General features: G+C 41.9%; 1 protein-coding gene and 1 non-coding gene across 2 annotated transcripts; both read left to right on the top strand.

The window, feature by feature from the left end:
• Window positions 37521-67122, top strand: EGLN3 (egl-9 family hypoxia inducible factor 3). Its single transcript, XM_005695224.3, has 5 exons — window positions 37521-38199; window positions 59858-59977; window positions 61880-62016; window positions 64449-64522; window positions 65438-67122. Exons 1-5 carry the CDS (start codon window positions 37843-37845, stop codon window positions 65467-65469), a joined length of 720 nt encoding a protein of 239 aa, XP_005695281.1. The 5' UTR covers window positions 37521-37842; the 3' UTR covers window positions 65470-67122.
• Window positions 59096-59167, top strand: TRNAG-GCC. Its single transcript has one exon. It is a non-coding gene; the product is annotated as a tRNA-Gly (tRNA).

The following is a 72089-nucleotide window of genomic DNA, read 5'->3' as shown; positions in this document are numbered from 1 at the left end:
TGCAGACAAATCTGTCCTCCTAAGTTGTCACACTCTAAGCCACGTGACTTTGCTATCCCTATAGATACTAGTGGGCCAGGGATCTGTACCTGGGCCAGAAGGCAGGCATATCATGTCAGAAAGGCCCACAAAGTAGCTCCACAAGAGACTCTGCCTAGTATCTGGGCACCATATTGGAAAAGATCAAACTGATCTCATTGTCTCCTCTCTTTTGGTAAGCCTAAATGTGAGATTACACAGAGAAGTCAGGATGGCCTGTATACCTATTTGGAGAGGGAAAAGAGATTTCCAGGGCACAAAGGTCATTGGTTCATCAAGCCTATTATGACCTGAATAATGATGGACTGTTTCTCATTTGGCATGAGGCATGGGGAGCTTGTCAGTGTCAGAGGGCTGGGACTGAGGGTCACAGTCCGGCTTCTGAGACTGTCATTCAGGCCCACCTCACTTCCTCATGGAAGTAAACTCCCACTACCCAGTGTAATTATCTTTTTCTTCTTTTGGATGACTTTCTTGGGAAGAATTACCCCAAGTGTGATTGGTGGCAGTGGTGGTGGTGGTTTTAGTCACTAAGTTGTGAGCAACTCTTGCGACCCATGGACAGAGGAGCCTGGCAGGCTACAGTCCATGGAATCTCCATGCAAGAATACTGGAGTGGGTTGCCATTTCCTTCTCCAGGGGCTCTTCCTGACCCAGGAATCAAACCTGGGTCTCCTGCATTATAGGGGGATTCTTTACCAACTGAGCTACAAGGGAAGCCCAGGAATATAAATATGTTTATGACTCTATATAATGTCACATTACTCAGCACTAATATTTCTGAGAGATTTTCCCTGGATCTTCTCTTCTTGTTCTATATTTTCTCTTTGAATCTTCTATCATCACACTCATCTCCATGGTAATGAAGATTGTCAAGTTTAAGGCACCACTCAATTGTAAGGTTCACTGTTATTTTATGAGTGGTGGAAGTAAAACATGTTAATTACGTTGACATGATACTTTCTTACCACTTTAAATGTTTATTTCATAACTTTTGAAAAATCTCCCCTAGACCTTTGTGCATGTATTAAAAGGAAATATTAAAAGCATATGTATTGCTTAATGTGTTAAATACTTGAGATTTTTCAGAGACCAATTCTTCGGAGCTACTTTTTGACTCAAATTCATGTTTATCTTTGTTTACTATCCATCAAAAGTATTACTTAAGAGAATCAGCATTACTTAAGAGAATTCTCTACTAATATCGGAGAAAGATTCTAGTGTAGGATTCTGAAAGTTTTAATGTTGGCCCTTTCTTGATCTTATGAAAATGTGTTAACAGAAAGCATCCAGACAACAACTAGGATTCAGACCTTTCTCAAATAGTTCTTGTGTTTTGTTGACTGAAATATTCAGGGGTCACATTTGTCCAGTCTGGCTATCTGCACGTGCCTGACAGTAACAATTATATGATCAGTTGTAAGACATACCCTGATTTCAGAGATGTTAAAATATTATATGTATAGTATATATGCCATAAATAGATATATATATGCTCAGTTCAGTTCAGTCACTCAGTCGTGTCCGACTCTTTGCGATCTCATGAATCAACAGCACGCCATGCCTCCGTGTCCATCATCAAGACCCGGAGTTCACCCAAACTCATGTGCGTTGAGTCGGTGATGCCATCCAGCCATCTTATCTTCTGTCGTCCCCTTCTCCTCCTGCCCCCAATTCCTCCTAGCATCAGGGTCTTTTCAAATGAGTCAGCTCTTCGCATGAGGTGGCCAAAGTATTGGAGTTTCAACTTCAGCATCAGTCCTTCCAATGAACACCCAGGACTGGTCTCCTTTAGGATAGACTGGTTGGATCTCCTTGCAGTCCAAGGGACTCTCAAGAGTCTTCTCCAACACCACAGTTCAAAAGCATCAATTCTTCGGCACTCAGCTTTCTTCACAGTCCAACTCTCACATCCATACATGACCACAGGAAAAACCATAGCCTTGACTAGATGGACCTTTGTTGGCAAAGTAATGTCTCTGCTTTTCAGTATGCTATCTACGTTGGTCATAACTTTCCTTCTAAGGAGTAGGCGTCTTTTAATTTCATGGCTGCAATCACCATCTGCAGTGATTTTGGAGCCCCCCAAAATTAAGTCTGACACTGTTTCCACTGTTTCCCCATCTATTTGCCACGAAGTGATGGGACCGGATGCCATGATCTTCGTTTTCTGAATGTTGAGCTTTAAGCCAACTTTTTCAGTCTCCTCTTTAACTTTCATCAAGAGGCTTTTTAGTTCCTCTTCACTTTCTGCCATAAGGGTGATGTCACCTGCATATCTGAGGTTATTGATATTTCTCCTGGCAATCTTGATTCCAGCTTGTGCTTCCTCCAGCCCAGCGTTTCTCATGATGTACTCTGCATATAAGTTAAATAAGCAGGGTGACAATATACAGCTTTGGCGTACTCCTTTTCCTATTTGGAACCAATCTGTTGGTCCATGTCCAGTTCTAACTGTTGCTTCCTGACCTGCATATAGGTTTCTCAAGAGGCAGGTCAGGTGGTCTGGTAGTCCCATCTCTTTCAGAATTTTCCACAGTTTATTGTGATCCACAGAGTCAAAGGCTTTGACAGAGTCAATAAAGCAGAATTAGATGTTTTTGTGGAACTCTCTTGCTTTCTTGATGATTCAGCAGATGTTGGCAATTTGATCTCTGGTTCCTCTGCCTTTTCTAAAACCAGCTTGAACATCTGGAAGTTCATGGTTCACATATTGCTGAAGCCTGGCTTGGAGAATTTTGAGCATTACTTTCCTAGCGTGTGAGATGAGTGCAATTGTGTGGTAGTTTGAGCATTCTTTGGCATGGCCTTTCTTTGGGATTGGAATGAAAACTGACCTTTTCCAGTCCTGTGACCACTGCTGAGTTTTCCAAACTTGCTGGCATATTGAGTGCAGCACTTTCACAGCATCATCTTTCAGGATTTGAAATAGCTCCACTGGAATGCCATCACCTCCACTAGCTTTGTTCATAGTGATGCTTTCTCAGGCCCACTTGACTTCACATTCCAGGATGTCTGGCTCTAGGTGAGTGATCACACCATCGTGATTATCTGGGTCGTGAAGATCTTTTTTGTACAGTTCTTCTGTGTATTCTTGCCACCTCTTCTTAATATCTTCTGCTTCTCTTAGGTCCATACCATTTCTGTCCTTTATTGAGCCCATCTTTTCATGAAATGTTCCCTTGGTATCTCTAATTTTCTTGAAGAGATCTCTAGTTTTTCCCATTCTGTTGTTTTTCTCTATTTCTTTGCATTGATTGCTGAGGAAGGTTTTCTTATCTCTCCTTGCTATTCTTTGGAACTCTGCATTCAGACGCTTATATCTTACCTTTTCTCCTTTGCTTTTCACTTCTCTTCTTTTCACAGCTATTTGTAAGCCCTCCCCAGACAGCCATTTTGCTTTTTTGCGTTTCTTTTCCATGGGGATGGTCTTGATCTCTGTCTCCTGTACAATGTCATGAACCTCCGTCCATATCTCCAGCTCTCGTCCCTTAAAACTATTTGTCACTTCCACTCTATAATCATAAGGAATTTGATTTAGGTCATACCTGAATGGTCTAGTGGTTTTCCCTACTTTCTTCAATTTAAGTCTGAATTTGGCAATAAGATGTTCATGATCTGAGCCACAGTCAGCTCCTGGTCTTGTTTTTGCTGACTGTATAGAGCTTTCTCCATCTTTGGCTGCAAAGAATATAATCAATCTCATTTCGGTGTTGACCATTTGGTGATGTCCATGTGTAGAGTCTTCTCTTGTGTCATTGGAAGAGGGTGTTTGCTATGACCAGTGTGTTCTCTTGGCAAAACTCTATTAGCCTTTGCCCCACTTCATTCCGTAGTCCAAGGCCAAATTTGCCTGTTACTCCAGGTGTTTCTTGACTTCCCACTTTTGCATGCCAGTCCCCTATAATGAAAAGGACATCTTTTTTGGGTATTAGTTCTAAAAGGTCTTGTAGGTCTTCATAGAATTGTTCAACTTCTTCAGCATTACTGGATCACCATAGGCTTGGATCACCATAATATTGAACGTTTTGCCTTGGAAATGAACAGAAAATTCTGTTTTTTGAGATAGCATCCAAGTACTACATTTTGGACTCTTGTTGACCATGATGACTACTCCATTTCTTCTAAGGGATTCTTGCTCACAGTAGTAGATATAATGGACATCTGAGTTAAATTCACCCATTCCAGTCCATTTTAGTTCACTGATTCCTAGAATGTCGACATTTACTCTTGCCATCTCCTGTTTGACCACTTCCAATTTTCCTTGATTCATGGACCTAACATTTCAGGTTCCTATGCAATATTGCTCTATAGCTGACCTTGCTTCTATCATCAGTCACATCCACAACTGGGTATTGTTTTTGCTTTGGCTCCATCTCTTCATTCTTTCATTCGATCTCCTGTAGCATGTTGGGCACCTACCGACCTGGGGAGTTCCTCTTTCAGTGTCCTATCATTTTGCCTTTTCATACTGTTCATGGGGTTCTCAAGGCAAGAATAAGGAAGTGGTTTGCCATTCCCTTCTCCAGTGGACCACATTCTGTCAGACCTCTCCACTGATACCCGTCCATCTTGGGTGGCCCCACAGGGCAAGGCTTAGTTTCATTGAGTTAGACAAGGCTGTGGTCCGTGTGATCAGATTGGCTAGTCTTCTGTGATTATGGTTTCAGTGTGTCTGCCCTCTGATGCCCTGTCGCAACACCTACAGTCTTACTTGGTTTTCTCTTACCTTGGATATGGGGTGTCTCTTCACGGCTGCTCCAGCAAAGTGCAGTCGCTGCGCCTTGGACATGAGGTTGCTCGTCTCAGCCGCTGCCCCTGACCTCCGGCATGGGGTAGCTCCTTGCGGCCGCCGCCCCTGACCTCTGGCATAGGGTAGCTCCTCTCGGCTACCACCCCTGACCTCGGAAGTGGGGTAGCTTCTCTTGGCCACTCCTGTGCCATTGCAGCCTGGTGCTCTCGGTTGCCACCCCTGACCTTGGGTGTGGGTAGCTCCTCTCGGGCACGCTTCTGCACAGTTCTTTGCAGCTGGTGTGCTCCTGTCATTAGCATATAATTGCATCCCAGACCCCTCTATAAAACTGTCTCAGATCTCTGCTTGGGTGATTCTTATGTATCTCAGATTCAAATGTGTCTGTATTGGTTTCCCATCGCTGCTGTAAAAAAAATTTCTGCAAACTTAGTGGCTTCAAACAACAGAAATGTATTATTTTACAGTTCTGGAGGTCTGGAGTCCAACACTGGTCTCACTGGACTAAAATCAGTGTTTCAGCAGGGCTGCATTCACTCTGGAAGCTCTAGGGGAGAATCCATTTCTTGCCTTTTCCAGTTAGTGTAGGCTAACTGCATCCCTTGGCTTATAGCCTATTCCATCTCAAAAGTGAGCTCCCATCTTTCTAACATCACATTACTGCAACTCTTCCTGCCTCTGTCTTTCACTAAAAAGGAGATCTGTGATTACCTTGGACCCACCCGGACATTCCAGGATAATTTCATCTCAAAAACCAAAATCACATTTGCAAAGTCCCTTTTGCATGGGAGGTAACGTATTCATAAGGAATTAGGGTGTGGACATCTTTGGGGGCTATTATTTTGCCTACTACAATCTCCAAAACTAAATTTGTGGTATTCCTCCCTGGTTACCTCTTTCCTTCTCCCATCTTTCCCATCTCAATGATTTGAACCTTAGTCTATACTGGTGCCTCTACTGAAAGCCTAGCCATCATCCTATAATACCCACTCTTACTCATTTCCCACATCCAGTTGATAAGTTCTGTCATCTCTTCCCCCTAAAATGTGTCTAAGTCTGCTTGGTTCATCCTATGCCATCAAGTACCCTGCACTAGATCCTCATTACAGTTTCTTACCTATTTCACTGCTCAGGCCTCCCAACCAGTCTCCCTTCCACCAGAAGTGATATAAAAACATACTGGAGTGAAATTCATGAGCAGAAGCTTTACATCCTCCCCAGTATCACCTGCAGCTGGGAAGGAGACTCACATAGAATAAAATGCCAAAGGCATACATTGGATACGTTGGATAGTGCTTCACAGAACACTTTCACAGTCTTACCATGGTTAATCAGCTTCATAGCCGTGTAAGTCAGGGACTGTTCTTGTTAGTGAAGTTAAATGACTCAGACTCAGGTTTTGAAACAAGTCTCCTCCTTCTGTTGCCTCCTGCAGTGTTACCTCCTTACCCTGCTAACTGTCTTTTCAAATTGTTAAAAGACAGTTCCTCCTCTGACTCCCCTGGTTCTGTCATGGAGCCCCCTCCCTTCTCATCTACCCACCTGCAAATTTACCTTTGACTTCCTCCATCCTCCATCTAGCCAGACACCAAGATAGGTTGTATTTTCTTTCAAAATATATCTGGCCTCTGTTCCCACAGCCCCCACTGTAGCCAGAATGTCCCGTTTTACCTTCCTGCTAAGCCATTTCAGCTGCCCTGTTGCTAGTCCTCATCCTGTGTATCTCTGCAGAAGTAGAGTCTGAAAACATCATTTTGTAATGTCACTTTTTGTTGTTGTTGTTTAGTCGCTAAGTCATTTCTGACTCTTTGGTGACCCCATGGACTGTAGCCCCGCAGGCTCCTCTGCACATGGGATTTCCCAGGCAAGACTCCTGAAATGGGTTGCCATTTCCCTTCTCCAAGGGATCTTCCCAGCCCAGGGGTCAAACTCGCATCTCCTGCATTGGCAGGTGGATTCTTGACCACTGAGCCACCAGGGAAGCACCTGTAATGTCACTCCTCAGGTCAAATTCCTCAGTAGCTCCTTATTTTCTATCACATTAACCACAAGCCCCTCAATGTAGCTTTAAAGGTCTGCCATCACTGGAGCCCTCCCTGTCGAGTTTGTGTAATTCCTATGGTTGTCCGCTTCGTGGACCACACTGGTTATTCTTTCAGTGCGTGTGTCCCTGTTGACATCTCCCTGGAAAAGCCTGCCTTCTCCCTCCTGCCTTTCCAAAACTTGTTTTCCTAACACCTGACTTAATTCGCTTCACACCTAATGCCTTCACTCATAACCAATCCTCAGGAATCATTCTCCTCTAACTTATATAGTCTCTGAGGACTGAGCAACCGAAAGCCTCATGTGTTCTCTCTCGCATTCCTCTCATCTCCTCCAAACAAACTGCAGCCAACCTGAGAGCAAGGTCTAAGTTTCCTGTTTTCTTTTTCTATAAGTTAATAATACATTCTTTTCTAACTGATTCCTTTAATTACCCCCAAACTGGTGATACATCTCTGGTCTGAGAATAACTTAGTTCAATGACTTTCAGTTATTTCAAGCCAGGAAGATACTGAACCCACCTTGAGAATTCAAGGGTTTATATTCATTGATGAGAAAATGATAATAGTGGAAAATCCCAATTGAACCATCCCCAGTTTCTTAAAAGAGACAGAGTGTAGATAACCAGCGTAAACTACACACAGCTATCATGATCGTTCACAGACTGTTCATTGAGGGTTTCTTTGTATGTCAAGTGCAGCATGAGACTATATAAAGTTAGAGAAGATAGAAGAAATGGGAAGAGGACCTGGAACCTGCCCCCCACTTCAACCTCAGGGAATTTAGCAGTTGAGTGTGTAGAACACGGTCTGATGATCAAATGAAGATAAGCATAAAAGGGAGGGATAGGAGAACAGTGTAAAAGGACAATCTTTTGATCAAGAAAATAAGTGAATAATTTATAAGCCAAATTATTACTCTGAAAGAGACTTATCATGACACTGTTTTGCAAACAGTTAACAGCACCAATAAAACCAACATTAAAGGAGGCAAATCCATACCCAGAGTGCCTGAGTGTGAGAGCATTCACTCTGAGAAGATGCGTCCTGTAGAGACAGCTCTTGACAAACACATATTCGGACACGTTAGCAATTTACTAATTTTGAAACTCAGTTCTACAGTCTGGTCAAGTAAGGGTTTTTCAGGTCTTTATAGTAAAAAGAGACAGCTTTCTTATCCATACAGTGATTCTCCATCCCTTCACAAACACGTTATAGAATGTCACTAGCTATTTGTACCCTAAATGTGAAACAAGGAATTCCCCAGATAATTTTTAAATTCTGGGGCAATTACTACATAGAGCTTTAAGAGCCAGAAGGAAGAATCAATCTGCCAGGCAACTATTAAGGATAGAATTGCTTCTGCTTCAAAGTATATGCTGGAGTAACTTCTAAAGCAGTTAATTACTTGTCAGTTCATGCCGTGGTGTCACATGACCTAAAGAGAAAAGCACAGTCATCCAAACCTAAGGAGGTGGAAGAGCAGGAAGGTCACGATTTCCTTTATCTTTTAGAATGTGTCTAATGGAACTGGCTTAAAAGTCAAAGCATCAAAAAGCAATTTTTGTTTTGCCAAAACAATGTTGAACGCAAAAAATTTTCCCCTTTAAATAGATTAGTTGTTTAAGTGAGTCAACTGATGATTGTTAGATCATTATAAAGGTTTGGAATTAACAGATATACACTATTATCTGTAAAATAGATAAACAACAAGGACCTACTATATAGCACAGGCAACTGTATTGAATATCTCATAATAACCTATAATGGAAAAGAATCTGAAAAGAATATATATCTGTAATGGTGAATCACTTTGCATATACCTGAGACATTGTAAATCAACTGAATTTCAATTAAAAAAAAAGATATAACTGAAATTGAAGCTGCTTATCAAAGACTCAAAAGCTAAATATTTTGGTTGAATATTGCGACTTTAACAATGAACTAAATTTTCTTGGTGAAAAGTGGGGAAATATAGAATCCCAGCATTCATTTCGCTTCAGAAGTACCTAATGGGAGATGAAGGACACACTGGTGTTAATGGAAAGGCCAGGAACAGGGATGGGACATGGGGCACAGCTATTGCCATTTCACCCTTTTCAGACCCAAGGCAATCACCACTTATCAGTCATGGCACTCTTAGCTCCACCAGCCTTGGACGTGGCTTCAGAAACCTCATCTTGGTGCTTCGGGTGGCCACTATTGGTCAAATGGAACTAGATCTCGAGATAAAATATATTTGCAACATATGATTTAAAAGGAAAATAAACTCGGAAAAAAAAAAAGACTCTGGCAATATACATTTCATTCTCAGAGTTTGTCAATGTCTGTGAAACTTGGGGAAAAAGAACCCTCTTGGTTCTTCAAACCTATTTGGTTCACTGACACCATTGATGGTTTCAGTCTCAGGATGCCTTATCAAAATATTAAAGGTGAAGGGCTAAGTTCACCCTGTCTTCATGTTGATGGATTAGGAAATTGCATCAAGCTTGAGCCACATCCAGCTTAGAGCTCAAGCTTCCTTCCTCTGTGTTCATTCTCCATCTCGTGCTGCCCCTCCAGTGACCATTTGCTGGACTCAGCACATCTTCATTGTCTCAGTTGTATCATCTATGTGTTTATATACAGACTTAAATGGATTATTGACTAAAATAGTACTGTGCGAAAATGACTCACTACTAAACTAGCTATTTTATCAATCTGTAAAATTCTAATCACAACTTCAGATGTTAATGGTCAAAACATACATGACCTAATTGCTGATTTTGGAATAAATGTCTCATATGCTTCGAAGAATAAATGCAAATCTAAAACAGATGGAAAGAAATTGAATGAGATTTCACAACTAATACCAGTTTGTATAGATTCAAACCACGGAAGAGTTGATTAAATGATTTATGACAATTTCCTAGGATTTCAGCATTTCCTGTGCTTACTTAAATTCCTAACTAAAAAGGAAGGCTCACTAGTTTTTTTTTAAGCGTTCAGAAAAGTAGTATTTAAGGTTCTTTTCAGGACGTACTAGGAGGCAGAACACAGACCTCTTCTCCTCAGCCTTCCCTTCACCTCACCTTTGACTTCTTCCCTTTTTGTGAGTCGTGTAAGTTGACTTTTCCTCTTTATGTGAAAAGTAAAAATAATACTAACCCTATGTCATATACATAAGAGGTCAGTTACTTTAAACCAGTGGTTCTCAACCATGGCTGCTGGTTAAAATCATCTGCTTTTAATGTTCCCAATCCAGATCAGTTGAATCAGAATCTCTGAGGCTGGAGCCCAGGCATTGCTGGTTTCTAGAACTCCCCTAAGTTTCCAGTGTGAACTCATGTTTGCCAACCACTGCCTTGAACCAAAAGGATGAAGTGTTACTGCAGGAGCATCATAGATCCGATGAAGGAGAGGCCCCAGCTACAGTTCAGAGATCCTCAGAGCCACCCCAACATTGTTTTTACTGTTTCCACTGACATCACTGTAAATGTAGCATCCTTCTTCAGAGTGTAACCAGGAAAGGAAATCAGAAGCAGTCTCAGGCTGGGGTCATAGATGGATAGATCCCAAAGTTCTGAAACTGGCTAGTTTTAGCTTGCAAGGTTCAATTGTACAATTGTCAACTTTTCTTCTGGACTTTACGTTTAGTGACGTCATATTGCTAGCCTGAAGTCGGCCATGGTGGGAGTACCATGGAAATCGGTAAACCTTACTAATCATGGCTTGTTATCCCCTAGACAGTCTGTGGTTAAATTTATCAGCACAAAGCTGAATGGATCTTAGTCCTTGAACCTGGTCAAACTTGAGAGAAGGAAACTTAAAATCATCCTTGGTTCATTAGCAAAGCTTGTCTAACTCCTGGCACATAAGGAGGGCAAGTTAAGTCACATAGCAAAAAAATTCAAGGTTTGCTGTCATTTGGATTCTGGCAGCTTTACAGGTAATAGGAGATGATGAAAATAAGTTAATATGGACTGATAACATCCCTTTTCTTTATCACTATTGCCTAGGCACCTGTTTGTTATTTCTCTGGGTAGAGAACCAAGTTAAAGGAAAAATGAGAGTGTTCTTGCATTGGCTAAGTTGTAGTATAAACTGTTCTAATACAGGGACTTCAAAGCTTAGTGGCTTACGCAAGAAAGAACTTGATCATGGAAATTTCCAAAGGTAGATGATCCAAGGCTGTTATGGGAGCGTTCATCTCTGACTACTCCCAGCTCCTGTCATCACATCTGCATACCAAATACTCGGAGGGGAGGAATACAGTGGAGGGAGGGGAGCACATACCTTTCCCATTAAGGACACAACTAGGAATGACTTACGTCATTACCACTCATATCCCATTGGGCCGAACTTAGTCTTAATGGTGCATCTAACTGTTCCAGAGGCTGAAATTAGTCTTAACTAGGCTGTGTGCCCAGCCCAAAATTGACTACTGAAAGAAGAAGGCAAGAGGGAATATTGATGGATATTGATGGACTTTGCCACCCCATACTATTCATTTAAATGCAAATGTGCATGTTGTCATGGCTGGAGGTGGAGGCTTAACAGGACAATACTTTTTATTGACTACAATTTCTTCTCAGTTTTCAAGTCCTGACTTTCTCAGGAGTTTCCTCTCTTAGAAAATATTATCTCAGAAAATTCACTGGAAATAACAATGTACACATGTGAAAACATTTGTTATAAAATTTGGTGATAGATCTAATGTAGTATTTTACTTGATATATTTTTGGCCTAAATAATTCTTTCAAAGCGTATCTTATTAGGACTTATGAAAACACATGGAGTGTTTTCACAATAACAAAGTATAAAACTGTAGACCATTAACATCACTAATTGTAAATGAATAGTAATTATTGTAATTTACAGTCTTTCCTTCTGCAATCTATTTTATACTCATCACACTAATCTTTCCTTTTTTTTATTGAAAAATACCTTATGTACATTATTATATTAGTTTCAGGTGTACATTTAAATGTGTACACATTAAATGTGATTCCACATTTAAATACACTGTGAAATGATCACCACGTTGTCTGGTACCCATCTGTCCTCATAAAAAATTATTATGGCATTAATGGCCATATCCCTTAAGCTGTATAATATATCCCTGTGACTTATAACTGAAAATTTGTCTCTTAATCTCCCCCACCTGTTTCTCTCCTCTCCCCGCCCTAGGGCAACCACCTGTTTGTTCTCTATGACTCTTCTGTTTACTTCTGTTTGTTCATTTACTTTACTTTCCTACATTCCCACATAAGTGAACTCATACAGTGTCTATCTTTCCCTGTTTGACTTATTTCACTTACCATAGTACCCTCAAAATCCATCTATATTGTCACAAATGGCAAGATGTCCCTTTTTTTTTAATGACTGAGTAATATTCTTTTCTTTTCTATTTATCTTCTTTATCCATTCATCTATCAGTGGGTATTTAGGTTGTTTTAATACCTTGGCTATCGTAAATAATGTGGCAGTGAACATCAGGGTGCGAATGTCTTTTCAAATGAGTGTTTTCCTTTTCTTCAGATAAATACACAGGAGGAAAGCTGCTGGATCATATGGTAGTTCTATTTTTAATTTTTTGAGGAACATCCATACAGTTTTCCATGGTGGCTATACCAATTCACCTTCCCAGCAACAGTGCACATCCATGCCAACACTTGTTATTTGCTGTCTTTTTTTATAATAGCCATTCTGACAGGTGTGAAGTGGTATCTCGTTGTGGCTTGGTTCAAATAACCAATGGAAATGACCATTTTCCTGTTGACCAGTGATATTGAGGCTCTTTCCATGTGTCTGTTGGACATCTGTATGTCTTCTTTGGAAAAATGTCTATTCAGAGTCTCTGCCTGTTTTTTAATTGAGTTGTTTGGTTTTTGTTATTGAGTTGTATGAGCTCTTTATATATATTGGATATTAACCCCTCAATGAATACACGATTTGTAAATGTCTTCTTCCATTCAGTAGGTTATCTTTTCCTTTTGGTGATGATTTTCTTCACTGGGCAGAGGCTTTTTGCTGCTGCTGCTAAGTCACTTCAGTCGTGTCTGACTCTGTGTGACCCCATAGATGGCAGCCCACCAGGCTCCTCCGTCCCTGGGATTCTCCAGGCAAGAACACTGGAGTGGGTTGCCATTTCCTTCTCCAGTGCATGAAAGTGAAAAGTGAAAGTGAAGTCACTCAGTCGTGTCCGACTCTTAGCGACCTCATGGACTGCAGCCCACCAGGCTCCTCCATCTGTGGGATTTTCCAGGCAAGAGTACTGGAGTGGGGTGCCATTGCCTTCTCCTTTTAGTTTGATGTAATTCCCACAACCCCCCTGGGTTTTTTTTTTTTTAAACTGGAAGTTAATTACTTTACAATATTGTATTGGTTTTGCCATACATCAACATGAATGATGTAATTTAATGTTTATTTTTGCCTTTGTTTCCCTTGCCTTGGGAATCAGATCCACAGAAACATCACTAAGGTTGACATTTTCTTACTGCCCATGTTTTCTTCTAGGAATTTTATGTCTTCGGGTCCTACATTCAAATCTTTAATCCATTACGAGTTAAATGTTTGTTCTTTTACATGTAGCTGTCCAGTTTTCCCAACACCGTTTATTGAAGAAATTGTCCTTTCTCCATTGTATATCCTTTGCTCCTTTGTCATAGATTAATTGTCCATATGTTAGGGAGTTAATATCTGGGCTCCCAAATTTGTTCCATTGACCTGGTTCTCCTGCTTTGCAGGCAGATTCTTTACTGTCTGAGTCACCTCCACTGATGTATGTGTCTGTTATTATGCTAGTACCTATTGTGCTAGTACCTAGGATCTTTGTGCCTGTTATTGTGTTTTGCTTACTACAACTTTGTATTAATAATATAACTTGAAATCAGGCAATGTGCGACCTCCAGCTTTATTCTTCCTTTTCAAGATTCTTTTGATTCTTCTCACTAATCTTTCTTTAAAATCACCTCTGTCATAGCACTCTCTTGCTATTACCTGTTTCTTAAAGTCAAAATGATTTTGCTTGGCATCTATGTGTGTTTGCTGGAGTCCTAACTAAGTATCATCTACAACAGAAAACAGAAGACCAATCAGAAACTTAGGAGACTTGGATTCTAGTTCTTCTACTTTCTAGTTGGGTGACATTGGACTCACCCACATTCTTACTCTGGGTAGAGCTGACCTTGAAGCTAAGATACAAGATAGATTAGCTAGGAAAAGAGCTCTCTTTAAAGCAGTTGTGGAGAGCAGCTTCTCAAATGATTCTCAATGATTTCTACCTTCTGGTATATACCCCTTGTCTAATCCTCTCCCCTGCATCTAAGTACTTGCTTCTAACAACAACAACAACAAAAATACAGCAACAGTGAAAGGATGTCATTTCTTAGATTAGATTACTAAAGACTGATTGCTTGCTCATATTCTCTCTCTGGCTTTCCTTGCTTTCTCTCTGATGAAGCAAGGTGTCATGTTGGGAGAGGCTCTGTGAAGAGACCCCATATGGTAAGGAACCAAGGGCAGCCACCAGGCAGATGCCAGCTTCTGAGTAGCTCCATAAAAAGGCCTACATGACAAAGAACTGATACTTCTAGTCAACCATCAGCGGGATCTGAGGCCTGTCAGGCTCCACAGGAGAGAGCCTGGAAGCAGATCCTCTCCCAGTTGAGCCTTGAGGTGTCTAGAGTCCCAGTTCACACCTCGATTGGATCTTCATGAGACGCTCTGAGCCAGGGGGCACCACTAAGCTGTGTCCTGGTTCTCAACCTCTAGAAACTGTGTAGTAATGAAAACGTTGATGTTTAAAGCTGCTAAGTGCTAGAATAATTTGTTACACAGAGATATATAATATAGCTGGTGGCTCAAAAGGTAAAAGAATCTGCCTGCAACGCAGGAGACCCAGGTTTGATCCCTGGGTTGGGAAGATCATCTGGAGAAGGGAATGGCAACCCATTCCAATATTCTTGCCTGGAGAATCCCACGGACAGAGGCAGGCTAGAGTCCACGGGTTTGCAGAGGATTGGATACGACTGAGCAACTAACACTTTCAAAGACCTCGTGTCATTTGAAAAGGAAGGGAAATTAGGGGCAAATTACTGAGAAGTTAAACCTAGTAAAGTTGACAATGTGACTATGAAACTGTAACTTTGAAAGTTTGAAATTATTCATTTACTCACAGATGCACCAAGTAAAGAAAAACTAAAGAAATAAAGATACCAGTAAGTGTTGGTCCAGAGACTAAGATGAATTCTTACCCTTAAGGATTCAGAGAACTGTGCTTGGTCTTCCAGAGAATGACTACTGTTTTGGCACAATGTAAAAGACTATCTTTTCATGAATTGGGGATAATAGATCTGAAAAAAACATTGTTATATAGACCAAAAATGACTAGTTTCAACCAATTTCCTGATAATTGTGATGAAAAAGAAAAGGTACTTTATTTTTATGACTGTTATAAAGCTGTGCAGTCTAGTACTGTATCCATTAGCCACTTGTGATTTCTTAAATATAAATTAAGAGTAATTAAGATTAAACACAATTTAAAATGTAGTTCCCCACTCTCACTAGCCACATTTCTAGCGCTCAGTAGCCTCAGAGCCAGCGGCCATAGTACTGGGTGGTGCTGGTAAGAACATTTCCAGTGTTGCCAAAGCTTCCATTGGGCAGTGCTGTTGTAAAGTGTTTTCATAAGTCCGGACACCAATCCTTCTGAAGTTTGTTTCACTGTTGTTCTCTTCATGTGTGGTTAACTAGTATAAAATGTCAAGTGTTCCTGGATATCCCCAAGGGGTCAACCTAAAGGTCTTCTGGGCACATTGCAGAGGACCAAAGCCCAATGGGGAGAATCCCTGTTCTGAAAAGTGTTAGAAGGCTAGTACCAAAAAATCAGCTACAAAGACCCTGTCTTAAGGTGAACCATGAGAACTACCACTTCTGATGTGGACACCCAGACATAGCTCCCTTCATCACCCTGGGTGCAGCTTCCCTGTTATCAAATGAGAGCAGAGGGCCAAGTAATCTTTTTAAGCTCCATCAGGCTCTAGACACAATGGCTCTGTGTCTTACTCTGATGAAAAAACAATTGCTTGTCTGAATTATTGACTCATAAATGCAGGATGCATGTCCTGTGACTGGTTTAAAACCATCCTCCGCAGGGTTTCCTTTAGTATGGGTCTCCTTCCTTCTCCCTAGATGACATCAGGACACAGGAAGGGGCTAGCAGAAGAGAGGAGGACTGTACCTGGGGACTTCTGCCATCTTCCCCCGAAAACCAGGCCATTCCTGACCTCCAGTTCCCTGGTAGCTCAGCTGATAAAGAATCTGCCTACAATTCAGGAGACCTGAATTGGATCCCCAGGTTGGGAAGATCCCCTGGTAAGAGTATGGCAACACACTCCAATATTCTTGCTTGGAGAATCCCCATGGACAGAGGAGCCTGACAGGCTACATACAGTTCATGGAATTGAAAAGAGTTGGACACGACAGAGTAACTAAGCACACACAGTCTTTGTACATCCGTTATGGGTTGTGTGCAACCGTGGGAGCTTCTTCCACACCACACAGCCACTGTAGGGAGTGCAGTTTGATGGTCTTTCAGAGAGATCTCAGCCTAACAGTATTTTGCCACCATTTTCACAACCCGGTGGTTATTTCATGTTATTGTGGGGCTAAGATGCTTGATAACTTCCTGACCTACTATTTTCTGAAGAACACTGGATTCTCCCAAATTTATCTGCTCACTCCTAGTTCTTCCTATACCCATTGGCTCTTGGATCTGTATGTCTACCCCAGGGTAGGGGTGGAGGGGACCTCCCACATTCACAGCTGACCTCTTACCCTTTACCTCACTTTAATATCTGACCTCCTGAACTCACCACTTCTTTCCTTCCTTTACCTTTTTGTCTAACCCAACGTGCTTGTCCATCCTATCCTGCCACTCTACACTGGCTTTTAGCAAACTTTTCCCTCTAATACTTTCAAAAGAGTTCTGAGAAACTTGAACATTTTTAGCTTGATATCTAAATTTCTTTTATTGTAAGTTTGATAATGGCAAAAGATGTAATCTCTGGTGTATTTTACTTACATACTCTAAAATGTACTTTTATGTCAGAACCTTAGAACATTAGATTTTTCTCATTTAGTATCTGGAAGACATTTATGCAGAACCTAACTGGCAAAATCAGTTTTTGTTGTCTAGCCAATAAGCCAGATAATCCATACTTTCTGTCAGAACAAGTCTTGATTTTATTTCTCAATTTAAGTCAGTGTTTCAGTATACATCCTCATGGCAACCATATCACTTCTGAATTCTAATACATAGATGCAAATAGATGAGGCAGTGAGCTGTCTGTGACTCTGCAGTCTGGATGAAATAAGACTCAGTGACCCTCAGGATTTTACTGTGAATTCACCTGACGCTACTCTCAAAGAACTCTCCTTTGGGGCATGCATTCTCCAACTGTCCAGTCATTTGGTGACCTAGAGAGTTTTGCATCCTGAGGCAATAAACTATTTTAGGATTCTAGATGGTGGAAGGTATGATTTTCTTTTGTAAAGGAAGAGAACAATTTGAAAAGGCAGGTTAATCTGCCAATTCTAAAGGCAGGTTCATTTTAGGAAAGAAGTCACTTGGAAGTTGACAGTTTCCAAAACTGTTCCCTTAAAATTCTTCCCTTAGTCTCCATGGCCCCCCACTCCAGGGGTACACACAGGCCAGTGTAAAGACCACAGCTTACCTGTAAAGCTCTGTGCTCAGACCCCCAGCTTTACTTTTACATAGGTGTTGAAAAAGGAAAGTTTTAGAATTTAGGTAAGATCTTTTTTCCTCTTAATAAAACCTGGAATTATCTTGCTGTGCACTTAAGAAGTTTGGTTTGACAGTCTAAGCTGAGTAATGACTTTGTTCTAGTTGAATATTCATCCTTTCCCAGAAGTACTCAAACCCATAGATTCAATGAGTGAGGGGTCGTAGGACAACATCACTTATGAGAAATGAAAATTACTTTGGTTTAATATTTCAAGAGTATTATCTTTCCTTTATCTTTAATTTGGAACACGGATCAAACTGACTCTGCCTTGGTACAGAGTAGGATCAAAGGAATGTGACATACAGGAGCAGATTTTTTGAATTGCTAGGAGGCAGAAAGAGAGCTGAGAAATCAAGCCTCCTGTGACCCAGATGTCTCAGAGGCTCTGCCTGTGGAGTGAGGTTGACTTGTCCTCGTCTCTCCATTCCCACCAGGTTCATGTCCCAAGGTGTGCCCAAGAGTTCACTGAGTTCCTTTCTCATGGTTATTGCTGACTCTATGCCTGCTTTCAGTTCTGCTGTCTGTTTTGCAGCATGTCAATTCAGATGCATAACTCACTCTTTGATTTTCACAAACAAATTAGAGTGAGAGAAGGCAAAACAGAAGAGACAAAGAAGGAGCTGTTGACATCACAGGAAAATAACCCAATAAAGGGTCCATGGTGTACTAAGTGGAAGGACCTCCGGCGAGCCCCTCTCAAGATGGTGCTGGTGGTCCCAACCTCTCTCCATCTTTTCAAGTGCCCTCTCTCCTCACTTTTCTCTGTAAACTTCTCCCTACTCCTTTTAGGAAGAACACATGGTATTCTCCTTGCCTCATGTAGAACACTTTGGCATGAGAATACAGCCATGTTCTTTGAATCTCACCATAGCCTAGTGCCCCAAAGGGGTCCATCTTTCTCTAAATGCTATTCCCTTTCTAAACAGAGGAAATGGATCATTGGCTGTTAGAAACCTCCAGAAAAGATCCCAGCACTGTTGGTAGGAGTGGGTACCAGTGAGAGTTAGACTAGGGAAGCCTCTACTGTCCCTTCTACATCAAAATTCTTTGATTCTACCATTCTGATGTGAAGAGATTTTTCCAAATGAAAACACTACTACTATTGGTTCTAAATATGAAGATAACATGTATGCATTGTGAAAGACAAGACAAAGTGAGATAACACAAAAGTATAGAAATTCAAATAATTCACCCATATTTCCATCACCCAAAAAAAAGCATTGCCATTTAAATGATTTTGACAATCATCATTTGAATTTTCAGATTCACACAGTATTTATTTTCATACTTATGTTACAAACATGGGATTGACACTTTGCTTTGTGCCAGAAACCAACACAATATTGTAAATCAACTATATTTCAATTTTTTAAAAAGTGAGATTAGAAAACAATCTTCCTCTTTTTTTTTCCTCTTTCATATATTTATACAAGTTTAAAATGAGTTCATGGCATCTTCTAAATTTTTGGCCAAGAGTAAAAAAACATGCATTTAAACTTTGGAATGTGCCTACATAGACAGAAAACTGACTCAAACAATAATGGAGGCAGATGCCTGAGAACCAAAGGGCTGGGAAAGTCAGAAACATCTGAAAGAATCTTCAGCCAATTTATGAACTTGGTGCAGTGGTACCTCCCGGCTGACACTTTACACCAGAGATGTGGTTCCATCTAACTGGCGCTTGTCCCTTCCGTTACAATTGTAAACCTGCATCATCATTTTTAATAGCTATATAGAATCCTATAACTTAACCAACATCCTGTTTTTGGACATTGAGATTGTTTCCATTTTGTAGACAATGCTGCAATTAACTATTCTAGCATAGACATCTTGTAACAAATATTTTAAATGTTTCTCTTCCCTGAAAATTTTTGAGAGTAACAATTTTACTACACATTTTATGCTTATGGAAGTCTGTTTTCCTGCACATTCTTAAGTTCTTTAAGATGTACTTGTGCTGTCATTTTGGAAAATGATAGTGATCAAACAATACCATGTTATTGCATTGTGAGGTTATGGCAGTTCTTTAAAAATTCAAATAAAGGCTTTTTTGCATATATTCCATATATTATATCCTATTAAAAAATATTCCCTATGATTATTATTGGTCAAACTCACAAGGATAATTTTTTACTAATTTGAAGCTCATTCTACCACTCTAGAGAAGTTCGAATAAGCTTACTCTCCTATAGGGAAATCCAATTTACATGAAGTTATATGTCTACAAGGAAACAGCTGGCCTGTGATCCAAATGACTATAGTAAAGCTGATATGATATTTAACAATAAAGTTTTCTCAAATCATATTGAAGTGATCTTCAAAAATTCTACCTAGAAAAAACATTTGCAAATATCCTGAAATGAGTCCTACAAGATTTCCTCTGTTTGGAAAGTAGAATTCTCTTTGTTAATGCATTTGAGTTGATTAATCTGAGTTTGTGGAATGACCTAGAGGCTGTAACAGCTCTAACGTAACAGCTAGTTATAAATAGCTTTCCTGTTAAAGTACCAGAAATCAGTTCACACTCTGAAGCTAAAATGGAAAATGTGTTATGGGAATATGGAGGTGTCTTGTCAATGGCGTCCTGGGGTTCTTGACACAAAGACCTAGAAAGCTGGGCAACCGCTCTCACTAGGGATGCTCTCTGCTTCTTCTTGAGCATCAGCTCTTTCTTTCCCTGCGTGCTGGTCCCCTGGTCCTCTGCTATGAGAGAGGCTTGCCCCTACCCTTTTCACCAGCTCTCTGGAGAAGGAAAGTCAATGACTCTTTTGCTCTCTTTCTCCCAATTGTTAGAAAATGAGATTCTGACTGGCCCAGCCTGGGTCAGATGACTGTCATGACCCAACTGACTATGGCCAGAAATCAGGAACACACTGCTCAAAACGGGAGCGCAAGGGGGCCTCTGTGAGCTGGGAACATGCTCAGAAGAGTTCCTTGTGAGAATGAAGCTTGAGAGAGGTGAGACTGAGAGATAGAAAGTTGACAGCCATTAGATTCTAGATGTTGATTAGACACATGGGAATAGATGAGACCAGGCAAGGAGGGAAGGAATTCTGAAGAATGTGACTTGAAGGCTGAGTCAAGGAAGAGGAGCCATTTCTCTCAAACTGACCCTGGCTTGTCAGGGAGAACTCCAGGAATGTGTCAAGAACTGGCAAAGGCAATTTCTGGCTGCCTTTCATTTCTGGAATTTATCAGGTTTGCTGCTTGTTTCTCTCAAGGGATTTTCTAGATCTTTCGTCTGTTCCCCTTCCCACCTGTGGACTCTGTGAATTTTTCACCTTGACTGATGATGACTCAGTTACACTTCCTCATCTGGGGCTCCTCCGTACAGGGATGGATCCAGGTTTAGATGGAACCTTGAAGTCCACAGAATAGTGGGGACCATCTTTACAAAATCGTAAATTTTGTAGGAAGTATGAAGTTATAAATACAAAATAAGTTACAAAAACAAATATTTATTTAGAAGGAGAAAAGAATTGACAATTACAATATTAAATTTTGTAGGGAGTATGAAGTTATAAATGCAAAATAGTTACAAGAACAAATATTTATTTAGAATGAGAAAAGAATTGACAATTACAATATTTTTAGGTTAAATATCACAGATATCACAAAATCTAGAAAGTTATATAATTTAAAAAATTCTTTTAAATACCTCTAGAATATGTTTCCTCTAAATTTTTGATATAGTAGATTGTAATCACTCCTGAATATTCATTGGAAGGACTGATGCTTAAGTTGAAACTCGAGTACTTTGGCCACCTGATGCAAAGAACTAACTCACTGGAAAAGATCCTGATGCTGGGAAAGATTGAAGGCAGGAAGAGAAGGGGACGATAGAGGATGAGAAGGCTGGATGGCATCACTGACTCAACGGACATGAGTTTGAGTACACTCTGGGAGTTGGTGATGGACAGGGAGGCCTGGCGTGCTGCAGTCCGTGGGGTCACAAAGAGTCGGACACGACTGAGTAACTGAACTGAATGTGGCAATGGTTTTGTAATAATCATTTTCCATAGAATAAATAGAAAGATAATTCACTCTTTCCTCTAGTATAGTTTAAACTTTCAAAAATTGATAGTTCAGAAAGTTTTTTTCCAGCATCACAAACATTATTGATAATGCCATGTAAGTGTTTAAGGTTGATGTTGAACCTGGAGAAACCATCAGATTCCTTTTCTATATGAGCTATATATACAGTTCAGTCAGACTAGCTTCTGGCCCTCAGAATTTCAAAACTGCTTCTCCATTAAACACATTAAACATCCAGTGCTGGGCTCTGTAAGATGCCTTCGTCCTGTAGGACAGCTGCTGGCTCAGCTCTTTAGGGTCAGGATCCCTCACATTGGAGATGGGGAGATGGGAGATGGCTGGGGAAGGACAGTGGTCATTTTTGTTGTTGTTGCTTGTGTTGTGCTGCTTGTAGGATCTTAGTTCTGCAACCAGGGATTGAACCTGGACCCCCAGAAATAGAGGCACTGAGTCCTAAACCACTGGACCACCAGGGAATTTCCAGGAGGGTGATCTTGAATAGCAATTCAAGAGAAATTCAAGGGAAAGAGAGAGGTGAAGGTGTGTCTTAAAGTAGGTGAGTCCAAAGAGGAGATGACAGGAAGTTGAGGGAGTTCCTGCTAATGACTTCAGATTTACCATGAGACAGAGTTGGCTACGAGGCAGAAGAAGAGAATTTGGAATTCCATTTTAATTGGGTATTCTGTATTTTGTCTCACAGTCCTAGGTGGGGCCTTAAGAGAAAAGTGAAGCTCTGGAACAGTAATTGAGAGGATGAGAAAGCTGACCAAAGATTAATACAAGGAAGGTACGGTTGAGATTAGAAATCAGAAAATTCCTGCCAGTGGTGTTGGGGTGTTTCTCTAATGGAGCTCAGATGTTCAGGTCCATTGGTATGCACACAGCCTGTGATTACAGAAACAAGGTTTAAAATATATGGTAAAAGATGGGATTCAGCTAGGTTTCTCTCTCTTTTTTTTAATGCTCACTATTTGTGCTTTCAATAAAACCAAGGCAGCAGAAATTTTAAAAAGAAAGATGTACTGATTATAGATTGGCATCCAAATCACAGAATGTGTTAACACAAGAATATTTTATTCTATGCTTCCCAAACATGCCATAATATATTCACCCAAAGCAATAAATCCCAAGCTGCACAAGCAAATTATAAACAAATGATAGAAGCTGAAGTTTCCTCTCAAAACAGGCTAAAGAACAGATAATTTAGAAAGAACAGATTTTATTGGAACGTCAATAGTTTTCATGACACAGATACTTAAACTACTCGTTTTCAACATACCCATATAAAGAAAATTATAAAAGGATTTTTGTGTGTTTTTTTTTAAAGTATAATTTGACAGATGGAGTCTTTTTATGGGATCAGTAGAAGTGATAAAATTGAATAAATTACCAAGACTTTATCTCCATTTCTGTAATTCTCCCTAAAGATTTAGAGATGGCAGATTGAATCAACTGGGAAATAAATTTGCATGTTTATAACATGTCTAAAACAGAAATTAAAGACAAAAACTTCTAACTTGTTTTCAAGAGTGGTTTGTCTTAAGGAAACCTGCTTGCATGAGATATCACACATTCCTTAACCAAGGAGCAAGGCTCATTGAAAGGACCTGTACCACCAAAGTTCCAAACACCTGGGTTCAGTGAACTGTCTATTATTAACATCAGTGTCGAAGGACAGATAATAATAATTGTGAGCTAAAAAAATTGGAATGACTCAAAAAATGTACTAAATTCTAGGTAATTTTATACATGAGGCAATTGTCTTATGACCAGGCTAAACTAGATTTTATAAAGTAAGTTACTAGTAAATCATATCATTTAGGATGCTTTATGCCAGTGTGCCTAATTGTACTACAGTGTCTTGGAAGCAGGACCACTTCCATCTCCAACTAAATCCATGTAATAAAAAAGGATTTGGGGGGTTATTTTGCTAGTGGGTGTTCTCCCTCTGTGTAGGATCCCAATTCTAAATTTGCATTGGTTGCTGTGTATGGATGAGAGATGTTTTGAGAAAATGTGACGCCAGGGGAATAAGAAATTGGAAAGAAAGCAGTGGCTCTAAATGAAGCATGTTGCTGTCTTCCTTTGAGGAAATAGTAAGCTGTTATTTGGATTAAACACGGCTCTAGAACGAACATATTGTTGACCTGGTTGTAGAGAGAAGCTGAGAACCTTGTGGTAACTGCATTCTTCTTTTCCTTTTCCCGAGAGCAGAGTACATCTGCCAGCCCAGCTCCCCCTGCCAGAGGGCACCTCCTACCCTCACTTGGAGACCTCCTGGACTCTTCTTGGGCTGTCTAGCCAATGGCTTGCAGTAGTAGGCGAAACTCACTTCTATTTTGATGGTTTGGAAGGAGTGAGGCCTGGTAATCAAACTGGGCATAAATCCCAGCTCCATCACTCACCAACTGTGTGACTTTGGGGAAGTCACTTTTCTGAACCTCAGTTTCCACAACTATAAAACAAGAAGAATAATTTGTAATTTGCAGAGTGGCTGTGAAATTAAACAAAGCAAAATATGTAAAGGCCTTAGTGGTTTCTGGTCTTCTTAGCGGAGGCAGTGGCCTAGTATAAATGCCTCTGAGCCTTGTTCCTGTTTGGCCACCAGTGGGTTGCCTCAGTTCTGGTGCCAGGTTCTGAGAACAGCCTGCTCCGCCCTCTTTTTCTTTTATTCCTTCTCATCCCTGTGTTACCTCCTATCCCGGCCTCTCTCCAAATCTGGTTTTATATGACATCGTCTGCCTAAAACTTTGAAGGTGTTCCCAGGCTAGAAATCTCAGGGGTGTCTTCTCTCTTTTCCTACCCTGCCATACCTTCTCCCTGGCATTCTGACTTAGCGATCCCATCCATAAGTGTGGCTTTACCTCGCTTATCGGGAAGGCTCTTAAATCTGTTTCATGCCTTGACTTCTCAAGCCTATCTTTGTCCTCCTTGTTCGCAGAACTCAACCGTCAGGAGAAAAGTATACAATCTGCACTTAGTCATTTTGCAGACATAGCCTATGAAGGCATAGCAACATCCCCTGTTTATTGAGCACCGAGCAGGTCCCTGTCTCTGCACCAGGATACAATACAGGAGGAAAAGATGTGTTTCTTGTCCTCAGGGGCTCCTGGGTCAGAGAGAGTTCCAGTAGGTGCATGAGGCATAACTATAAACAGGTGTCACTGGAAATAGAAAGTTATTTGTCACTGTGGCATTTAATGCTACCAATGGAGCCAAGAATAAACCATTGGCAGTACTGTCACCTGGGAGAAGATAATGGAAAGAAAGAAGGGAGGAAGGAAAGGAAGTAAAAGAGAAAGAAAAGAAAGAAGAAAAGGAGAAAGAGAAAGGAAGAAACGAAGAAAAAGGGAGGAAAGAAGGAAGGAAGGAAGGGAGATTTAGGAAAGCAGGAAGAGAGAGAAGCCATGAGAAAAGTCAAAAGAAGTCAGAAAAAAAAACCACCAATACAGTATATTAACGCACATATATGGAATTTGGAAAGATGGTGATGACAACCCTATATGCGAGACAGCAAAAGAGACAGATAAAAAGAACAGACTTTTGGACTCTGTGCGAGAAGGCGAGGGTGGGATGATTTGACAGAAAGGCATTGAAACATGTATATTACCGTATGTGAAACATGACCAGCCCAGGTTCGATGTGTGAAACAGGACACTCAAAGCCCGTGCACTGGGACAACCCAGAGGGATGGGATGGGGAGGGAGGGGGGAGGGGGTTCGGGATGGGGGACCACACATACCCGTGGCTGATTCACGTCAATGTATGACAAAAAGCACCATAATATTGTAAAGTAATTAGCCTCCAACTAAAATAAATAAGTTAATTTAAAAAATTAAAGCACGGGTTTATACGATGGATGTCACCTAGTCAAACTCCCATCCAAGACTTAATTTCCTCTAGAGTGTTTGCATCTAGGTGTGTGACACTTATGCCTGAAAAATTCCAGGGACAGGAAACTCACCCATAAATATTCCTGGAGCTGATTCCATGGTGGACAGTGATAATTATTAGAATGTTCATCTAATAATGTAGAATTTTAAATTGCCTTCCTATCATTTTTTCTATTAGTTTCAGTTCCCATCTGGGCCCTAAAGCTAAGCCACACTTCCTTCCCTGGCCTTCACAGCCATCACTGGCCTGTCTTCTTCTTGAACTTCGTGGTGCGCTGTTTGCTTCTTCAGCTCAGTTTGCTGGGACTCCTTTCATTGCTAATACACCAAGCACGTTCCCGCCTGAGAGCCTTCTGACCAGGGCGCTCTCTCCTGCTCTCTGCATGAAATTTAGGTTTCAGCTCAAGTGCCACCTTGCTAGAGTAGCCTTCCCTACCAGAATAGCTAGCACAGCTCCCTCTTGGGAGGTTAAATTTGATGACACTGAAAAAGAAAAAAACACCTCTGATGACAAAGCACCCATAAGCCAAGTCAAAAGTAGAAAAAACCTGGGAAAGTATTTGCATATTAGCTATGATATGACTGATTTCCTGAAAATATAAGGGCTGTTCCTAAAAAAATCAACAGGGCTATTGGTCTAATGTGAAAAAAAAAAAATGGGCAAAAGATATGAACAGTTCGCCAAGCAAGCCACCCACATATGTTGCTCAAACATGTAAAAAAGTACTCAAGCTCACTTTTGGTTAAAAAAAAAAAAAAAGAGTGAAAGAGATACTTTTGTACTGCAATTATGCAAACAGTAACCCTCATATCCTGCTGGTAAGAGTGTAAACTGGAGAGGGTAACTTGATAGTATTTATAAAAATTACACATGTGCAAACCTTTCACCCAGTGATTTTTACTCCTAGTAATTTGCTCCACAGATAGTACAAAGGTACTCATGACAGTGCTGCACGTAACAGCAAGAGGCTGGAAATACCTATGGATCAATCAGTTGGGAAAAGGATAAATCAATTACAGTGCATTCTTCATACAATGAAATAATATGTGGTTATTAACAAGAAAGAGGCAGATCTGTGGCACTGGGGTGCATTGACTGTATTTTGTATTGGCTTGCAGATATTTTTAATTTAGTTTTTCTTAGGGCCCCTAGAACTGTATCAGCTTCAGGCCTAACAAAACCAGGGTATTCCACCTGCAATTCACTGAGGAGACAAGACACACTCCTGCAGTGACAGAGGTTTGGTCCACGGTGATGTGAGCAGGAGAGGGATATGGAGGGATATAGGGTTGGGATGGACAGGGAGGCCTGGTGTGCTGCAATTCATAGGGTCGCAAATAGTCGGACATGACTGAGCGACTGAATTGACTGACTGACTGACTGGGGAATCTGTCTGCCTTGCAGGAGACCCAAGTTTGATCCCTGGGTCGGGAAGATCCCCTGGAGAAGGGAATGACTACCCACTCCAGTATTCTTGCCTGGAGAATTCCATGGACAGAGGAGCCTGACGGAGTACAGTCCATGGGGGTTGCAAAGAGTCAGACGTGACTGAGCAACCAACATTAATATGTTTCAATAATGTGGGCATGGATCAAGGTTGAGAGTGTGAAAAAGTTCCACAGGAACTTTTACTTCTACTATATAAAAAATAAATAAACAAGGATCTACTGTATAGCACAGGGGAACTATATGCAATATTTTGTAATAATGTATAATGCAAAGAATCTGAAAAAGAATAGATAGATATAGATATATGTCCGAATCACTTTGCTGTACACCAACAACTAAAGCAGCATTGTAAGTCAAGTATATTTCAAAGAAAAAAAAGTTCCCTAGCTAATTCTGATATGCTCACTGCTTTGAGATTCACTACTACTCTGGGTTCAGCTGCAAGTCCCTGGTGCTGTGCAACCCTTCCCACATGCACCCTAACTCCTCCTTATGACTTCAGAACCACTTGCACTGTCAGTTGAAGACTGATCCCTGCAGCTAATGTCCAGGTGCCTCCATCCGTCTCGTCCATCTCCCTGTCCTCATCAGTCTAGTCACCTCGGCCCTTGAGGCACCCCTCAGATGCTGGGACCAGCCATCCTAACTCCAGAGTTGTTTTCTCTCCCTGGCTCTTCTGGCCTCTGATGTGACATGCCACACAGCTACTATTCACCTCATGTTTAATGGGAAGATGGCAATATGCCACCGGGAATTCCCAGATCATTCTCAAAGCCTATCAGTGTTCTAGAGGCAAGAAGCCTCTGAACAGTTCTTATCTTCTATAAATTGCCTGGGTATTCACTTTCAATTTGCCTCTTTTTTGCCAGTTGTCAAACACCTGCTGCTGCTGGGAGAGTTTGGAGAAATTTTGAGGAAGGTGGGGAGTAAACCAGCCTGACAGGAAAGATTCCAGTCACAAAAAGCAATGAAGTTAGGTTTAAATATATGTGGCTATATATGTATATACATATATGTACAAATATAACCACATATATTGGGAAAATCAGATTTCCTTGAGTTCTGTGCATGAATATAGAAACAGTTAAGTATGCAGTGCATTCATTCAGGATATGGTGAATATCTGACTTGTGTCAGGCATTGTTTTGGGCACTTAGGGTTGCTGTGGTGAATCCATTCCTGCCCTCAGACTCCTGGGAGGAATAGATGTAAAACAGATTCAAATTTTAAAAAAAAGTCAAGTTTTGATAGGCACCAAAAAGGAAATAAACAGGAAGCTGAGATGGGCGATGCCTCCTCTTGTCTGGGTGATAAAGAAGGCCTTTTGGAAGAAATTTCATGAAGGAAGTGATGAGAAGCTTCCTTTCTGGAGGGTAGGGAAAAGTGTATTCCAAGGTGGAGATACTGTATATGCAGCATTACTAAGGTAGGAAAGAGAGCTTGGCTTGTTTCAAGAACAGCAAAAACCCTGTGTGACTGGATCACGGTGGGTGAAGAAGATGAGGAACAGTGAACTGGTTCCTGGGCCACGTTAATGAGTTTGGATTTTAAGTGCAGAGATTTTTACAAAGCAGAGTGATGCCACCTTATTTAGGAAAGAAAATTGCTCCAGTTTCTGTGTAGAGAATGGATTGATGTGGGGCAAGTGGCAAGTGGAAGCCCCAAGAGAAGGCTGTTGCAATAATCCACTTGGGAAATGATGGCAGTCTGGACCAGTTGTGGCGGTAGACAGGGAGAAGAGGATTTGGAATTACAATTTGGCAGTCAGATTAAGAGGCGTTGCTGTGAATCCAGTGTGGGAACTGAGATTACGCATATCAATCGGTGTCCAGCTGGGAAAACAGAAACCATTCTAGGTCTTTCATGTGGAGGGAATTTAACCTAAGGAACGAGTTGCAGAAGTGTGGAAAGGTTGGAGCAACCAAAGGGGAGGATGTGTAACCTAGAGATAAGCATCCAAGAGAAGGCTTGGACCACTCCAAAGGCGGAAGACGAAACAGAGAGATGGCAGTGTTTTCAGAGCCCAGGAGTATCTGGCATCTAACACTGCAGAAAGCGGCTGATGCTATTGGCACTGGCCGCTGTCCCAACCAGGGATGCTATTGCTGGAACTACTGAAAACCACTGGCAGCCACTGTCAGAAGCTTTTTTAAAAATGGGGAGTCTCTCCTTCCCTCATTTCATCTGGTTTCCCACCAGTGTTTCCCACTGGCAGCATTTAACTGGGCCAGCTGGCAAGGGAGTCGGGGAGATGCCATTTACAGGATCCCAGCCACCTCCAGCTGACCAGCACACAGGATGGCAGGGACTGTACTTAATACCCACAAGCCAGTGACCAGCACATGGAAGAACTAAAGATTTGTTTTAAGTAGGAAAAACAATCTATATTTTTAATATATATATATATTTTAGGACTTCCCCGGTGGCCCAGTGGCTAAGACTCCGCGCTCTCAACACTCCCAATACAGGGAGCCCAGGTTCAGTCCCTGGTCAGGGAACTAGTACATTCGATCCCAGCTCTGGGAAGATCCTACCTGCCACAGAACAACTAAGCCTGTGTGCCGCAATGGCTGAGTCTGTGCTCCACAACCCAGAGGCTGCAACTACTGAAGCCCGAGTACCTGAGAGCCTGCGCTCTGCAACTGAGAAGCCCGCACACCAACTAGAGAGTAGCCCCCGCTCAGCGCCACTAGAGAAAAGCCCATTCACCAGTGAAGGCCTAGCACGGCCTAAAGTAAGTAAAAAAAAGTGTGCATTATTTACTATGACTACAAGGTGACCATTTCTCTGGTGGTATCTTTTTGACAGCGAGTAGCTGAAAACCATGACTTTAAGTTGGCTTTAGAAATGAGGAAATGCCTTATCTCAAATAACTGGAAGTCCAGAGGTAGGACAGACTCCCGGAATAGTAAGATAAACTGCTCTGGGATGTCACCAAGGTCCCAAATTCTTTCCACACTGTATTCTGCCTTCCTCTGTGTTGGCTTCCTCCTGAGCCTGGCTGCCTTCATGGTGACGAGACGGCTGTCAGAGGCCACGGAGCTGCCTGTTTCCTTTCCCATATTCAGCAAGAAAATGAGATCCCTCCCTTCATATTCCCTGAAAGGAATATGAATTGCTTTCAAGCAGATCAGTGGTTCTCAGTACTGCCCGCAAGTTAAAATCACCAAGAGTGCTGTGTCACTTATTTATTAATTGACAATGATGATATATTATTTATTCGCTATTTTATCTTTGAAACTGCAATACCTAGGCCTTTTCACTAGAAATGTTAATTAGTCGGGGGTGGGGCCCAGCTGGAGGTCATTTTTGGAAGCTCCCAGCTGATTCTAATGGACTGCCAGAGCAGAGAACCACTGGGTTAGGTCACCTGCCCACCCCTAGACTAGCAGTCACCAGGGTAATGCCGTGAACTGACTGGCTTAGGAAAGGGCCTCAAAGTGTGACGCATACACCCTCACCCCGACCGACTAGCAGAAACAGCTCCTGGGACCTGTCAGAGACGCAGATTCATGGGCCTCACTCACGCCTACTGAATTTGAAACTCTAGAGGGCCAAAAGTTTGTGTTTTAACAAGTTTGTCGCTGGTTCTGGTGGATTACTTATGTCTGAGACCTGCCTTAGATCAATCAGGTTCACCTCTGAAGCTGGGGAGGGTAAATATGTTTTACCAGGGAACCCCAGGACATTGAGCATCTTAATGCTCCCTCCTCCCACTGCCAGGTCAGAACAGAGCAGGGGATTAGCCTCCTGAACCCCCAGACTCCTGGCTGTACAGGGAGGCCTCCCGATTGTGCCACCAAACCTCAGCCACTGCAACGGGCTCGACAGTGGGCCAACCCAAGATGGGAGGAAGCCATCTTCTGTAGGTACCCATTCCTTCCTACCCTGGGGAAACTGGAAGTTTCTGCAGGTGCTAAAGAACTGAGAAGATAAATCTGGCATATATACTTTCCTGAAATCACTTTGAACTAGTTTCAACTACTGTATAATTTCAGCAGCATCCTGGAGAAGAAAAAGGCCATGCGGTAAAAACAGAAGTAATCTGAACATGAAAAGGACTTTGGTTAATAACAATGTCTCAATATAGATCATAAATTGTGACAAAGGTACCATACTACTATCTGATGTCAGTGGGGAAACTGGGTGTGAGCCTATGGGAACTGTGTGTAAATCTTCACAACTTGCCTGTCAATTGAAAACTATTCTCTGTGTGGCCCCATGGACTGTAGCCCGCCAGGCTCCTCTGTCCATGAAATCCTCCAAGCAAGAATACTGGAGTGGGTTGCCCTTCCCTTCTCCAGGGATCTTCCTGACTGAGGGATCGAACACATGTCTCTTGCATTGGCAGGCAGATCTTTACCTCTGAGCCACCAGGGAAGCCCCATTCTAAAATAGGTTTATTTTAAATACAACACATTACGATGTGAAATTCTAATGAATGGAAGAACCTTTGGAAAAGCTTTATAAAATTAAGTAAAGTTAAATTCTTTAAAATATTCCATGCTAATATAAATTTCACACTGCTGTATTTTTATGATTGATGCCATGTTTTTAGCCAGAGCAAATGCTTTTTAGACATTTTTAACTTAAACAAGAGTTGAATTGGAAAATACTAATGAATATTCCAAATACATTGCACTTCCCAGAACCTGCGCACAGCAGAATTATCAAAGAGCAAATGAGAGAGGCTTAAACTTGTCCATATGCATAAAAATTATTAAGAACCAATATAGAAAGTTGCTTTCTTTGTCATCCCCTTAGACCTGGAAACGAGTAGGATGGCTGGACTCCACTGGGAATGGGACATAATCAGATGCATCTCTTTCTCAACCCAATTCATAGCAGTGAGTTCAAGCACATGTTCCCTTCAGGCGCTCTCTTCTTATTTCACCAGCTCCATTTAAATGAAATGTACATCCTGTGTCCTGAGGGGCAAGTCACACAATGCAGTGGACTGAGGTGTGGCTCATTTCCTATCACTACTCTCAGCAGAGTACATCATTGAATTTATATGGGATTCTTGGAAACACTGGGCTATAAATGGAATGGAACAAGGACTTCCCAGGTGGTGCTAGTTGGAAAGAACCCGCCTGCCAATGCAGGTTAGATGTAAGAGACATAGGTTCGATCCCTGGGTCGGGAAGACCCCCCCCCCCCCCCCCCGGAGGAGGGCAAGGCAACCGACTCCAGCATTCTTATCTGGAGAATCCCATGGACAGAGGAGCCTGGCAGGCTGCAGTCCATAGGGTTGCACAGAGTTGGACACGACTAAAGTGACTTAGCACTCATGCAAGGAGCAAAGCCTAATTTGTAGCTTGGAAGATTCCTCTCAATGTAGTTGGCTAAATAATTCAAGGTAAGCTTTTTGCTTATCTTCCTCTACACCAAGTATCAGTAAGGAAACGAAGAGTTAAAATTGTCATTGCAGGTGAAAATGCTGTAATTAAGACTTACAACAAAAAAGAGTACTTAAAGAGGAGCCTGGCATGCTACAGTCCAAGGGGGCTTGAAAGAGTTGGATGTGGCTTAGCAACTGAACAACAAAGGACAAAAACATTGCTATGTCAAGCAAGTGGCTCAAAATAACCACCCCCCACCCCACCCCTGATCTTATCACATTTGGAATCACTTGGGTTTTGTCTGGCATTGTTATATATCTCATTGTGTGGTCTTGGACAAGCTCCTCAGCCTCTCTGTGCCTCATTTTTGTCATCTTCACAGTGGCAAACATAATAATTCCTTGGCAGTGTTAGAAGAATTGATAGAAATACTATTTGTAACACTTTTGGTACAGTGCCTGGAGTATGGTGTTAAAAAGTGTTTGACAAATCAATAAATAAAATCATCCTTGCCCACATTAAGTCCTTTCAGTTTAATCAAGATAAACCTCTTGATGATATGGCATGGCAAAACACGGAAAAGAATATTCAGATACCATCTTGGAGGGAGGGAAACTGGCACAGTAAGATGTTGAAGGAGTGAAAGAAATGTAGATGGTTTTCATCAGAAATAAAAAAAGATGTGATGGAACCCTCCCAAAGTATCAGCAGAAATGTAAAATGGCACAGCTGCTGTGAAAAACACTATGGCAGTTTCACAAAACAGTTAAATGTAGAATTACCGTGACAGTGGGGAAGAAAGTGTTAGTCGCTCAGTCATATCCAATTCTTTGCCACCCCTTGGACTGTAGCCCGCCAGACTCCTCTGTCCATGGGATTCTCCTGGCAAGAATACTAGAATGGGTAGCCATTCCCTTCTCTAGGAAATCTTCCCAACTCAGGGATGGAACCCTGGTCTTCTGCATTACAGGCAGATTCTTTACTGTCCAGGAAAGCCCCATATGACCCAGCAATTCCACTCCTAGGTATATGCCCCCAAAAATTGAAAGCAAGTACTCAGATACTTACACACACATGTTTATAACAGCGTTGCTCACAATAAGCAAAAGGTGAAAAAAACCCCAATGCCCATCAGTTTATGATAGATAACTATTATATATTCATACAATGGCATGATCCATGGTACAACATAGATGGATTTGGAAAACATATTGAGTGAAAGCAGCCAGACATACAAGGCCGCATATCTTGTGATTCCACTTGTAGGAAATATCCAGAAAAAGTGAATTCATAGAAATTCTAAAAGCAGATTGGTCATTGTCAGGCACTAGGGAATCAGGGAGTAATTGCTTAATGGATACAAGGTTTTCTTTAGGAGTGCTGAAAGTGTTTTGGAATTAGAGAGGTGGTGATTGCATAGTATTGTGAATATACTAAATGCCAATGAATTGTACACTATTTTTGGTGAATTTTACCTAATCCCCTCTCCTCTGCAAAAAACAAATCCCACATACATACATAAATAAAATAGGAGAGAGTGCTCTCTTATAGTTGAGAGCACAGAAACATTCCAGGCTTCCTCTTCCACTGACCAGAGATTCCTTCCTTAGGAGAGTCCCTTAATGTCCAGGCCCGCTAGACCCTGGTTTCCACTTTGGTTGGAAAATGAAGTTGGACCATTCAGATCCCTTCCAGTTCAAATTCCAAAGCCAAGAAATTAAACTTCCTTCTTTTACCCTCTCTCATCTACATGCTTGAAAAATACCTGCCTCTGTGGTACAAAAATATACTGGAAGACCACATTGTTGAAATTAAATTACAGGGAAATTAATTTGTTTTAGTTATTAATAGGAAAAGTATTTTAATATTTATGATGATAATGGCACAAATTAATGGACAAATAAGTAAAACAAATGCACTTTAGCCATTATCTTGGTGTTTGCCACTCTGATGTTCAGACTCCTCTGAGCCCGCGCACGGCTCCAGCCTGTCTGCACCCCTCGTAATCACACACTGTGCTTTTTGCCAGTCACAGTATCTCAGGCTCCTCTGCCAAATGCAGTGCCGGCAGCCCCAAGTTGATTAGGAGGCCTTTGATTGATTGATAGGTGCCCTTGCCAAGTAGGAATGGGGGCAAGGGATTGAATACCTTTCTAAACTGCCTATGCTTTGCAACCAAAGTGATCTAGAACAACTTAAAGATTTTAGTCACTAGAACTTGCTCATGGGCTGCTTTGGTTACAGCTGGACTAGTTACAAATTCATTCTAAAATTACAGATATACGATTTGAATAGTGAGCTGAACTTAACCAGTGCCGGGATTTAAAGCCCCAGGTTAACAAGTTGATTCTGGGAGGTGCAGATGTATTTTTCTGTATTTCACTGACCACCATGTCCTCTCCCTTCTCCTGCGGATTTCTGGTCCTCTGTAAATTCCCAAATTATTCCTAGAAGTGTCAGGTATATCTTCAAAGAAATTTCAGGTAGCAAATTTTCAGCCAGCTACCAAATCTGTTATTCCCCTCCCCATCCCCCACACCATGCTTCAAATTCAAATATACCTACTTCTGAGGCTACAACAATCCCCAAAGCTGCAAAAAACCTCCAGCCACTGCTTACCAGGGCCCATGTTCAGGCAGCCTCAGACTACTCTTCTCTTGATCACTTGTTATCCATAATGCCCCTGAAGGAGCTCACTGGAGGGCCCCAGGTATCCTGGTTAGGCAGGGTTTAAGCACACTGGAGGAAAGGGCCTTCCTCTCTTGGTATTGCATCTTCATGTTAGTCCCTGCTGCAAATGAACAGCCCCAGGTTTCTCTTTAGGTCTCCTGCTCCCAGAACTGACCGTCCTCCATGGCTGGATAGAGAGGCGAAGCCAGGAGACGAGTATCCTGCAGAATGCCTAACTGCCCTTTCCTTCACTGGCCCCTGGGGTTTTGCTCTGGGCCAGGCTGCTCTGCCTGATACTCTCCTAGTGATTTCTCTCTGGGGAGGCATCTCTGTTTATCATGCAAATAGGGCCAGTTTCCAACCAGCCCAGACTTGCCCAAAGCCCACGTGGAGGTTGCCATGGCTCAGGGTGAGACACCAGTTTCCCAATACCTACTTGTTAGGCCCCTACTATGTGCTAGGTGCTGGAGGTCCAAGAATGATGGGCTCTTGTCATCCAGGAGCTGCTGTGGGAATTTAGACAGCAGCTCCTTGAGGCTGGCCAATCAAGCCATTACCTCAGTTGGTGCACCTCCTGCTGGAAGGTCATACCAACAGTGCCAGCTTAGTGCTGCCCTGGCAAAGATCCTCCTCCCTATATAAGTAGGAGTTTCACTGGGGTTCTCACTGACCGCTCCTCTTGAACATTCTTCAGTTCTTACCTGACCACGTACTTCTCTCTGTTCCTTTCCATCAGTAGCAGCAGCATCCCTTTCCTAATCTGCTCTTTGTTCCTGACCCACACTTTGCTCCATTTCTCCTCTCAGAAGAAGAAAAGAGAGGGCTGTGGGCAGGAGAATAAAAGTGTAAAATCTATATGAGATTGTATACAAAATAAACAATACCTGTAATACCTATACAATTTTTTTTTCTTTTCACAAATGTTCATTGTACTTTTATTTTTATGCGTGAACTGTTTTTTCTTTTTCAGTTTAAATAAACTGAATAAAAGATAAAAATGCAGTTAACATTTGTGGAAAGAAAAAAAAGAGAGAGAGAGAGAAGAAGAATGTACAGGTTTTACAGGTATGGTAGGGCTTCCCTGGTGGCTCAGTGGTAAGGGAGCGTGGGGTGTTGCTCGATTTCTAGACTGGGAAGATACCCTGGAGAAGGAAATGGCAATTCACTCCAGTGTTCTTGCCTGGGAAATCCCATGGACAGAGGAGCCTGGCGGGCTACAGTCCACGGGGTTGCAGAGTTGGATGTGACTTAGTAACTAAACAACAACAACAAATTTATTGTAACTTGCAACTTAATGTGAGAACTGTGCATTCTTTTGTTCAATTTCAATGAAGAACCCAAGTGCAAACTGATGTAAAATTTAAAATATAGAAATGGCTTTGCATGCAATTTATGAATCTTTTTCTCTTGAGTCTGTTCTCTGATGTTCAGTAGGAAAGAGAATTTTAAAAATCCATTAAGTAATCAGCTTGCTGCTGCTGCTGCTGCTGCTGCTGCTGCTGCTGCTTCTGCTAAGTTGCTTCACCCCATAGATGGCCTCCCACCAGGCTTCTCTGTCCCTGGGATTCTCCAGGCAAGAACACTGGAGTGGGTTGCCATTTCCTTCTCCAATGCATGAAAGTGAAAAGTGAAAGTGAAGTCGCTCAGTGGAGTCTGACTCTTAGCGATCTCATGGACTGCAGCCTACCAGGCTCCTCTGTCCATGGGATTTTCCAGGCAAGAGTACTGGAGTGGGGTGCCATTGCCTTCTCTGAAGTAATCAGCTTACCTTTGGATAACTGAAAAGTCTTAAAGGACATACCTATGTTGGCTGTTACATGAATGAGCATGTGGTGAATTTTGAAGGCAGACTTTCAGAACATCATATTTTAGTAAGAAGCTTGAAAGATACATTGATCAAAACATTCAGCAAAGCAAAATACAATATTTTCAGTATAAAATATGACCCAGTATTTCTTCATTGTTCACACCCTCCCTTCATTGAGCACCGGGGCCTTGAACATAGTAGCAGTCTGGGAGATGCTTGTTAATTTTAATTAAAATTGGATCCCTCCCAGTCTCTCAAAGTCTTGAACCTCCCGGCCTGGGTCAAACAGCTGAGGAAAGGAGAATAAAGTACCAAGAAGCTAGAAAGAGATCATTGCTAAAATATTTGTTTCTGGGTTTATTATTTTATTCAAAAGTCTAGGAAGTGACCGGTCTGGAATGTGGCAGCAAACTGCTGTTAATCCTATTTACATGTTCAGAGTTGGGATCCAGCTTTTCAAGTTTGTTATGGGATTTTAAGCAAAACTGGGCAAATCGATAGCATTCTTAAACTGCCGTCTGTTCTCCAGCTCCCCTCCTGGTCACAAACAAGCGAGGCTGGCGCCGGGCTTGCCTGGCTCCTAGAGCGAGGGGTAAACCGGGCCGGGAGATGGACTGGGGAGAAGGGCTGTCCCGGGGGCGGTCCCGGGGCGGAGCCTGGGCGGGGCCCGTGACGCTTGGAGTCGGCCGGCTCAGGGGCTGGACCTCAGCTTCTCCCCGCCTGGGGCCGCCGCCGCCGCACCAGTGGTGGCTCCACATTTCTAAAAGGGGCCCTCCGACGCTTCACTGGGCCAGTCTGGTGCTGAGTCGCGGAGCTCCGCACAACTTCCGCTGGTCTCTAAACGGGATCCCTCCTCCCCAGAGTTGCGGGCAACTTTCCCCTCTCCCTGGCGCCGCGGTGGCTTGGGGACCGTGGCCGCCGCAGGTAGCTGAACTCCGGGCCACGCTCCCCGCGTCTCGGCTGAGCGCACACGCAGGTCGCTCTCTGCACGCTGGGGGTCCCCAAGCTCGGCTTTGCGGGCGGGATGCCCTTAGGACATATCATGAGGCTGGATCTAGAGAAAATCGCCCTGGAGTACATCGTGCCCTGTCTGCACGAGGTCGGCTTCTGCTACCTGGATAACTTCCTGGGCGAGGTGGTGGGCGACTGCGTCCTGGAGCGCGTGAAGCAGCTGCACTGCAACGGGGCCCTGCGGGACGGCCAGCTGGCCGGGCCCCGCGCCGGCGTCTCCAAGCGGCACCTGCGGGGTGATCAGATCACGTGGATCGGGGGCAACGAGGAAGGCTGTGAGGCCATCAATTACCTCCTGTCCCTCATCGATAGGCTGGTCTTGTACTGCGGGAGCCGGCTGGGCAAATACTACGTCAAGGAAAGGTCCAAGGTAGGACGCGCGCGGGCGCCCAGCCGCTGCTGCAAGCCCGAGGAGACCGGGGACGTTCGGAGTCCGTTGTGTGTCGCCTTGGCAGGGCTGCAATCGAACTTAGTTTTTAAACAAGCAAGAAGTCCGCCTGCCCCCTACCCCCGCCCCTCACGTTTCCATGGGTTATTAGAAACCTTATGTATGATTTGAGACACACTCGAACTCATGATCTTAAATGCCTGCTTTCAAGTCACTTAATAGTGCCCTTCAGACCTTCATTGTATTCAGAGGGGATTACAACAAAAGCGCGTTTAGAGAATTCTAGAGACAGTGTGATTTCACAGTGTGGCATTTGGTTTGTGGAGTCTGGCAGGTGTGAGGAGAATTTGATCTGTGAAAAGAGTAAGGCTCATCCTCACTTTTGAGTGCTGCCCTTGGCTTGTTGGCATTGTTTGATCATCCAGTTGATGTGAAAATTCTCTCCTGGTGCTGAGCCCCAGCCACCACTTACCCTTCCTGTCAATTACTGGGGAAATCCACTCAACCAACCAGTTGAGTGATCAGGAGAGGGTAGTGAAGTACCCCTGGAAAGAAACCATGTTTTTGTTCACATCCCAGCAGTCACTCCTTAGGTGGTAGTTTTTCTTGGACACGTTAACAGGTAGATTGGCAGAACTATGGGAACGTGGAGTACCGTAATGTTGGTGCATGTACATTATGCTGGGATAGTCCAGCTACTCAAGTGTTTTCTACAAATGATAATCCAGCCAGTTTTCCAGGGTAGCTCTGAGAGTGATTTATACTCCTTTTATTGTAGACCCCGTCAAGGGGCACTTAGAGCTGTAAAGAAGTTTTGCTTTAACACAGTGAGGCACAACATACTACTGTGAGAAGGAAGGTGAGCATTCACCTATGTACCGCTCTGTGACACTGCATGTAGTATTCTTCAATTTAAGATTGCTCCTGCGATATTAATAAAACACACCGTTGTTGTCTCATTTGTCCCTTAAGCTGAAAGGAACACTTTTTATAAAGGACAAATGGTGAAGACTGAAAGTGCATAGAAAGGAAGGGGTTGGATTGATCAAGTAGAACAAGGGAGAGACTACAGTTACCTTTCCAGCCAGGAGGACATGGTTAGACTATCTGCAAACACTATTTTTAATAGAATGCAAATAAAGTAAATCTTAGAAGGAAACGCTGCTTTCTAACCTTTGATTGAGGGAAAGCTCAGTTAGCTGGTCTCTGCAGAACATTTACAGTAAAGTGTCTCTTTACTCCTGTCCCATCATTTTGGTGATGGACTAGAGAACCATTTGTCTTGATTAATTTTGTTTCTGCACTTGTTTTGTAAATAACTGTGCCTTTCGAATGGGGGAGGGGTCTGGCTAGCCTCAGTGCTGTAGAGGTGCTTGTGGCTTCAACCTGAAACAGCAGATGGCTTCTCTTCAGGTTTTCAAAGTTTCTTTCAAATTTTGTTGTTATGAAATTCACTCTCAGCATTATAGAAATGGAATTTGCTCAGCAAGAGATCAGAATTAATTGATAGAAAGAGGTCACTAACATATTTAAAAGTTAAATTTTTTGTTTTTATTGTAGATTTGACTTAACAGACAGTTGTAGGGTTTTAAGCTAGAATTTAACTCCACAAATTGAATGAAAAGCATTGTGTACCTCTGAGTAAGGGAAACAAAAAAGATCTCTAGATATGATTCTTCAATTATGGATTATCATCTGGGTATAACAAAACTTCAGTTAACCCTTTCAGAAGGTGACTGAATTGAAAAGAGAAAATTCATCTTTTGGCCAATGAAGAGACCTCTATCCATACTTTGATTTTCAGCTTTCCTTTAGCTGTTTGGCACAAAGTTCTTTATTTCTGCTCTTTAGAATAATCACCTTTAAACTGGGATATTCATTCCCTGGCCAGCTAGAACCAAATGTAAACCACGCTTGAGCAAACCATTATTATACTAGAAAAAAAAAAAGTTTAGTTTGTTTGTATAAAGAAGTCTCCTTAGTAATGTCTTGTGGCCCCTCATTCTCTTACCTGAAGTTCATTATTGAAGCATTGTAGAAACACATTTCATTTTCACATGATTTATAGTAGTTCTACCTAATTTAACCTTATTTATTTCTCTTCCCTCAACTGAATGCCTTACTCTACTGCTTCCCAGGGTAGTGATACAGACCCAGTTTCCTGCTCCATCCTCAAAGCAGGTTTTCAGTAAAAATTAAAATTTAAAAAAAAGAATTTGTACATTTATTTTAAACATTTATTTGTAATTTTTATTACAGAAATTTTCAAACATATATGTGTAGAGAGGCTAGTGTAATGAGCTCCCATCACCCATTTTCAAGTGCCAATAGACACATTTATGTATTTCAGACCAGTTTTTTTTTAGGTACTTGAAGTTTATTTGTGTTTTGCTTAATCAATCCTGATTAAGCACTTTTTCCCCTGAACTTTTAAAGGTCATTGAACAGTGTAATAATGCTTTTTATCTCGATGAAAGAATTACTAGAAGCATTGGAAATAGAATAGGAATATATGCTAGTCCTAAAATTGAAATTGTGGAAGCGTATGGAAAGAAATATTAAAGGGTTCTTTCCCCTCCCTGCCACAAAAGTTGTTACTGATCAAAATTTATCTACCTCCGCTTTGTTAGAAAAAACCCCAGGGGTGCTGAAGACTCTCCAGGGAAGACGATTCCACGATACACAGCAGTATGGTGCCCCCTAACTTCAAGTACTATCATTGCTTTCAGGCTATGAAAAGATTTCTTATCTGTTACTCCCTTTTGGATAATTTTGACCATATCCAAGATAAATATTGGTTCTAATTTGCTTCTCTTGCTTTAGCTGCCTAGATGTTGGATGTGGCTGTTTTCCAGATGGCCTGTAGTTTATAGAACCCAGAGTCCTTCTGTTTGAAGTATCTCACTGTAGACTCACTAGTTAATAACTCTAATAATAATAGCTACCTTTTAATGAGCAGTTGGTTCCATCTGGCACTGTGCTAAGCACTCTTCAGACACTATCTGTCTGACTTAGTCTTCAGAACCATAATCTTTGGCAAACTGAGTGATTAAATCATCTGCCCAAGGTGATGAAGTCAGCAGTGAATGCGATTTGTCACAGGGGTTAGGGATTTGAACTTAACCTTGACTAACCTTGTAGCCGTAGGTAAGTTTCAGTTTTCACCAAGTGTAAAGTGAAAGATACTACCTTACAGCTTGAGGGGTGGGGAGATTGGTGAAGAAGCATGAAATAAGATAATGAACATAAAATTCTTAGCACAATTCTGAGCCTTCATAAATGTTAAAAGAGAAGATTTGGGATTCTGACCCAGTTCTGTTTGAGCCTAGAGTTTACTTTTGACTCTTAGGCTCCTAAGAGGCTACATGCCCTCCTTTCATTCCCTCAGCATGGGGAATTTTTCTGGGATAGGGAGACAAAAGTGGACAGGCATCATGCCTGCCCCACTAGAGCTTGCATTCACTTGTACTTTTGAGTTGTAGGACCCTCTGGCTTACACTTGATCAATTCTCCAGCTTAAAAAAGAAAAAAACTCAAATATTGAAGTGGGTCTGTTAAGTACATTTGAAGAAGAGAATGGAATGCCGTGCTAATGTTTTCCTACTGTTATTTGCAAGAAACACATTTAATAACAAAGTTGGTTGTTAGGGTCCCCGACTGGAGTAGCTCTGGATGATGGAGTTATGGGATTTGTATTATGAATCAACAGGTCAGTCCTCCCCTGGAAACTGTACAGAGAAATGATGAAGCAACCATAAGTTGTGGATAACAAAAAAATATATAACAAATGGTGGGTTTGTTCCTTCACTGCTAGAGCAGTGACAGTTTTGGCCCTTCCTTCTGTGATGTCAGGAATATTCATGACTTGATGGAGCTCATCATGGTTGCAAATTGCCTTAAGCAAACCTGGGATAATGAATTTCAAAGAATAGAATCTCTCTCAGGACCCAAGTGCAGGAAATGCAGTTGGGGTTCACAGAAGCCTGGAGCCATGAACTGAGAACCAGAAAGTCCTTAACATGCCTGAAAGCAGGTGTGTTAGTTCTTGTTTCTGGCGCTCTATGGCCTTCGCATTTGCTTCTCTGCTTGCATGCTATTTCTTGCCGTCTCTACCTTCCATCCAGCTTTTACTGATTTCCTATGCAGTTGGCTCAAGATGGCTGCCTCATAATGCTCATTTCAGCCTCAGTTTGATTTCAACAGAGACATGACTAACATTCTAGGAACCCTTTTCATTTCCTGAGAAAAAATACTATGGTCTCATTGTGGCTCAGAGGATCCATCAGCCTTGGGTGGGGATGGTTGGGGGCGGGGGGCATGTGAAATCATACATAACAAATACAGGTTACCAGGGCCTGTAAGAGGTGCAGTTCTTAGAGTACAGGGTTTGGGGCCTAGACATCATATGTGGTGTCTCTGCAACTAAAATCTTAAAAATTTATCTGTCAATGAGGTATTTCAGGGGAAGGAGGCAGGAAATTTTAAAGCATGGGAACATCTTTCTATAAGGATGTGAGGATTCTTATAAAAGGTTTTGTATTTGAAAGTCACTTAGCTCTTGGAGGAAGAAAATAATTTACTGAATACAACCTTAGTGAAGCAAGTTTCTCCACAGGGTGAGTTTTCATAGAGTTCTTCGTGTATTTTATTGAATGACACTTGGGGACACAGAAAAGAAGGTGTGTGTGTGTGTTTCCTTTATCATTTCTGTTGTTCAGTTTTGGGCCAGTGGCCACCGCACCCTTGTGTGCTTGCAGTGAAGCGGGAAATCAGGAGGTATCAATTTAATTTATTCATTCACAAATCATTAAATGTCTTACACTGCACTCCATCTGTATGTGGATGGGAGAAAGGAGATGGAAAGGGGTGATAAAAGCACCTAAAGAAGTAAGCTGAAAGATGAGTGGCGTAAAATAGTTGTTACCAACTTTGCGGTCTCTTTTTCTGTTTTAACAGGCCACTTTTATACTGATGGGTCATTTTTGTTTCTCTTCTTTGAGCTTTCTCCAGTTTCTCTATTTACTAAACATGAAGTGACCAAAACTATTAGGATTTTAATGATAAAGTTTTTTGCACATAGGGAGGTATCAGAAGGAGACTAGCTGGCTCAGTGGTAAAGAACCAGCCTGCCAATGCAGAAGATATGGGTTTTATTCCTGATCTGGGAAGATCCCCTGGAGGAGGAAATGGCAACCCACTCCAGTATTCTTGCCTGGGAAATTCCATACACAGAGGAGCCTGGCGGGCTACAGTCCATGGGGTTGCAAAGAGTTGGACACGACTGAGCGAATAACACTTAGGTGGGAATTATGTAGCCTGTCTGTGCATTCAACTTTTGGATGTCATGAACTATTTCCCTTTCTGACCTTACTCAGCTCAAGCAAAATTTGTAAATTCTTTCCTGACTCTGGGCTTCCCTGGTAGCTCAGACGGTAAAGAATCTGCCTGCAGTACGGGTGACCCAGGTTGAATCCTTAGGTCGGGAACATCCCCTGGTGAAGGAAATGGCAACCCACTCTAGGATTCTCGCCTGCAAAATCCCATGGACAGAGGAAGCTGACAAACTACAGTCCCTGGGGTCACAAAGAGTCGGACACGACTGAGCGACTTCACTTCCTTCCTGATTCTAGACTCTGGCTAGAAAAATTTCAGGTATTATTCAGATGCATATTATTACAACTCTATCCTGAAAATGCTCCATGTCTGGGAGACCTCTCTGATGAGCTTAAAATTGGGGATGGAGTTTAACCCATAAGGAGCAGAGCACATTGGAGAAGCATCTCCGAGCACCCCAGCATCCTGGCATTGGAGGTTAAAGTTCAGAGAACACCTCACCTGCGGCCCATGTTTGCTCAGTTTGGCAAGACCTCTGCTTTTGACTCACCTTTGTGGCCTCCAGTAAATTAAATGACAATTTGACCTGTGTCTGTTGAACACCAAGGAGCAGCTTGCAGGTTAACACAACAGAGAAGGTTATTAATTCTTCATTAATTATTATAGGTCTAGACTAGATAGTTCCTTTATAGCAGTACTTTGTGGCTGTTAACTAATATTGCTCTAAGAAGCGAGTGTGATTTTTCTCTAGTGTTTGTCAAATGTGCATGTTCTGACAGTAATGATAGTTCAGATGTATTCTGCTGGGCAACTGCCGGGGGTGCCCAGTGGGTAGCTGAATCCAGAGACACTAGAATTGTAAATTCGACAGACAAATCATTTTATGGTGCCAGACTAATGAATTCGACTTTGGTAGATTGCCAGGAGCCGTTATTTTGGCTCAGATTCAGAGCTGTGTGTCTGTTTGCCAAGCAAGATTAGTTAGCTTGGTTCATTTTACATAGGATTTGTACCTTCTTTCCCTTGATTATTTTCATCTTAAACTAATGTGGCTCTTACCTTAATTTTGTATCACCTTTTGGTATTGATTTGTGGGCAAGTTCCTATTCTTGTTTTTGGTGAACTGGTAGTGACAGGGTGTCATATTTTTTACCCCCTGCCCCGCCCAACCCCAGCCTTGCAGATACATGAGTTTGCAGTTGTTGATTGCAAGCTTTCAGATCTTGTTCTGGATTCATTTTGTTCCTACTTACTGAGTGTCCTCCAGGTTCAGTACAAAGTTAATACCTCCTTAAGTCAAACCAATTTAACTTTAACGTTTTATCTTGATAAGATTTTTAAAGGTTACTTTCCATTTACAGTTACTGCAAAATATTGGCTACATTCCCTTCGTTGTACAATACATCCTTGAGCCTGTCTTACAGCCAGAGCTTGTACCTGCCACTCTCTCACCTGTATGTTGTCTCCCCCTCCTCCTCACTAGTGACCACTAGTGAGTTTGATCTCACGAGCAGTTTGGGCTCATAAATCTACTTCTCTTTAGTTATATGTCTTCATTTGTTGTACTTTTCAGATCCCACATACAAGTGATATCATATGGTATTTGTCTTTTTCCATCTGATTTATCTCACTTAGCACAATGCCCTCCAAGTCCATCCATGTTGCTGCAAATGGCAGCACTTCATCGTGTTTTATTGCTGAGTGGTATTCCATTGTCTATTTGTACCATATCTTCTGTATCCATTCATCTGTCGATAGACACTTGGGTTGCTTCCATATTTTGGCTGTTGTAAATAATGCTGCTATACACATTGAGGTTAATGTATCTTTTTAAATTAGTGTTTTCATTTTCTTTGGACATATACCCAGGATGGGAATTGCCGGGTCATATGGTAGTTTTATTTTTAGTCAAATCAATTTTTCATTCTTTAGGGGATGCAATGATCACAGTTTCTCAAATTCTGGAGTAAATGTACCTATCTCATTTCAACTCTTATTTTTGTTTCCAAATGAAATTCAAATGCGATTACCATATAGAAATAATCCCCAAATACAAAGATTCAAAGAATATGAGAGCAGTCTTGATTATTTGCCAGTGGGAAGAAGACAAATTGAAAAATTTGATTCCAGGTGTCAGTGACATCCGCTTTTGGTTTTCTTAGGGCAGATTGAAATTGTTTTGAAGTGTTCAACATAATACTCTTCTTTTTGAGCATTGCTTGGGAATAGTAAAGATGTACTGTACTGCTTGAAACATTCTGGACACTTGCAGGGAGTTTGCTTGTGTTCTCAAGACACAGAACATTCTTCCCGTGCCCCTCCCTCCATGTTCCCTCCACATCCCCTCCCAGTTCTACTCATCTGTCTAGTCAAACCTGAGGGACTATTACTCAGAAATCTCAATACCCAACACAAAGTTGGCAATCTTTTTTTTTTTTTTTTTTGGATGACTTTCCTATTGATATTGTTTTGCTGGTTAATTTGATTGTTTTGGAGTAGATAAACAAAACTGTTTTAAACACTGAAGGTTCAGTCAGGAACATGTAGTAGCTTTGGTTAAAATCTGGCTAATTTGTGCTGTTTTAGCTTTTGAAGGCTCACTGTAGATACTTAAGTTTTGTCTTCAAAAAAAAAAAAAAACAACTAAAATTTGTCTTTCATAGTATTGTAGAAATCCTTGAGGAGGGAAGTCTTTTAAAGACACCTACTTTAACCAGAAATCACCTACCTTTGGTTCCTGTCCTCCTTGTAAGCCATTTTAAAGTGTTTTGCTAGAGTGTTAAGTAATGTACAACCGAACACTAATCATGCAGTCTCCATGCTCAACAAAAAAAAAATTTTAAAAACCCAAGAGTGCTTTCTCCTCATTGTCCACCGTTTATGCTGTGAACTTAGCATGCTATTTAAGTTTCTCCGCTTCTGACCCCATCTGACCTTTCTACATTTAATCTCCCACTGACAGCCTTCCTTCCCTCCGGATCCCTGAAGTGCTAGAAACTGATTTGCCAGGCAAACCAGGCATCCCCATTGTCTTGTCCTCAAAATCCATCTTAGTGCCTTTCCACGAAGTTCCCTCCTGCCCCCTAGAACTCTGTGGGTGGCTCAACCTGGGCCGCCCCAGTAGGCTTATTTCTTTGGCTGCTTACCCTGCCCCTCATTTACTTATAAATTCTTTGATGGCAGAGACTTTTAAGCTTGATGTATACTTGTAGTGCCTTCCCACAGTCCTTTACTTTTGACTTAATTTCATCTTTAAAAGGAACTTCGATTTTAAGGATGTCAGAGTATCAAAAAGAAAAGTTAATATATATTTTGTTAGGCCAAAAGGAAAGATTTTCAACTTGGTCCCTAATCTGATGCTAAAGGGTTTAACTATTTTATTACATTAACAGGCTGTGAGGGACCAGCTGATAGGAGAGACTTTGGCTTTGTAAGTTTTTTTTATCAGTTCTGAAAGTCTATGCTTTGCCCTAGAAAGTACCAAGTCACACTCAGATTCTGGCAGCTTGTACTTAGTGGTCAGACTCAGAGAAGCCTGGGACCACGAGACTAGAAACCCAGCTTCTGGTCCTCCCTCAGTCCCTTACAAGTAGCATCTCAGGACCTCAATTTCCACTTCTCTAGGAAGGAAGTCAATTTTTATTTTTATATTTGAACTTAATTTTAGTCAGCACCTTACTAGGCACTGGGATGGACATTTTATATTGTTTCACTGTGTTCAGTTCTCTGAGCCTCACTTTCCTCATCTATCACATGGGTACAATAATAAATATCTACATCCAGATGATAAGGAATTAAATGAAAACTGAGACTAAGATTTCATTTGAGAGAGCAGGTAAGTATTTTCAGTGCCTCTGATTGCATTCCTGAAGAAGAGATCTGACTCTATCAGCAGTCACACCTCAATGCTGACATGACAGTAATCCTCAGCAATGCTACAGAGTTGCAGTTGGAATGTTTCCTGCTAATTTCAAGAGTCATGCTGCAAAGCCTGTGCTGGAAGCTGCCCTGTAGGAATTCCTCTTACTTCCTGCTCTACCCATCACCTCCTGTTGTCTGAGTTAACTAGTTGTTGTTTGTTGTTCAGCTAAGTCGCATCCCACTCTTTGCGACCCCATGAACTGCAGCACGCCTGGCTTCCCTGTCCTTTACTGTCTCCCTGAGTTTGCTCACACTCATGTCCGCTGAGTCAATGAAGCCATCCAACCATCTCATTCTCTGTCACTCCCTTCTCCTCTCCCAGCATCGGGGTCTTTTCCAATGAGTCAGCTCTTCACATCAGGTGGCCAAAGTATTGGAGTTTCAGCTTCAGCATCAGTCCTTCCAATGAATATTCGGGGCTGATGTCCTTTAAGATTGACTGGTTTGATATCCTTGCAGTCCAAGGGACTCTCAAGAGTCTTCTCCAACACCACATTTCAAAAGCATCAATTTTTCGGCGCTCAGCTTTCTTTATAGTCCAACTCCCGTATCCATATGTGACTACTGGAAAAACCATAGCTTTGACCATATAGACCTTTTTTTGGCAAAATGACGTCTCTGCTTTTTAATACACTGTGTAGATTTATCATAGCTTTTCATCCAGGGAGCAAGCGTCTTTTAATCACTGTCCACGGTGATTTTGGAGCCCAAGAAAATGAAATCCGACACTGTTTCTACTTTTCCCCCATCTATTTGCCGTGAAGTGATGCAACTGGATATCATAATATTAGTTTTTTGAATGTTAAGTTTTAAGCCAGCTTTTCCACTCTCCTCTTTTACCTTCATCAAGAGTCTCTTTAGTTCCTCTTCACTTTCTGCCCTTAGAGTGGTATCATCAGCATATCTGAGGTTGTTCACATTTCTCCCGACAATCTTGATTCCAGCTTGTGAGTTAACTAGTGCAGTTGACTAATTCTAATTCCCCTTGACTTTTTATCATTTAGGCTGAATCATTGCACAGAAACTCTTGGTTTGTCACAAAGTAGCCATGATTTCTCAAAGTGTGGTTGTTGGAGCAGCAGCAGCAGCCTCACCCAGAAACCTATTGGAAATGCATAGTCTTGAGCTTCTCCCCAAACCTAGAGAAACAGAAACTCACAATCCTCCAGGCATTTCTCATACAGGCTGAAGCTGGAGAACCACTGAGTGAAATAAATATGAGGAGGCTAAATGGGGATGTTGTTCTATTTTTCTGTAGTTTCTCCATCGGTGAGAAAATCAGTTCCATCAGTTGATTCAATCTGAACTTATTCACAGTGAAAACTAAAAAAGTACAAGTGTTTTTGGTTCATTTGGGAAAGTTTTGAGAAAAGCACTTTAACATGTTAAGTACACACACACACACACACACACACACCCCACACCTATGATTTCTCTGTTATTTGTTCCAATAAAGTTAAACTTTCAGAATGAGGACTGGGGTGGAATTTGGAGCCAAGTCTCTCCTGTTTGTTGAATGAAGGGGAGCATCTTTGTTAATATCAGTAGGTGCACAGTACTGCTCCCCTATCTGTAGCCTCCAGCCCAGCAAGGAGTGCGAGCTGAAGGCATGAAGGAGAGCAAGAAAGAATCGTAATAATTTGGGAACAAACTGGAAAAGAGCAGTCTCATTCTCATTCTCTCTGTATTGAGCATCTATCATGCACTAACTGAACACCACACAGAAGCCAAAGGTTATGTCGTCTGACCCTCTGGGGTAAGATGGCTGAGGCGTGGGATTCTAAGGGAGGGGAAACCTGGAAAGGAGTCCAACCTGATCGGAATCAAAGGTCTGACTCATTAGAAATCTGAGAGTAGCTGGCACTTGCCTTTTCTGCATGCAGGGGCTTTGAGTTCTCAGTAATGCGGTGTGAGCCCATATTTGGTAAGTCATGAGTATCCTCTGAGAATCCTTTGTTGTGTTATCTTGGAATTGAAGGAAGACAATTTCACTCGTGGTCACTCTGGAAATAATGGCACAAGTTTTCAGTGATCAGCCTTTTCCTGATATTTCTGAAGCACGGTTTAGTGGTGGGAAGACCATGTTTAGTTCTATAACGTCCTGCAAGTTACTTTTTGTCTCTCTCAGTTTCCACATTTGTAAAATGGAGCTTTTTTAGGAGCCCCATCTTGAAGGGACATTGCTGTTGTTGTTCAGTTGCTAAGTCATGTCCAACTCTTTGCGACCCCATAGACTACAGCATGTGAAGGGACTTGGGGACCATTAAACTAACCATTACTGCCCCCTAGACTCAGAGTCAGGCACTCCTTTATTTCTAGTCCCCTTGCTGCTCACTAGAGTACTTTATACATTTCTCTCAGAAGAGCCTTTTATTTTCCACCCATCTGAGTGGTCCTCTGGATCTCACCCCTGTTGAAAGCCACAGTGGGTCAATATCCAGTGTGTTCTAATTAATATGATATTAGAAAATTCTGTACGGTGAATTCTGATTGTAGTGGTAGTCAAGCCTCTCCTGAATAAGCTTTACACCCCAGGAAGGAAATTTTGTCTCATCCCTTGGTTTCCTGGGAGGTTACTAAATGTTGCCGTTTGTCTTCCCAAGGGAAAATACACTTTGTATTTCCTTTAAAGTTTTTTCTTGATTGATCGTTTACCTTCTGACTTTGAAATAGTCTGAAGACCTTAGCTGGTGTTGGGAAGGGAACGGGAAGGGAAGTCGCTCAGTCGTGTCCGACTCTTTGTGACCCCATGGACTGCTGGTGTTGACCTGAGCTCAAAAGCAAGATCCTGGAGAGACTGACTTCCTCCTGCAGACCTTGGGGTGGGACCTGGGACTGAGACTGATGGTTGTTGACCACCTGCATCCCAAGCAGATATGGGGCTACAGTTTAAGCGGGATTGAGCTCTGCAGTGTGAATAACCCATCAAAGACCACTAATGTTTTGCTGCAGGATTGAGTGTTTCCTTTGCTCTTTGCTTTTGTTGAAATACAGTCCCCCCCGCCCCCCCCCCCACCAACCAAATCCCGAGCCCCCGCTTTCTCACCTTTGCCCTGGAGATTTTGGTTCACAGACTCAACACTGAGCACACTCATTTTTCTTTCTTTTGCATTTTATGATTTTCTGTCATTAAGCAAAGGGTGACAGGCAAGGGTGAGAGTAAGTAGATACCTCAAGAAGAGCTGAAGATCTTACTTCTCTCAAAAATGAGGTGAATCGGTTAATATTAGACATTAGATAAGCTGCGCTGGTAAAGCATGACGTCATTCTCTAACTGGGTTCTGTAAAGCCAGTTACTTAAACTCCTTGTGCCTCAGTTCCTCATCTGTAAAACGGAGGTGATAATGGTCCCCACCTTATGCAGTTACTATGAATAGCAAATGAGGTAGTATTTGTGAAGCACATGGAACAGTGTCAGGCACGTACAAATGTTTGTTCAGTAAATAAAAGTGCCTCCCGAGTTACATGAATTTTGGTTCTGACTTTCTGTGTGCCATTCCTTTCATTCAGCAGATCTGTTTCCAAGCGCTGAAATTCAAATGTGAATATAAGATCTGGTTTCCTAGAAAGTTCTTTAACTTTACTTTTTCCAGCATAGTTACACTATCCCAAGTCTCTTCAAATTCACTGGGAATTGCAAATAAAGTGCTTCCTGTTTCTCTTCAGAACGTTGCTTCAAGGCATTTTTCTTGACATGTTTTGATTGGTAACTATATATTTTTGTATATTACTCAATAAAATCTTGTCTTACCAACTGTATTTAAGTTATCATGGATTCCCTCAAGTGTTTTAGGATTTATTCCAGATGAAAATTTAAAGCCAACCGTACTTAATTCTCTGACATTCCTGTGGTCATAAACATTCTTTTTGTTTTTCCTCTTCAGCTCAAAGCCTTTAGAAAGCCACATGTAAAGTTTTATTTACTGATAAGTCTGTTTCTCTCATCAAAGGAAGTTAAGTGGGGGAGTTCCTACACCCATACTGCCTTAAGGATTACTCATGAATTTGTTTTTCTGTAGGACTGGGATAACTTCTAGATCCCTATGATAGCTTCCAGGGTTAACGACTTCTACTGAAAACTTGTGGGCAGGGTGACTCAGGACAGATGGCCACTAGTTCACCTTCCTTTAGCCTGGAGATTAAATGAGAGAATGTGTGTAAATTGCCACCCTCAAGTGCTCCTTGGCTACATGGGTCTTCAGGAAATAACAGTTGTTAGGATTTTGGGGAAAGGTCTCGGAATGGAGAGGGTTAAATGGCCTTAACCCAGGGCCTGGCTGACTTTCGGGGATTTCATAATTGCAAGGAAGCCCTTACTGAGAACATTTCTCTGGTGACTCGGGTGGGGATGGGGGAGGGCGCTCCCGTGCCGGTTCTGTGCTCGGGTGTGGGCTGGCTGCCACCCTCACGCAGCGCACGTAGCCCTGTCACTCAGCCGTCACCCTGCTGGCCCGGAGCCAGGCCTCCTCGGGAAGGGCTGCCTTCCCAAACCCAAACAGCCTGTATTGCTGTGCCGATGTTCCCGGGCCTGTTTACTGTGCTTAATTGCAGGGCTCTGCTTGAATCCCCTCCAAGGAGAGGAATTAAGCACAATTCAAAACGGAGTGACAATAGTCTCTTAAATTCCTGGTCTCTGAGAGTTTCAGTGGCTCCTGGGGGAAGGGTGATTCCCTCAAGTTCAGGGTGATTCACTCAGGTTCATGCACGAAGTGCAGGATCCCCTCGAGAATTTTGATCTAGTTCAGTCAGACCTTACAGGCCTGTGACTCCTCTGTAATCTTAGGCATGCTTCTGTGTGTGTTTATATATGCATATTTCTGAGGGTGGGGTGTGAGCCAGCTCTTGAATGTAAGAATCTGAAGGAGCTATTATCACTGAGCTAAGAGAACTGAGGAGAAGGTTTCAGAGTCTTGATAGTTGCTGATGGTTTGTTGAAGTTGCTGATGGTTTGTTGAATGATCCCAAAGTTAGGACGAAGTTCGTAATAAAGAGGGACGCTGATGAAAAAGGTCTACCTGAGGACAGGTTTTCAAGTGAATATGGTAAATTGCCTGCCTTTCTAGGCAGGCTGCTCTTGCCTGATAGGAAGGAACCAGCAGGCCCACTTCACCAGAGCCACAGAGAATGGCGTATAACTTCTGATTTTTCATTTTCAGTATTACTGAAGCTCCTGCATTTCAACAAAATTTAGGTATGGGGCATAACAATTATTGTTCTAAATTGGGGGTAAGGTTATATGTAGCACAGTTCTGGGTATGTGGGTTCAGGGAGAAGAATTTTTAGTGCAGATATAAGGCGCGTGAGGAAGGCAGAGTAGTAGAAGATATTTGTGTGAATAACTTGGGGTTTGTTGGAAGGATTACTTGCCTCTTGGATGTTGACTGCCTGATGTTCTGAATCTTCTGAACAAGGTCAGCATGGTCAGATGCTGAAACTCTGGGAAGGGGAACGTGGTAGCTGGATCCAGCTCTTGTTGGTGCCCACCAAGAGCATTTTCCCCATTATTTCTTCTTCATTCCCTTACATCAGTCTTTAACTTGGGCAGTAGGAGAAAGGAAATAGCTAGACTTGCTCTTAACTAACCAGATAGCTAACAAGCAAGATGCCAAGATATCTAGTAACAGCTTGTATACTTTTTTCTGAATCTAGAATGAATATAAAGACTCTAAAGCACTTTTTCTGCTTCTGAGCTGTTCAGCAACACATTGAGAGCTGACTTTTTTCTAAAACTGGCAGCAATGTGAACTGTTTAGTGACATTTTCTTGAAACTCTTGGAGAAGGCTTTGTGTAGTTGCAATTATTTTGTAAACATGCCTTGTGAATATTGTATGAATTTAAGTGATTTAGGTAATATATATTGTTTAATGTTCTTTAAATATAGTTAGTTCATAATATCATGAATTTTGGGTGTGCAGCAGCGTGATCCAGTTATACATACATATCTACACACACACACATATATTCTTTTTAAGATTCTTCTCTATTATAGTTTATTACAAGATATTGAGTAGAGTTTCCTGTGCTATGAAGTAGGTCCTTGTTGGTTATCTATTTTATATGTAGTACTGTGTATATTTTAATCCCAAACTGCTAATTTATACCCCTCCCTTCCCCTTTGGTAACGATAAGTTTTGTTTTCTGGGTCTGTGAGTTCTGTTTAGTAGATAAATTCATTTGTATCATTCATTTTTAAGATCCCATGTATAAGTGATATCATATGATATTTGTCTGATTTATGTGATATAAATTGGACCTATTTCTGGCCAGTAAACTTCATCTATTACATTCTCCACTCTGATTGCTTGGCTGTTTTTCCAAGCTAAACAAGGCTCATGGTCTTGTGTATTTTTTCTCAAGTCTTTACTCATCTAACATTCTGTGTGGTTGGTGTCTTATGGTATAGTGAGGAAGGATCCTGGGCCCCCGTTGCTGTGTCTGGAGCAGATGTGGTGGAAGGACTTGAGGGGAGAGAGGTTTGGTGAAGGCCTGTGCAATGTGGATGGCAGTGAAGGATATAGCTGAGCCTGGTAAAGAGAGACAGGGAAAGCACCCCTGTGTAGCTCAGGAAGTGTCACAGACAGTTCCTGGGCCATAGACAGTGATCTCAAAATCCAGCCTGATTTTTTTTTTTTTGTTTGTTTGTTTTTTTGTGGCTCTGATTTAACAATTAGGGTTAAAAATATTCAGGAGAGTTTATATACAAATCTGGTTCAGTTACCTGCTACCCTCCTAAAACCTGAAGATTTTTAATGTCTGCCTCTCATTGCCAAGGATAGAAAATTCCCTAGTTGTAGGTAGCATAGCTCACATTCCAGAGTTCTGACACATATATACCTGATCGGCTTCAATATCTTAAGTAAGTGAAAGTCGCTCAGTCATGTCTTGACTCTTTGTGACCCCATGAATATAGCCTGCCAGGTTCCTATGTCCATGGGATTCTCCAGGCAAGAACATTGGAGTGGGTTGCCATGCTCTCCTACAGAGGATCTTCCCATCCCAGGGATCAAACCCAAGTCTCTCACATTGCAGGCAGATTCTTTACCATCTAAGCCACCAGGGAAGCCCAAGAATACTGGAGTGGGTAACCTATCCCTTCTCCAGGGTATCTTCCTGACTCAGGAGTCAAACTGGGGTCTCCTGCATTGCAGTCAAACTCTTTACCAGCTGAGCTACCAGGGAACCCTTCAATATTTTGTTACTTGCAAATCCTACAGGCTATGTGAGTTTCTCAGCCCTGCTTTAGAAGCTGCAAAACACTTAGGTAGGATCAGATTCCCTGAGCGGAGACATTCTGGAGCCCCAGTTGAGGGGAACACAAACGTGCACATCATCAGTGCATATTTTAAAAATAGCTGACATTAAGCTGTGACAGACTTTATTTTCTTGGTCTTCACAATCACGTGGATGGTGACTGCAGCCATGAAATTAAAAGATGCCTGCTCCTTGGAAGAAAAGCGATGACAAACTTAGACAGACTGTTAAAAAAACAGAGACATTTCTTTGCCTACAAAGGTCCATATAGTCAAAGCTATGGTTTTTCCAGTAGTCACATATGGATGTGAGAGCTGGACAGTAAAAAAAAAAAAAAAAAGGCTGAGTGCCAAAGAACTGATGCTTTTGAACTGTGGTGCTGAAGAAGACTCTTGAGAGTCCCTTGGACATAAGGAGATCAAGCCAGTCAATCCTAAAGGAAATCAGCCCTGAATATTGGTTGGACTGATGCTGAAGCTGATTCTTCATTGGAAGGACTGATGCTGAAGCTGAAGCTCCATTACTTTGGCCACCTGATATGACTCATTGGAAAAGACCCTGATGTTGGAAAAGACTGAAGGCAGAAGGATAAGGCAATGACAGAAGATGAGATGGTTGGATGGTATCACCGACTCAATGGACATGAATATGAGCAAACTCCGGGAAATGTGAAGGACAGGGAAGCCTGGCATGCTGCAGTCAATAGGATCAGAAAGAGTTGGACACAACACCAACAAGGCAGTGTTTGGTATGTGCCAGGCCTTACACTGAGTGTTTTACACCTTCAGTCCTCATAAACCTATTCTACAGATGAGAAAACTGAGATGTGAACAGGTTAAATACAGGTTATTCTGTATTTAGGTTGCATTTTATTAAAGGTATAATCTGCTTAGGGACCTTCCATAATTCAAAACAAATCTTTACCAAGATTGGCTGGTATTTCTGTTTCACAGTTGGAGGGGCTTAGTATTTGGCAGTAGACCAAAATACCAGTTTAAAGTTATTCAACCTGGCAGCTTCAAAGTTATGCTCTTTTTAGCAAATTTTTCAAAATGGATTCATATTTATTATCAACTTGGCAAGTAAAATGAGATGATTACTGTTTTAATGTGCTAAGTTAAAATTTCTATAAAACATCACTCTCTACCTTAAGATCAAGTCATACTAGTGACTGATGCTGAAGTCATGATATATATATATATATATATATATATATATATATAGTACATTTCTGTAGAAAATCTATGTTGCTGACTGTTTTTAATGAAGTGGTGAGTCTGAGTGGAAGAGGGGATGGGACAGATGTATCCCTTTCCGACCTGTGGATCTAAAATGATCCTCATTGCTAAATGGACAGTGGAGGTTGCCAACACCAGTTTTTTGAAGTGGTATATACGGAGCTGTGGTTGGTTTCAATTAAGAGCATTCTGTTTAGGCGCTGGGATGGAAATCCTGCACTTTCCTTTTTCAACTTTACCTTTGGGATGGATGAGATATGGCTTTTCACAAAGCCGACTTAGTAAGCGCTCTTAACTTACTAATTTTCTGCTTACTAACTTTCTGCTCTTAACAGAAACCCTGTTTTCTTTTCCACCTGCAGCGTTTGGGGAGCATATTTTGTTACTTGGGTTTGGCTGTTAAAGTTCTACATCTGTGTACATTTTCAAAGCATTGTTACACATTTCCTGCTGGAATGTGGCCGCCTAGGTATCCAGAGCGCCTGTCTCTGGTCTGGAGCCAGTCTGGAAGCCTGGGAGGGGTTCACCCCTCTCCACTCATTTTCATCTGTTAAAAGTTGTAGAGAGGCTTCTGGGGATGAAGTGGGGATGGGGAGTGGGTGGAGGAGTCCGCAGTGGGGCCAGAGGAAGGGATGGTGAATGCATAAAGAGATGTGGATTTATCAGCACATCCAAGGCTAGAACTATAGGACTAAATTGTATGTGTAGTGCTGGTCACACTAACACCTTATTAAACTTTCATAAATTTCAAGTATTAATCTAGTCCAGAAGTTTTAATGAGTAAAAAGTCAGTGATAAGTGAAACTTCCTGCTGATGGGTTTCAGTGTTAACTGCACAGCACATTCGTCACTTAATCCTGAAATACTCCGGTGATGTTCTTATTGTTCTGGAGCGTTCTCCTCTGTACAGTCTAAAGCCCTTCCCTGCTTGATGAGGTTTGGATAGCAGCTCCGTTGACCTGATCAGTTTCCGGGGTTTGTTTCTGCCCCGTGCACGATTTGGCACAGAAACATGTGACTTGTTATTGAAGTGAGCCTTGCTTCTCAGTGCATCCTTAGCCTCTGTGGTTTTGGACTATGTCAGAACCCAACAAATATTGGGAATGTGCCCAAGCCAAGACCCATCTCTTGTGGCTCTTGTCCAGAAAACACTGATAAAACTGGCCTGTGTGGTTTCAACAGGGCCACTGAGGCTCACAATGATTTCCTTCCATTGTTTTGAAGTTGATGCTATGGTTTCAGGAACCAAAAGAGAAGGTGAAGATTCACTCTGGCCAGAAAAATTCTGTTTCTCTCCCTTATCAATCAGATACTTTGCTGACATTAGGAGTTTTGTTCTAAAAATAAATCCCCTGGAATGTGCCAGCTCCTTCACTCTGGGTATGTTTTATAGATGCAGCAATTCATAAAGGAGGTACTTTTGTGAGTTTGTATCTTTTTTTTTTTTTTTTCAGTTTTTAATCTAAGCTGAGTCCTGAGGCAGATAAGCGCTTCCTAATGCCCCAAAGAACTCTGTTGCTGCTTGTAGGGGTGATGCCTAGATAGAGTGCTAGACCTTCTTGGACCATCAGAGGCCAGGTAACCTAAGCCCTTTAAAGGAAAGACACCAAGCCTGGAATCACATAATTAGTTGCAGGGTGAATTAGATGGCAGGCATCCAGACCACTGACCTTTTCCTTAGAGTAGAGCTGTTTAAGAACATAAGATTATGTAGCATTGATGGAGTACTTTTTCTTCTTTTCAGAGCTTCACAGTGGGGAGAGGCTGAGTTGGTAGGGAATCCAGCCTCTAATTATTTGTGGCTTAAGTGACGTTCATTATTGGCTCAGTGGTGGCTCTTATAATCCTAATAGCTGCTTCCAGGGATGGGTAATTCCCTAGTCATTATAGTCGACTTCATTCATCTCTTCCCTAGCTAGGCCCATCATTTCTATCTGCTACCAATCACCTTTCCCCAAGCCATCCTTTGCTTGGTGGTATCATTTGTTAAATCTCAATTGCAGTAACCTCAGAATTCCATCTCTGAAAGATGTTCAAGCTAACAGTCTAACTTTAGCTTTAAGATGGCATTGCATTGACATTCAACGATAGGATATGGGGATTGCTAGCTGCATGGGGATATAGAGTTGGAGAGATATGGTAATTTAAGCCTTAAGATCACTGTAAAACTGAGTTACTCTTCATCCTTATTTTTGTTCTAGTATGCAGTGTGTGTGAGGCCTTTCAGGTACATGCCTCGTTCATGTGTTCATGTTACCACTGGGAGTGACTTGGCACTCACGGCACTGAAGCTAATTCTTGAGCCACTAGTGCATTAGTGTGGGCTCTACTTGACTGGTATTTCACCAATGAAACAGTCTTTCCATTTGTGAAGGAAATTGTGAACTGAATTGCTACATGTATGTTTGAAGATGTGCTTTTAAAATGACAAAATCCCTACTGATCTAGGTAGAAAATAAACTTACTCTTTAGCGGGAAGACCTGCCTACTAATCATTTATTTACTTATCAAATTTTAAAACAAAAGCAAATCAGAAAAAGGGAGTTCTCTGATGGTCCAGTGGTTAACATTCTGAGGTCTCACTGCCGAGGGTACAGGTTTAACCCCTGGTCAGGGAACTAAGATCCTACAAGCACTGTGGTGTGTGTCCACCCCTCCAAAGTAAAATTTAAACAGATAGGTTCCATGTTTTAGGAACTGTTCTAGGCACTTAAGAATACATCAGCAAACAAAAAGGAAACATATCCCTTTTCTCATCTTATGTTACCAATATCTTCCCTGCGAGTATCTCATCCCTATGAAGATATTTTAGAAACAAGGCAATCTCCTGTGAAAATAACTGGCTTTTTACACTTTGTCTAATTTTTTCTATCCCTTCCTATAAATTTTCCAGGGAACATTTAGAGGTTTGTTACTTTCTTCATAGTAATTTCCTAATACTAATTTTTAGTAGGATTTTTAGTTTGGCTTCTTTCTCTATTTCTCCACTTGAATGATACAGGTAGTGTTTGGGCAAAAGGAAGAGAATCATTTAATTTGATAATTCTCGATAGGAAAAAGACAAGCTTTGAAAAATGCATTAAGATGTCTGTGGGTTTTCTTCTCTGAACTGGATTTGACTGTCATTTATGCCTCCCTGGTGGCTCAGATGGTAAAGCGTCTGCCTGCCATGCGGGAGACCCAGGTTCGATCCCTGGTTCGGGAAGATCCCCTGGAGAAGGAAATGGCAACCCACTCCAGTACTCTTGCCTGAAAAATTCCATGGACTGAGGAGCCTGGTAGGCTACAGTCCATGGGGTCGCAAAGAGTCGGACACGACTGAGCGACTTCACTTCACTTCACATGCTGGCAAGTTGGGCCACGGTTTCCATTGACCCTTCCCTATTTTTTCTTGTCCTGAGCATTTTATTGAGCAAGCCTAACCTTTTTCTCCTTCGTGATTGGTTCCTGTGTCTTTGTAAATGCAAGTATCTTAGCCATTGATCTAAGACAGTGATTGATTCAGTGATTTTGGAGCATTTGCTAGTAAGGCATAATCTCTAAACCTAGTGATTCTGATCTTGTGGGTCTAGGGTGGAACCCAGAACCTGCCTTTTCAAAAAGAAAGATATAAGAGGGGCGGGACATTCTAATGACAACATAGATGCTATCTAAAATGTTCTAGAATTGTGCAATTATTGTTGAACTGCTTTCCACTGGGCTGAGCAGTAAGATATAACTTGGTTGTTAATGTCATATGCTGAAGAGTCCAAATTTATGCATTGTACACAAACTGAAGAGGCCAGCAGATACCTGTGTCCCATAGCGGCTGAGGAGGCTATGTTATTCAGGTCTTCACTGGTGGGAGATGCTTGGCTCAGCTTTGGTAACCAGCTTCCTTTGGATTTCTCTGTAGGCGATGGTGGCTTGTTACCCAGGAAATGGAACAGGCTATGTTCGACATGTGGACAACCCCAACGGTGACGGCCGCTGTATCACCTGCATCTACTATCTGAACAAGAACTGGGATGCCAAGGTACTTGGAATAATGCGAGTAGAGGGAGGGCTGAGAAACCACAGGAAAAGAATTCAGATGACTTAGAGGAGAGTTTTGGAGAAGGCAGTGGCACCCCACTCCAGTACGCTTGCCTGGAAAATCCCATGGGTGGAGGAGCCTGGTGGGCTGCAGTCCCTGGGGTCGCTAGGAGTCGGACATGACTGAGCGACTTCCTTTTCACCTTTCACTTTCATGCATTGGAGAAGGAAATGCGAGTAGCCCACTGCAGTGTTCTTGCCTGGAGAATCCCAGGGATGGGGGAGCCTGGTGGGCTGCCGTCTATGGGGTCGCACAGAGTCGGACACGACTGAAGCGACGCAGCAGCAGCAGCAGCAGCAGCAGCAGCAGCAGCAGAGGAGAGTTTGGAGTTCATAATTCCCACTGAAGAATCTTTTCTATTTCGTATTATCCTTTTTTCCTGCTATGGTTTTAGTATTAAAGTTGATGAGATGAAAATAATAGATGTAAAGTTAATTTGATGGAGGTGGGTGAGTAGAGCCTTTATTAGGTTATAGGTTATAAATTGATGATTAATGAGGAGAAGGTACTTTATTTTTTTAAAAATTGGGATCAGTGTTTTTAGTCTAATCCAGAGCTGGTAGGATTCTTGATTCTCATTGTGGAATAAGATATATACTTTTCCCTGCCAGGAGCAACGCTGAGAGAATTTCACAAAAATAGAACCGTAGGATGTTAAAACATCCCCAAGTGACGTTTCCCACACAGTCTTCTCTCTGGGTGAAATGTCTCCTTGGTGGCCTCTTGCCATGGTTTACTATGATTGTGAATGCCAAAGGTTTTGTAGCTTATTTTTGTATTTTTGAACATATATATAGATAGAGATATAAAGTCTGGTGCCAGGTTCACAGACATTTGTCTGGAATTTGTATGTTTTTTAAAAGTTAAGGATGATTTAGGAGTCTGAGAAGCTGGAGAACTTTTCAAGCTTATCTGGCTTTTGAACCTTCTGCATCTCCATTTCCTATTCATTAGGCCAGATACTAGCTGTCATAAAGCAAGGATATTTTATCTGGGGTCAGAAAAAGTAAACCTGGGAAACCAGTGAATTAGTGACAAGGTTTGTGTCAGTTCCCTACTTGATAACATGACTGAAATATATTCCTTAGTTGTCCTTTAAAATCTTGAAAGGTAGTGTTATAGGCAAGAGAGTCAAGTTGTCAGATCAGTGATGATAAATCACAAAGTTTGAAATCATTCAAAAATTTTTCGAGTGCCTGCTAGTGCCAGGCATCACGCTGTGGGGAACCATCAACATATAAGACCAGAATTCTACCTTGACAAGATTATTCTAGTAGGACAGATTGGATGTACGTGTAAAAAAAATGTAATTCGAGGGGGAGAGTGAGTGGTATATGTCATGAGAGATACAGATAAGGTGGTCTGAGCATTCAGAAAAAAAAGAGCGTGTAACTTCCAACTGATGAAATCAGATAGGAGATGGGGAACTCAAAAGAAAACTGTAAATTCTAATTGAAGGGGAGGTTATATGTGGTCACTGCCCTCTGGAGCTGTTAATATTAGATTGAATTACATGAAATGGCTAGGGTGGGGAGGAGGTTATGGGTCAAACAGTCAGATATTGGCAAGTCTGTATAACTGACCTAGTAGAACTCTACTTTGTGTCCATGGGCTTTGAGATTGTGGGGGTGAGAAGACTTCGTTCAGTATGACTTCGGTATGTCTAGTCAAGTTTAAGATAACATTTAATACACAGGATGGCACTGGAGTTAAAATTTGGGAATAATATATGCTAGCAGTGGCAGTTGGAAGATAGCTTTGTTTCTAGATGAGGCTGAAGTATCATTGTTAATGAACCGTGTGTGAGGCTAGGAAGTAATCTACCTTCTTTGTGGCCCTCAGCGACATGGCGGAGTCCTGCGGATATTTCCAGAAGGGAAATCATTCATAGCGGACGTGGAGCCCATTTTTGACAGACTGTTGTTCTTCTGGTCAGACCGCAGGAACCCACATGAAGTCCAGCCCTCCTATGCGACCAGGTAACAGCCAGGGCCACGACTGCTCTTGAGAAGCTTCTTGGACCAACCTCAGTTCCCAGAAAATTCTCAAATGTGTGTTGTTACGGACAAAAGACCAACCATCCCCCTAAGCAGAGAGCAGACCTGTTCGAAGTCAATAAAAATTAAAGGAGAAACTGTGGCTTCTTTAACATATAAAGTCTAATGTTAGTTTAAACTATTAACAAGTCGTTTTCCATTAAGTGAGAGTCTCAGATTCCAAATTTCCCAGAGCCCTTTTTTCTCTTCTCTTCTTTCTTGCTCACCACTCTCCCTTAAAAAAAAAGCCTAATGTTGAACTATGCCTAGAGAATGTTGGCTGCCACATGTCAGAAATCCTATCTGGTTAACTCTGGATGAGTTTACAAGCTGCCAGTTACAAGCAGAGAAAAAACCTTGAGAATAGAAAGAAGAATTTGTAACACAGCATTGTAAATCAGCTATGCTCTAAGAAAATTTAAAAGGAGGTTCAAAAGGGAGGGGATATATTTATCCCTATGGCTGATTCATGTTGAGGTTTGATAGAAAACAACAAAATTCAGTAAAGCAATTATCCTTCAATTAAAAAATAAATTAATTTTTAAAAGAAGAAAGAGGAATTTGTTCTGACTTCTTTTCCTTTTCCCCCTTTTCTTAGCTTAAAATTGGATTGGGTTTACTGTACCCAACATGTCCCAACAATTGGATTTTTCAGACTCCTTTCTTTAGATCACGCACGGGAAGACTTTTCAGAGTAACAGAACAATTTAGTATTGTTTACTATTAATATAGAAATTCTTGTGTGTGCGTGCTTAGTCATTTATGTCCAATTATGTCCAACTCATTTATGTCCAAGCAATGGCACCCCACTCCAGTACTCTTGCCTGGAAACTCCCATGGACAGAGGAGCCCGGTAGGCTGCAGTCCATGGGGTCACTAAGAGTAGGACATGACTGAGCAACTTCACTTTCACTTTTCACTTTCATGCATTGGAGAAGGAAATGGCAACCTACTCCAGTGTTCTTGCCTGGAGAATCCCAGGGACGGGGAGCCTGGTGGGCTGCCGTCTTTGGGGTTGCACAGAGTCGGACACGACTGAAGCGACTTAGCAGCAGCAGCAGCACGCCACCTCATGGACTGTAGCCCTCCAGGATCCTCTGTCCGTGGAATTTTCCAGGCAAGAGTACTGGAGTAGGTTGCCATTTCCTTCTCCAGGAGATCCTCCAGGGATTGAACCTGCATCTCTTACATCTCCTGCACTGGCAGGCGGATTCTTTACCGCTGTGCCACCCGGGATGCCCAGAAACTCTTGATATATCTTAATTTCAGATTCTATCTCATTTGCATCTGTTTTATGGCCAAAGCTGTAAACCATGTGGTACTGGAGCGCTGTGGGGTGCAGCTTGAATTGGGAATAACAGTTGGGGGCAGGGAGGAGAGAGGTTGGGTGGAAAAGATAATGACTAAACCTTAACAAGACTAATTAAATTAAAGTCGCAGGTGTTAAGTGCTCAAGGTTTATGTGTCCCCCTCCAGAAGTGACAGATCTAAGCCCCACACAGAGTTGCCTATGAAATGTCAAACTGGGATGTGCCCTAGGAGAGCAGATAACTACTTCTCCCACCAAAGCCTGTTTGTGGCTTATTAATGGGGTACAGTAATCGGTCCTTGTCATTTGTGCAGGATTTCCTTGCTCCTCCCCAGTTCCTCTATGACTAGGGTCACAGGGGAAACCTTAACACCGCATGTTGACGGAAAGCCTTTGGAAAAATTCAAGTCCTATAGAAATTCCAGTAACTACTACTAAAAATGAAACAAAACTTTTTGGAAACTCATGCATAAAATTACTCCTGTATAGTCTAGCCCATAAATGGGACATAGTAGAAAACGTGACGGTACCAATATCCCATTGCTTCTTTGCCTCAGCGTCCAAAACCAAAGACAAAAGTCAAGAATTTTAACGTCCTGTCTTTTGATAAGTTATTCTTCAAAAGCTTCACTCCTCATCTCTGTGTTCTCCCCACCAACTTAGGTCCCTCAGGCTTTAGCTGAATGATTCGCTGAATGATTTGCTTCCAGCTCTTTCTTGTGTAGTTCATCTGGACCTGTTATATTATTTGTTCAATTGCCTTTCCCCTCCCTGCTAGAGCCTGAGCTCCTTGAGAAAGAGGCTGCTGTATTCACAGGACAGTTTCAATTCCCAGCGCCCAGGATAATGGGTGGTGCATACTTGGAATTCCTTACATGTTTTATTACATTTAAATAGACTTGAAACCAGAGACGTTTATTTTAAATTAAAATTGGGATGGACTTCCGATAATAGGAAAATTTTTAAATGTTGGCTTTACAAATGTCTGTTATGTGAAATTTATAGTGTTTTTATTTTTTGGTCATATTTTTAAACCTCTTTTCTAATATCTTCTTATATTTCGCAGATACGCCATGACTGTTTGGTACTTTGATGCTGAAGAAAGGGCAGAAGCCAAAAAGAAATTCAGGAATTTAACTAGTATGTGTTTGATAATTTTCTGTGACTTTTGCTCAAGTCAATCCATTATTTTTATTTAAGTTTTTTATGTATATGCTAATGTACTCTGTTCAGTCTCAGCTATCTATCTATACACACACACACACACACACATATATCTATAAATGACGGACTTAGTTCTGAAACCCTGGCCTTAGCTCTGCTGAAAAAAACAGAAAAAAAATGCAAAGAACGTCCCTGGTGAATGCCCACTGACTGTGGGACAGTTTGCAATAGATGGGATATGGTTAACTTTTGATCATTAATATTCACCCATCAAATATAACATTAAATTTTGCCCATGGTTTTGGCTGTGTAATAACAAAGGAAATGCAATGGAACCCAACCACCATGGTTCATTTATTATACTGGTATAGGAATGTGACTCTCAGTATAAAAACCAGGCTCATGTAATATAAACTGAATATGACTTAATGTCTTTCCTGTCCCCTCCAACCAGTATTATAAGGCATATTTTCCCAAAATACATTATATTGAAAGACATGTTATGAATAGTTTGTGAGAAGGTAAATTCCTGGTCCCCAAGTGTGGGAATTGTTACGTACAATATCTCTTTCTTGAAGAGTAACTGTGTTTATGGGCATATTAATCAAGAAAAATTAACCTAAGAAATCCTACAGTAAACATGTATGTAACATCATGTAATGTTACATGACCTATTGAATGTAACATCATGTAATAGGTCATGTAACATCATGACCTATTTGAACAGTCTCCCTAGCAAATACCAAAGAAAATACATCAGGAGGTCCTTTGTTCAGCTTTGTTCTATGAGATGGGAAGCATTTGCTAGAGGTTTTAGGGGTGACGTTTGTGACATGAGGTTCATCAGATCTGGCTCCTTAATCTCTGTTTTCTTTTCTGTTCCTAACCCAGGGAAGACTGAACCTGCCCTTACTGAGGACTGACCCTGCTCTGAAATCCGCTGGCCTCATTCACTTTTAGTAACAGTTTCTGAATTTGCTTTAAGAGTTGAGATCCAAAGAAGGCCTCTTCTTCAGTGACTCGGTGACAAGGAACCCCCTCCCCCGCCCCCCACTGCTTGCATCACTCAGATCCCTGTCTCGTGTATGGTACTTTGTGTTTTCTTGCCAAGACTGCACCTACCTTCAGACACTCTTTTTGCCAGATGAACTCATTTGCTAACTCCAGAAATACCTGCAGACAACCTAGCTGGCCAGCGGTTTAATTGTTAGATTTGGTAATCCTGGCTATCAAAGCAAGAACCTGAAAACACGGGCGAGGGACTGAGTCTTACTTGCACTTTATGTACACTTTCTAATTTGAAAGGAGGAGGTTTGCAAAGAAAGAAAATGGTGACAGGTGCCACAGAGAGGCATCACTGAAGCCTTAACACAGGAAACAAATGTGTGTCATCTGAACAATTTCCAGGTGTTCCTAATCCTGGGCTATTGGGGTTTCTGGAGAATTATCACAACCTAATGACATTATTACCTCTAGAACAGGCTGCTGTTTTAGTAATCAATTTCTAAGTATCCTGTGGGTGGACACTCCCTTTTCCTGGTCCTGCAACCTGGACTTGCTGCCTCTGCCCCATCTTGCTGAAATACAACTTTCTGATCAAAGATGACACCATTTATTTTCTATTTTCACTTCTTACATAGAGAACCTAATTCATTAATTATTTTGGTTGCTTTGTTGAAATACAATTTGAATTTAAATCAAAGGGGGAAAAAAACCTTCCTGGTAGTTCAGAGCCAACAACCTCTGATAATGGTGTCAAAAAACCTGGGTCTGCTGATATATAATAAACGTGTGCATTTTAAACAATTTGAGATTGGAGATGGAGTTGGAAATGTAGGCATTCCTGTTTTTCACTTTTCGTTTTTAGTGACCTCACTCTTCTCTAATGACACAAGAAAATCACAAAAACTAGGCTGTATTCTAAAAAAGGTAATGGAAAATAAAACAAAAAATCCTGGAAAGCTACTTGAGTTCTTCCACATTTTCTGACCCTGGTAGCCTCTTCGACACTTGACTCTCCAGATCTTCTGTGGTTGGCAGTGTGGCCAGAATCATGGAATTTGCTAGAATTGTGGGAAATTCTCTAGCAGTAAACACAGATTCCAATGCCTCACAAATTCTGTATGGAGCTCCTCTTTTATGAAAGTTACTCTGCTTAATTTTCAATTCCACTTTCATATTTTTAAAACCCCTGTAATTTCTTGCTTGAAAATCCCATGAACATTAAGGGGCCAGAAATATTTTCTTTTCTCACTGACAGGCACATAGACTTTCCAAGGAAAAAGCATATTTTTGTGCGTGTCCGGTTTGGGAAATTTTCCAAATAAGAATTGTCTTCATTCTCACAATTGCTCTATTTTTTTTTTCCCCTGTAGTACTCATTACCTTCTAACTTACTATGTAAATTATTTATTATGTTCATTGTCTGGTATCCTTCCTCTAGAGTGTAAGCACAATGAAGACAGGGATTTTGTATTTTTTAATCAATGGAATGTATTCCTAGCACATAAAATAGTGCTTGGCATATAGTAAGGGCTCAGTAAATACTTGTTGAATAAACTCGTTCTCCTGCCTTAGCCTTTTAATGGTTTGATTCATTTCCTCCATCTTGGGCAGGAAGGGCTCACTAGCATTTTTATGCACACACACCTTTCTCTTGTTGTTGATGTGTAAATTTAGGCTAAAGGTTATAGAAAGCTTTGGTCATAGTGTCCTCTCTTATCTGTTTACCTGTTTGAAGAGGTCATTGACCACAGTGCATCTGAAGACTGAGGAGGATTCTGTCCTTCTGGGTCCAGGGACCATGGGAGTAATGTAAGAATAGCTTTAGGCAGGACAGACTACATTCCTCCTTCAGAATAGTTTTGAAAAACTTCAGCAAGAGAGAAAGAAACAAAGCTGTTTATTAGGAATTTTATGTTCCCTGTAATGGTAGATAAGTTTTCTTCCATGATTATTAATGTCATGAGAATGATAATGATGATACTTTGAAGGAATACCATATCATTCCAATACTATGTCTTATATCTTTCATTTTAGTTAATATTTTTACTTACAAAAAGATCAGACCTCGTAGGCCTTGCTTATTCCTTCCGGACAAAGGTCCTATAACCTAATAATATATATATCAAATCAATTTTTAGTGCACTGATTTTTTTCATGGCTGAATTGGAGTCCTGGAAGATACAACTAATAGTGACTGCTTTTTGCTCCTCTCTTTGACAGCCCACTTAGAGGAGGACTTAGCCCTGATGAGGAAACATTATTTAGCAAATAATCGGATCAATTTCTTTATATTCCTGGCAATGACATGTTACGTCACCTACATAGTGCAGAGTCCTTGGCAGGAGATTAAATTTTGGACCAAAGATCCAATTTCATGGAAATAAAAAGTCTTACCTAAGTGCATTAAATAGATCTTCAGTAGAGTAGTTAATACCAATTAGCTGCTGGGCTATCTGAATCATGAATTACCTACTCAGATATGATTTTGTTTTTCTTCTTTACATGACTCAGGATTTTTAGAGGCTGGGTCATCCTAATTTCTTTGGGTCCCTCGGTCTTGAAATTTCCTGTGATTTAGGGAGCAGTGATGGGAAGTGCCATGCTGAGTCAGCAGTTTGTATAAAATAGGGGTTGGGACATGACAGGTACTTTTATATTTGATTAACTGTGAGGACAAGCCCAAGGAATGTTCTTGGTAAATTTATTTTAAATAAAAATAATACAAAATTGACTTAGCTTCAGTCTTGAATCTTTTGAATGGCATGAAAATAGTACTGGTTAGTGAGGTGGAGAAGGAAATGGCAACCCACTCCAGTGTTCTTGCCTGGAGAATCCCAGGGATGGAGGAGCCTGGTGGGCTGCCGTCTATGGGGTCACACAGAGTCGGACACAATTGAAGTGACTTGGCAGCAGTAGCATTAGCAGTGAGGTGGTTGGAAACTATTGTCAAAACAGTGGAAACAGCTCTTTTCACGATGAAGCTGGTTCTAGTTGAACTCTTGAATGATATATGCTAGTGTATATTTAAGGCCCTATCTGCTTTCAGATCAGTCTATTCCTGCCCCAAAGTGATTTTCAATATATTGCTATCTCTGTGTTGATAGGTTAGGGAGATGCTGAACTTACTATGGCTTATCTTTCTTACGTTTGCAAGGCCAGTATCGAAGAGGTCCAAGTCACGATGTTCTGCAGCTGGTAAGATGACTCTACGTATGCCAGTAGCTCTGTTCCAGGCCTGCGCTCCGTGCTCTCACACATCTATTCTCTGCAGCCTCTGTCAAGTCTTCCTCTTTTCAGATGAGGAAATGGTCTCAGAGCATTTGGGTGGTTTGTTAGGGGCTGCAGTCCAGGGGTTGCAAAGAGTAGGACGCAACTGAGCGACTAAGACATGACATGACGCAACATGGGGTGAAGGAGTACTGCACCCGAAGCTTCCAGCTCCCAGGATCTGCTGTCTTTGGTGTCTCCTTCCTGCAGAGGAGATGCCGGACAAAAGAGCAGGAATGAGTGGAGTCGGGAGAGAGGAAGCTTTAAGTGTTTGCTGCTTGCTAGCTTCACATGAGGCTCACGTTATCAACAAGGTTCTCATGCCCAATATCCTAAAGGAATGTCAGTTACTCAGAAGAAACCACATGAGCAGAAAACATCAACGGCATAGATGAATTCTCTCTTGTCTTTGCAACGAAATCTTCACTGCATGCCTCCCAGGATCATGGAGGAAGTTGGGAATATGGGCAACATTGGTTTCTCAGGCTAACCCTGGGTATGAGCTGTGTGGGGCATACCATCCCCCACAGAGCAGAGTTCAGCAGTGTGGACCCTCTGGAAGAGAAAACAGACTGGAACTTACCGGGTACAATTTGGAAGCCTCCCAGCAGACCACAGGGCACGCAGGGCATGGGGACATTTGGACAGTGTCCAGGCTGCCATCCTCATGTCCCTAGGTTGATACCCTCTGAGGGGAGGAAAAGAAACCTTTTTTTTTAAATACACCTAACTTTCCAGTTTAGGCTTAAGATTGAGATGTCAGCATGGTTCTATTACTGGCAGTTCTCTATCTGATACGTGGAAATGAGGAGAAGAAGCTAAGCTAGGTTCTGTCATCGTAGGGAATTCTCAACATCCCCTCTAAGTGACATTGAGTGGAAATTAAAAAACATTTTTAATTCTCCGAAGCTCTTAGATAGTCTCTTAGCTAATCTTTTTGAGGTGCTTGTAGAAGGATGTCATTTTCATTTCTTTAAAACACAGCTCTTTTGCCTATTTAAATACCCTGAAAGACTATGAGTGTTGAAAAAAGCTCCAGATTTCTTTCTTGAATCCTGTTTGTTTGACCTTTGGTAAACTTAGTATTGTACTTAGAAAAGCTTTCCTTGAAGCAGTTGCTGCTTGTGCTCCTGAGTGCTGAGATTTTTTCAGAAATTTTATAAAGACCATTTTGTGATTCTTTTTTTTAAGTTAGAGGAACATCTCAGATAGGGAATGGCTGTTGCACTTTATTGTCACAGTTTTGCGTAGAGATTTTAAGAGCAGCTGTGGAACGAAATTCATTATTTGCACTAGGTTATTAAAAATTAATTTCACAGGTAGTCTTTGTTTTGTGCCTATTTCTTGAGCAAAAACGGCACATCCCTTATGATGAATGCCTGGCGGATGTAGAGGTAGAAGATTCGGGACTTCATGTATCATTTGTAGTGGGACTTCAGTGGGTGTGTGGTAGGCCGGTTTTGAAAAGAGCTGTGGAGCAGCCCAATTTCATGGCAAATCTCAGAAAAGCTGTTGAAGATGGGGGGTAGGGTGGGGGGTGAAGGGTTGGGGGTGGCATGGCGGGGGTGAGTTCCTAGCAGCCAAGGCCTGGCTGCTTGCTGCCAGCTTCCTTCATCCTCGCCCAGTTTAAGCATTTACTACCTGGATTTTGAAAAATTCACTGAGGACAGGGTTACCAGCCATAAAAATGCTGAGAAGTAGAAATTGCCCTAGAGTGTTTTCCAAACACTGATATTTTTCTGAAAAGGTAACAAATGCATGTGGGGCAGGGGCATGGATGGGGAAAGGAAGCAATCAGTTTTTAAAAAGTCTCTCGCCACCAGAATCAGGCCCTTGGCCAGTTTCTTCTGTATCCCTGGAGGGTGACCACCTCTCCTGGAAGGTCAGCACCTCCTGGAGAGCCCTCCTCCCGCAGGACTGGCACGTTTGCTGGGTCATTTCCTCATATTTTTATGCTTATTCATCCTGTGGCCTGTGTTCTCCTGCAGTTTTTTTCTCCATCCTCCCGGGGGAAGAGATAACATTCTCAGGACCTAATTCTCATCTGATAAGTTTTATTTTTAACCAACTTCTACATCCTTTCTTCTTATTTTCATGGGCCCCCTGTACTTCTCGGCCTTTTCTGGCTTTCTCAGAAGGGAAGAGCAGAACATTGGGGTACTGTGTAGGGCACCAGGGTTTCTCCCATCCCATCCTGGAGCTGCCACTCGGGGCTGGGCACCTGGCTCATTTTCTGATAGCAGGGAGACTTCCCTCTGCACCAGGTCCTATTCCCACTCTTACCTCCTTCTGGGCTGTCTGTAGATTTCCTTCTGTCAGTAAATTAATGTGATCTTGAGGAAGGAAACACGCTTTAGAAAACTAGACAGCTGTGACTTGCAGGGATTAACATGGACTGAGTTGCCAATCCGGGGTGGCCTTGCGGCCACTTAAGGCTCCCACAGTGTGACAAAGTCATGACTTGACAGGATGATTCTTGGATTGAGATGAATAAAAGCAGCCAGGATCCACCCAACCAAAGGGAAAGGTTTTATTTGGCTTGGTTTGTTTTTCTGTCCTGAGCCCTCTGGCCCAGGCTTTCCCAGACAAGTATGTTCGCTGTAACTGTGACCTTAGCCACGTAAGCATATATACATTCTTTTTCTTTTTTGACTTTTGACCCGACCCCTCCCCAGATATGACTAAATATGGTTATGGCTAAAAGTTTTCCAACTAACACTAGGGGGAAGTGGAAGTTTTGAACCTGGGGAGGGCGATGGAGTTTGTGATCCCCAGAGAGGGTTGTGCATGGGAATGCTGTCCCAGACTTGAACTTCATGGCCTCCAACTGCAGTTTGTTCTCCATGGACCGGTTGTCTCTCAAGCATCTCTTGGCTCTGCCGTGCATTTTGTGTACAGTCCCTATGCCTTTCTTATAGCCCTGTAATAGGATCTTAGAAACAAGTCTTAAAAAAAAAAAAAGGTTTGTGATGTAGCTTCACAGGATAGAAGACTTAGCAGAGGATTTAAGAAACAACAAATAAAATACTGCCACTTAATCATGGAGTACCAACCAGGGTCCCAGGAGGAAATGGATGACACAAATTAGGATAATTGTAGGAGAGTTAAACAGAAAGACCTTTCACCAAGGTGCGGAGCAAGCAGGGAAACCATAAGAGAGAGCGCAGTACCCAGCCTTCCAAAGCAGGTGGTGCCGCTCCAGACTCCAGACTTGCAGGTGGGAAAGTGGGGGAAACAGTGACCAGAAGCGGGCGGCTTCCTGACGGGAGCT

The sequence above is a fragment of the Capra hircus genome, chromosome 21 (genome assembly GCF_001704415.2).
Source record: "Capra hircus breed San Clemente chromosome 21, ASM170441v1, whole genome shotgun sequence".
In the NCBI taxonomy this organism is placed as follows: Eukaryota; Metazoa; Chordata; class Mammalia; order Artiodactyla; family Bovidae; genus Capra; species Capra hircus.
This window is presented reverse-complemented; position numbering and strand designations above follow the sequence as displayed.

Coding starts and splice junctions, on each gene's coding strand:
- EGLN3 (XM_005695224.3), top strand. CDS start 37,843: ATGCCCTTAGGACATATCATGAGGCTGGATCTAGAGAAAATCGCCCTG. Junction 38,200..59,857: donor ACGTCAAGGAAAGGTCCAAG/GTAGGACGCGCG, acceptor ATTTCTCTGTAG/GCGATGGTGGCTTGTTACCC. Junction 62,017..64,448: donor CAGCCCTCCTATGCGACCAG/GTAACAGCCAGG, acceptor TATATTTCGCAG/ATACGCCATGACTGTTTGGT.